General features: G+C 42.1%; 2 protein-coding genes across 2 annotated transcripts; one reads left to right on the plus strand and one right to left on the minus strand.

Annotated features, from left to right (window-relative positions):
* The first annotated feature begins 1,238 nt into the window (after positions 1–1,238).
* Positions 1,239–1,922, plus strand: LOC120930689 (olfactory receptor 998-like). The gene has a single exon (XM_040341864.1). It carries the CDS (start codon positions 1,239–1,241, stop codon positions 1,920–1,922), a length of 684 nt encoding a protein of 227 aa, XP_040197798.1.
* Positions 1,923–16,683: 14,761 nt separating this feature from the next.
* On the minus strand, positions 16,684–29,679 carry LOC120930690 (olfactory receptor 6B2-like). The gene is made up of 2 exons (XM_040341865.1): positions 29,450–29,679; positions 16,684–17,596 (listed from the first exon to the last, which is right to left on the minus strand). Exons 1-2 carry the CDS (start codon positions 29,677–29,679, stop codon positions 16,684–16,686), a joined length of 1,143 nt encoding a protein of 380 aa, XP_040197799.1.
* Positions 29,680–72,089: the final 42,410 nt, after the last annotated feature.

The raw sequence follows: 72,089 nt of genomic DNA on the forward strand, positions 1-72,089 counted from the left end.
TTGTAAACCGCATCACACACTTCTAGACGACAGAACTGCTTTTGATAAACAAAGTTTTAAATCTATGTACAGTATATATACATCATATTATTTTTTTTGCAGCAACTAATCTCATCTAAAGTCCCACTGTTTATCCTCTTCTTATATATACAGTGTATGTATATATATATATATATATATATATATCTCGTATATACTCGAGTATAAGCCGACCTGAATATAAGCCGAAACACCTAATTTTACCACAACAACTGGGAAAACATATTGACTCAAGTTTAAGCCTAGGGTGTCCATCTGCATGCCTCACTGTGCCTCACTTTGCCTCACTGTGTCCATGTGCATGCCTCACTGTGCCCATGCCTCACTGTGTCCATGCCTCACTGTGTCCATGCCTCACTGTGCCCTTGCCTCACTGTGCCCATGCCTCACTGTGCCTATGCCTCACTGTGCCCATGCCTCACTATGGCCATGCCTCACTGTGTCCATGACTAGACTGACGTTTAACATGGGAGTCTATGGAACGGGTGCCTGGGTTTGAAAATCTGTGCTCCCAGCCGTAGGTCCCCCAGACAACAAACTTTGCACACTTGTAGAGGAAGAGTGGGGCTACATGTGTGGCAAGTATGACCGGCCGGTACTGGGTCACCAAAATCCCTGGAGAAATGACCGTTTAACATGGGAGTCTATGGAAGGGGTGCCCGGGTTTGAAAAATCGGTGCTCCCCAGCCGTAGGTCCCCCAGACAACAAACTTTGCACACTTGTAGAGAGAGAGTGGGGCTATATATGTGCCAAGTACCGACGGCCGGTATCGTGTCCCCAAAGTTTGGGAGATCAGGCGCAAAAAGGTGACTCGAGTATAAGCCAAGGGGGACATTTTCAGCACAAAAAAAAAACTTGGCTTATACTTGAGTATATACGGTATACATATATATATATATATATATATATATATATATATATATATATGCAAGTTTATGTTTTTAATGTATTTTTTTCCATCAAAACAGGTAACAACCAAACATTTAAGGAATTCATTCTTTTGGGATTTGGATTCAGCAAAAAACTAAATATTCTAATTTTCTTCATCATGCTTGTCGTTTACCCTTTAACAATTTTATGGAACTTCCTAATTGTCATAGTAGTGTTCTCCAGCAAAAATCTACAATCTCCTATGTACTTTTTGCTTACCCAGCTGTCAAAGAATGATATATTACTGTCTTCAGTTATTGCCCCAAACATGCTAAACGTATTACTAAATGATGGTGGAAAAATTTCCTTCAATGGTTGCATCACCCAGTTTTATTTTTTTGGTTTCTCAGAAACGTATGAATGTTTTCTTCTTACATTGATGTGTTATGACAGATATTTGGCCATCTGTAAGCCATTGCATTATCCCGCCATAATGAATAACCAGGTTTGTCTGAAACTAGTTGCAATGTGCTGCATTATATGTCTGCCTGTGGTTTTAGTTGACACCATATCATTATCTCAGTTACAGTTCTGTCGATCAAATATTATTGACCATTTCTTCTGTGACCTGGGGCCTTTACTAGAAATTTCTTGCTCAGATACTTATATTGTTAAATTGGAGGTCCTTTTACTAAGTACACCAATCGTTATCATTCCATCTCTTATAATTATAATATCTTATGCTTACATTATTTCTGCCATCATGAAGATACAATCTAAGGATGGCAGGCAGAAGACCTTCTCCACATGCAGCTCCCACTTAAGTGTGGTAATTATATTTTATGGGACTCTATTTTCTATTTACATTATTCCAAGTATGGACAATTTTGCGAACATTAAAAAAACTCTTTCTTTGGCTTATACAGTAGTAACCCCTTTGTTGAACCCTATTATCTATGGTCTTAGAAGCCAAGAGATTAAGAAAGCTTTGAAAATGTTTTGTTTATCATAGACTACCATGGATTGAGCAGATGTTGGATCTTGTTACCCTTAGGCCCCGTACACACGAGGAGACATGTCCGATGAAAACGGTCCGCGGACCGTTTTCATCGGACATGTCTCCTGGGAGCTTTTGATCTGATGTGTGTACACACCATCAGACCAAAATCCCAGCGGACAGAGAACGCAGTGACGTAGAAGATACCGATGTTCTCAAACACGGAAGTGCAATGCTTTCACGCATGCGTCGAATCAATTTGACGCATGCGCGGGATTTCGGGACGCTGGTTACACGTCATAACCAGCAGACATGTCCGATTAGGTGTACTAACCATCGGACATGTCCGACAGACATGTTTCCAGCGGACAAGTTTCTTAGCTTGCTAAGAAACTTTTGTCCGCTGGAAACCTGTCCACTAGGCCGTACACATGGTCGGACATGTCCGCGGACCAGTTTCAGCGGACATTTTCGACTGTGTGTATGCGGCCTAAGGCACCCTATTGGTGTACAGTAAATCCTACTAAATTCACTGGGAGATCCTATAGCTACCTAAATAAAGAGATCTTCTGCCCCAGACTAGTAATGTTTTGTATTGACTGACACCCACAGTCCTGAAAACCTTTTTGCACCCCCAGTTCTGAATTGTTTACAGTTTAGATGTGCATCTTGTCTTGTAAAATGTGTTGTTACTCTTGTACATCTCACAATGGTTTCTTAACACTTAAGACCCGGACCATTATGCAGGTAAAGGACCCGGCCCCTTTTTCTGATTTGGCACTGTGTCGCTTTAACTGACAATTGCGCGGTCAGGCGACGTGGCTCCCAAACAAAATTGGCGTTCCTTTTTTCCCCACAAATATAGCTTTATTTTGGTGGTATTTGATCACCTCTGTGGTTTTTATTTGTTGCGCTATAAACAAAAATAGAGCAATCATTTTGAAAAAAAATCTATATTTTTAACTTTTTGCTATAATAAATATCCCCCCAAAAAATCTATATATATAAAAAATATATTCCTCAGTTTGGGCCGATACGTATTCTTCTACTTATTTTTGGTAAAAAAAAAAAAAAACGCAATAAGCGTTTATTGATTGGTTTGCGCAAAAGTTATAGCGTTTACAAAATAGGGGATAGTTTTATGGCATTTTTATTAATATTTTTTTTTTACTAGTAATGGCGGCGATCAGCGATTTTTTTCGTGACTGCAACATTATGGCGGACTCATCGGACACTTTTGGCACATTTTTGGGACCATTGTCATGTTCACAGCGAAAAGTGCTATACAAATGCACTGTTACTGTGAAAATGACAATGGCAGTGAAGGGGTTAACCACTAGGGGGGTGCTAAGGGGTTAAGTGTACCCTAAATGAGTGATTCTTACTGTAGGGGGGCATGGCTGGACGTGTGACATCACTGATCGTCATTCCCTATAACAGGGAACAGATGATCAGTGACAAGCCACAGAGAAGAACGGGGAAGGTGTGTTTACACTCACCTCTCCCCATTCTTCAGCGGGTCACCGGTGGCGATCGGGTCTGCGGGTCCCGCAGGCACGGTAACGGAGCTTCAAACCGGGTCAAGAGTGTGCCACTGGTGGCGTGCATGTGACCCACGGCTGGCCACTTAAAGGGCAATGTACCTGTACGTGCCTGTGCCCAGCTGTGCCATTCTGCCAACGTATATAGGCGTTAGGCGGTCCTTAAGTGGTTAAAATGTTTGTAAAATTAGAAGTTGTTTTTTATCACAATGCATTATATACATTAGGATAAAATACTTACCTGAACCCATCTTGATCCAGCGATGTTGCAGGAGAGTCTCAGCTTCCTGAGACTTTCCCTCATCATTGGCTTAGACAGCAGCATAGGACAATTGGCTCCCGCTTCTGTCAATCAGAGTCAGTAAACCAATGAGGAGATAGAGGAGGTGGGGCCAAACTGCGGGTCCATGTCTGAATGGACACACAGAGCAAAGATTCGATTTCCCCCAGAGCAATCTGCTTACTCTGGAGACACTCGGCAGGAGGGAGGAGACAGGGGCGCCAGTAAGGTACCAAAGAAGAGAAGGATCTGTGCTGTTCTGTGCCAAACCAACTGCACAGGGCAGGTAAGTATAACATGTTTGTTATTCTCAATTGAAAAAAAATAGATTTTAGTATTACTTTAACCTGCACATTGTTAAATAACCTCTTTTTTCCCAATAAATAATTTCAACAAGTAAATGTTTTGTTTACATGTTTGAAATAAAACTCAAAAGAAAATTTGAGCGAAACATTTTTCACAATTATCTTCAACCGTTTTATCTCCTATGATGCGTACACACGACTGTTTTTCTGTCATTGAAAAACATGTTTTTCTCCATGTGATTCCTCTCAAGCCTGCCTTGCCTACACACGATCGTGATAAAAAATGCTCTAGCAAAGCGCAGGTGACATAACAACGGCACTATAAAGGGGAAGTTCCATCTGTATGGTGACACCCTTTGGGCTGATTATGCAAATTTTCCTTCTCATAACTTGCTTCTGAGCATGCGCGTCGTTAAAGCCTACACACAACCATTTTTCACGACGAGAAAAACGACAACGTGAAAAACAATGAGAAAAAATAGAGCATGTTCTAAATTTTTTATGGCCATTTTTCACGTTGAGTAAAATTATCTGGAGCCCACACACGATCGTTTTTAATGACCAATTTAAAAAAAATTAATTGTTCACATCGTGAAAAATGGTCATGTGTACGTGGCATTACATCTTTGTATTCCTTATGGATCTAATGATTTTTTTTTAAGTGACACTAAAAAAGTTAAGTAACAAGATAACAAAAAAAATCAATAAAAAGTTGAAATATCAATGGTAAAAAAAGGAAGAAAAAAAACATTAGAAAAATAATTAACAAAAGGTGGGGGAAAAATTAATTAGATCTTGTTATCGAATAATTTATTTTACAAATCAGCTGCTTCCAAAATACACAGTAAGAACTAAAGGGACAGCTGAGATTCACAGGCAAAATTGACAATGGGGAAAGAAGTAAGGGCCAGATTCACAGCCAAATACGTTGCGCCGCGGCGGTGAAACGTATCTGATTTACAGCGTAAGTGCCTGATTCACAAAGCTCTTACCTGTAAACTTGCGGTGGTGTAACGTAAATACACTCGGCACAAGCCTGCCTAATTCAAATGGGGCGGGCACCATTTAAATTAGGTGCGTTCCCACGCCGAACGTACTGCGCATGCTCCGTCGGGATAATTACCCGACGTGCATTGCGCTAAATGACGTCGCAAGGACGTCATTGGTTTCAACGTTAACGTAAATGGCATCCAGCGCCATTGACGAACGACTTACGCAAACGACGTGAATTTTCAAATTTCGACTTAACATTGGTTAGTCCACCTAGAGGGCATCCCTAGTTTTACGCGGCGTATCTCGACGGAAACGACGTAAAGTTAGAGTGACGGATAAAGCGGACATTCGTGAATCGCCATAACTAGTCATTTGCATATTCTAAGCCGACCGCAATGGAATCGCCACCTAGCGGCCAGCCTAGAGTTGCATCCTAAGATCCGACGGTTTAAGTCAATTACACCTGTCGGATCTTAGGGCTATCTATGCGTAACTGATTCTATGAATCAGCCGCATAGAGATACGATAGGAGATACGCCGTCGTATCTCTACTGTGAATCTGGCCCTAAGTACTTTTGTAAGATTATGTCATTGGTACAAAGCTGATTAAAATCACTTTGACAAATTGGAAAAAAAATAAAACTTTAATTTCTAAATAAATTACATATTGCACAAATGCATACATGCAATATAGTATTTCTCGCTAATTAAGGTTCCAACTAATATACAGTGGAACCTCACATTGCGAGTAACACAGTTAATGAGCATTTTGCAATACAAGCAATTATTTAAAAAAATTAGGGCTGTTACTGATTAAAATTTTTGTGTTTGATTAATCAATTTGTTTTTTAATCGATTAATCGACTAATTAATTATGACGCACATAAAGATCCAACTACTTTTAGCTGATCTCCTTGCATTGCAACTCTGCATTAGTCAGTGGTAATGTGGTATACACTATATACAATCACCCGACACTAGTTAGTTTCCACAATCCATGACTTAACTTCACAGTTCACACAAATACGTTTTAAATTCAAACTGTAGCACTGACGTAAGTAATTTTTTCTCATTAAACTTTAAGAAAAATGTAGAAAGTTAGTTTAACTTTAATTATAAAACGTATCAAGTATATTGACTGTCAGTCACGTTATAGTAGGCAAGTAGGCATCACTTTAGCCAGTCACGCAGACATAATAAAAACAAAGTATCAAATAAAAAGAACTATGGTTCAAAATGATAAAAACAGCGCTGTGTAAAAAAGTGGTAAATAACCCCAAAAGAGAGGTTTCTATTGAAGATACAGGTGTGAAGTGCTGGGTGATCAAAAAAATAGGTGGAAGTGCACCCTAAACCCTATTTGAGATTCACCCGTATGATGTGAGAGTGCCCACTTCTGAAATATAGGCTTGAAGCAGCCTGTAAAGGGGACGTTTTAAACTCACAAGCACTCCTTCAAATGATCTTCAAATTTCTCTGTGACGGTCAAGTTTGGTGATGTTACATGTAAACAATAAGAACACTAGGATAGTGAAGTACTGCTAACATTAAACCATACACTCTTAAGGAAAAGTATTCCCCTATGTAAAATGCCCGTACAGGAAAATGAACAAGAATGAACAAAAAAGCAAGCCTGTGTTCTCTGCTGCTGTCTGCTGTAGTCTCCGTCCTATGGACACCAGGGGCCGCACGAGTGCTTCTGACGCTGGCAAACAGGGGGATGGTTTGTAGACTGCAGGGAGGCTTCCGTGTTGCGCTGTTGTAGCCACGCCCTGACGCGTTTCGTCACTTCCGACTTCAACAGAGGGCGTGGCTACACAGCGCTGTCACTATCCCTTTGTAACCCGTCGGAGACAGCTATTGGATGCGCATGATCCGCCCCCGGACACGATAGGTGCACGCCGGACCAAGAGGAGGGACAGGCATCAGCTATACCGATTAGGGAAAGAATAGGGGATTGTGGACTAGTAAACGGCTGCACTTTTAATCGAGAACTATGTCTCTCAAATCTACCCGCAGACTGGATGCATATAACAATTAAAATCACGGGGGAAATTATTTGTAAATAATTTCAGCAATCCAGCATTGGTTATAAAAACGTATGATTCAGAAACAAATAACAAAACTAGGAAGAGTCCGCTCAGCCAATCCAAGAAGGCCTGGGCGGGAGTTATGCAAATTAGCAAGTGGGACATGTAACAGATATCTGAAAGCCGTGCCTTCCACATCCAATCATCAAAGGATAGGAGAGGTTGTTTCCACAAACCAGGCTCAGCAACATGTATAGTAATGGTTCAGTCATCCCAGACAACGCACCAAAGATGTAGGGAAGTGCTATTGGTGTCTGTATTAATATTTGGGGGACTGAACAAAATAGATAAAAGATGGCACAAAAGCAGTAGCTGTGTGGCAAAGATAACAGCGTATGTAGTCTATTGTTGAAACAAAAAACATTTAGAGCCTACATATTAAAAGTGTCATCTGTGGAGTTTGTCAAATGTTTAAATCCTACTCCCCTTTAATAGGGTAATTGGATAATATGTAGCGCTACTACTGGTTATAACATATTGAGTTATGGTGATCACAGAAATATATGAGCTAAAGGGTATACCCATTAGATATTTCTCATTAAAGACACCAGTAGCACTAATGGGTAGGTGCAGCAGTAAATACATGCTGCAGCAAATAAATATAATATTATAAAAATAATACTATAAAAGATACCATATATAAAAAAATATATTTAAAAAAATTAAATTAAAATTGATATATATATATATGAAAAAAATGGTTAAATAAATGATAATATCGAACAAAAGGAGGACCAATTCACGTTGTGAAGGAAGAGGGGATTGGTAGCAGACAGACACATATATATGTATAGACATATATATATATATATATATATATATATATATATATATATATATATATATATATATATATATATATATATATATATAAATATATAAAACACAGTAAAATGTGCTAAAAATATATATAAAAATATATATAAAAATAGGTATAAAAATAGGCAGGTAAAAATCAGTAAAGCATCAGTAAAAAATCAATCAATCAGATGGGACCCATAAAAACTTCTAAAAAGAGGAGAAATAAAACACAGATATATCTGTGTATATATGTGCCCCCCTCAGGAAAGGGTAGAAGTAAGGATCATTGAGAGATGTATTGTTGTGGACTGCCTAATAGGTATTTTAAGAGTCACTGATAAAGCAGTTTATATCTAGTTCAACGTTGAGGCCTTTTGGCAATAAAGTATCAACGGCATAGATCCACTCAGTTTCACGTTTTGAGAGTTCTCTAACTATATTAGAACCTCTCCATGATGCTTTAATGTGGTCGACACCCCAAAATTTGAGACCAGCTGGGTGTGAAGCTGTTTAAAGTGAAGTGATACACTGTGGTCCTTATATCCCAACTTAATATTCGCCACGTGTTCAGCAATTCTGACCTTCAGAGCACGTTTAGTTCTTCCTATATATAATAACCTACATGGGCACTCCAACACGTAGACCACGTGAGTGGTATTACAAGTAATGAAGTCTTTTACAGTAAATACGGTTCCATTCGATGTAGAAGTGAAGGTTTCCACGGGGCCTCTAGATCTGTCGGCTTCTCTGCAGGGAAGACATTTTCTGCATGGAAAAAAGGAGTCCTTGTCCCAGAAGGAAGGTGGTTTCTTTGGGACATCCAGCACCTTTTTCACGATCTTATCACCAATGCTCACAGCCTTTCTATATATAAACCCAGGATTGGTCGGCAGGACTGTACTTAAAATTTTATCTAAAAACAGGATATGCCAATGAGTTTTAAAAATTCTCTCTACTTCCCTGTACTGGCTGTGGTATCCAGAAATAAAACTCCACTCTTGTGTGTTTTTGGTTCTTGGTGGCATGGACCTGGTTGTCAGAAGGCAGTTTGCTCTTGGTATCAGAGAGAGATCTTTAATAATTTTTTCCAGATGTGAATCCTTATATCCCTTTTCAACGAATTTATCTTTGAGAACAAGGGCCTGTGAAATTAAGTCAGTATCTTCAGTGCAATTGCGTTTGACCCTCATAAACTGGCCCTTAGGTATATTCCTAAGCCACATGGGATGGTGTCCACTGTGTGTTGGTAGATAACTGTTTGAATCAGTAGGTTTAAAATACACCTTAGTTCCTAATCTGTCACCATTCCTATAAATATTCAGGTCCAAAAAGTGAATGCTCTGCTGATTGTATTCACTCGTTAAAACTATATTCAGGGTATTGGTATTAAGATCATTTAAAAATGTCTCCAACGTTAAAAGCGGTCCCTCCCATATAAAAAACAAATCGTCAATATATCTCCAATAAAACAATAGCTCCTTGGGTCTCTGGTTAAAAATGGACTTATCTTCCCATTCTGCCATGAATAGATTGGCTATACTGGGGGCAAACTTAGCCCCCATGGCCACGCCGTTTTTCTGTGAATAAAAACACCCGTCATACCAGAAATAGTTATGGCTTAGGCAAAAGTCCAAACAGTTCCTTAGAAACATTTTAAGGTTATGAGTTATGTCTTCCCTTGCACACAGAGCCCAATTTAATGCTAAAAGTGCATCATCGTGCTGTATTACCGTGTATAACGAGGACACATCAGCTGTTACTAAAAAAATCTCATCCTTTCCTGAAAGGTTTATTTCCTCTAATTGGAGAAGTAGATCTTTAGTGTCTTTAAGGTAGGCCTTTGTGACAGTGACACTTTTTTGCAGGTAATGGTCCAGGAATTGACCAAGGCGTGAAGATATAGAGCCAATCCCATTTACTATGGGCCTTCCAGGAGGGTTTTCTATATCCTTATGTATCTTGGGTAACGTGTAAATAGTTGGTATCCTGCTGCTACTAGGTAATAGGTATTTTTTCTCCTTAATAGAGATGGCTTGCGAGCGATATCCTCCTTGTACCAAGATTTGCAAATTGCTTTCATATTGCAACGTTGGGTCACTTCTCAATTTTTTATAAGTTTCAGTGTCTGACAACATCCCCATCATCTGATTGTGGTAAAATTGTCACGCAGACATACCAGAGTGTTTACATTTTCTGGAAGCAGACATGATCGCATTTTATTGACAATATACCCTGAAGAACTGAACAGTCTTTCGCACGGAACAGATGTTGTCGATACACAAAGAATTGTCTGCACAAAACTGCTTAGGACAGGAAAACAATGGTTATTGTTGCCCCCTTCCCCTGATGGAGCCTGATGCATCCTCCTGCTCCACAGATGCAAAGGTACCTCGATGCAATGGGTGCAGTTTGCTCACATCCAGCAGGGTAAGTCTCACTGTCCAGGCTGTCCGGTGACGTCAAGAATTTTGATTGATCAAAAAAATGAAAGATTAATCAAGGAATTAATCTTTAATTTCCCCAGCCCTAAAAAAAATCCTGACTCGGTTTGTGAGTGTTGTCTCGCAAAACTATCAGGATTCAAGACTCTGCAGTGTGCAGTATAGCATTTGGCAAGAGGTGCAGGGGCACCGGAGCTGATCAGAGCCGTTGAGAAATACACGGAAATACTCCTGAGGCCGCGTACACGCGGACGGTCAATCCGATGAGAACGTTCCGAAGGACTGTTCTCATCGGTTAACCGATGAAGCTGACTGATGGTCTGATGTGCCTACACACCATAGGTTAAAAAAACGATCGTGTCAGAACGCGGTGACGTAAAACACAACGACGTGCTGAAAAAAATGAAGTTCAATGCTTCCAAGCATGCGTTGACTTGATTCTGAGCATGCGTGGATTTGTAACCGATGCTTTTGCATACTAACCATCGGTTTTGACCGATCGGTTAGGCGTCCATCGGTTCAATTTTAAAGCAAGTTCTAAATTTTTTGACCGAAGGATAACAGAGCGATGGGGCCCACACACGATCGGTTTGGACCGATGAAAAGGTCCTTCAGTCCGTTTTCATCAGTTTAGATGTGTACGTGGTCTGAGGGTTTCCGACCCCTTCCTAGGGTTTCCGAATGCAGCCGAACGGTCTCTGAGTATTTCGGAGTCTCTCCGACGCCCCCCCCCCACCTTTGCGAATGAACAGAGGCTCTATAAAGTTCTAACATCCAATAATGTGTAAGCAAATTGGCTTTTTTTAATCTTCCTTGCCTGAGATTGGGTATTCTTTGCATAGTGACATACTGTAAAGGGCGCTCTCCGTCGCCGCGCTGGAATGCATACGGCGACCGTGCGATGACGTCATTGCCCGGCGCCGCTTGCGTTCCAGCGTGGAAATGTGGCTCAAATCAGAGCTTATGCATGACACATGCCTCCTTTCTATAAACAGGACAGCGTGCATAGTACACGCTGTCCTATTATTGTCAGCCGTAGCCGGCCACGCTACAAACTAACAATACCATCAATCCCCAACCTGCATACCTTGCCTTCACTGCATCCATGCTGCCATTGCTGGGGACACCCTAAAAATATCTTCCTACAGGACACCCTACACTACGGAATCCCATTGCTGCTAAGATACTACAACGCTCATCCTCTATCCAAACGGATAAGTAGCATTTACTTCTATTGTACTGCTCTAGAATTACCTGCTTCATATATTGCTGCTATCAAGTACTATATTTAAATCTGGCTTACTGAATACTAACCTATTGCTTGGGAATACTTACTGTGTCTTCAATTGTTCGCTTTGTGAATATCTTAGCTGAGCTATGCTTGCCTCTCTTATGCAAATATTACTTGCTTACAGTATTCCTATTTTTCTAACGTGCTTGACATATGTTGTTGAATGAAATTGGGCTTAGGCCCTAAATTATTGAACATATTCGCTTTAACTTTTTGTATGCTAAGGGTAAAAGGTATTTTATATACCTGCTCCCTTAGTGGCCTAATGCATTTCTCTATGTAAGGTGATATGATGTAGAGAACCCCCAAACTCCTGTTCTCAGATTGGAGTGACGCCTGGGGGTCCCGTACTGATAATCACCTGCATATGGAAGTGCATGGAAATCTTCACGTACATTGTATTCTAGACATGTGCAATTCGTTTAGTTTCAAATTCGTTTTTTAACAAAAATTCGGAAATTCGTTAATTCCGGATTTTCGTATTAACAATTTTTTTTATTTCCGAATTTTCGGACTTCCGAAAATTCGAATTTCCGAATTTTCGGATTTCCGAAAATTTGAATTTCAGAATTTTCGTATTTCCGAATTTCGGAAATTCGGATTTTCAGAAATACGATTTTTTTTTGTTTTTTTAATTTTTTAATTTCCAAATTTTTTATTTCCGAATTTTCGTATTTTCGGAAATACAACATTTTTTCGTTTTTTTTTTATTTTCGAATTCGTAAATTTTTCAAATTTTAGAATTTTTCTAATTTTAGAATTTTTCTAATTTTAGAATTTTTCTAATTTTAGAATTTTCGAAATTTTCATTTATTTTTCGAAATTTAAAAAAGTTAAAAAATTCGAAAATTCGAAATTTCGAAAATTTAAAAATTCGAAAATTTAAAAAAATCAAAAATTCGAAAATTTAAAAAAATCGAAAATTATAAAAACCTGAAATTTTGAAATTCGGAATTTACAAAATTCGAAAATTAAAAAATTTGAAATTTCGAAATTGTAATCTAAAGTTCGAAAATCTTAAATTCGAAAATGGAAAATTTCCGAATTTTTTCCGTTTTATTCATTTTTTTTCTTTTTCGGAAATCTGAAAATTCGAAATTCCGAATTTCTGAATTTTCGAATTTCCTGAATTACCGAACATTTTTTCCCTGATTTTGCCTGCCCTCACTGTGCCCACTGCAGCCTGACCTCACTGTGACCATTGCAGCCTGACCTCACTGTGCCCACTGCAGCCTGACATTACCGTGCCCATTGCAGAATCCGATCTGTGTACGGTACCGTGTCTGTGACATAGACGGCTGCCGTGCAGTTTTAAAAATCGTGCTCCTCCTTCTGCTGTTCCATGATAGGCAGAACACCCAGTTTTCCAGAAAACACTGGGGCAGATTCACGTAGAGCCGCGTAAAATTGTGCGGGCGTAACGTATCTGATTTACATTACGCCTCCGCAACTTACACGGGCAAGTGCTGTATTCTCAAAGCACTTGCTCTGTAAGTTGCGGCGGCGTAGCGTAAATCAGCCAACGTAAGCCCGCCTAATTCAAATTTGGATCAGGGGGGGCGTGTTTTATGCAAAACCACTGTGACCCGATGTGATTGACGTTTTTTCGGAACGGCGCATGCGCCCTCTCCGTGGAATTTCCCAGTGTGCATTGCTCCAAAGTATGCTGCAAGGACGTCATTGGTTTTGACGTGAACGTAAAAAACGTCCAGCCCCATTCACGGACGACTTATGCAAAGAATGTAACTTTTTCAAATTTCGACGTGGGAACAACGTCCATACTTAACATTGGCTGCGCCTCATATAGCAGGGGCAACTTTACGCCGGGAAAAGCCTAACGTAAACATCGTAACTTTACTGCGTCGGCCGCGCGTACGTTTGGGAATTCGCGTATCTAGCTAATTTGCATACTCAACGCGGAATTCCACGGAAGCGCCACCTAGCGGTAAAAAAAAAATGCAGTTTAGATCCGATGGCGTAAGAGACTTACGCCTGTCGGATCTAATGGATTTCTATGCGTAACTGACTCTAAGAATCAGTCGCATAGATACGACGGGTCAGATTAAGGCCGGGTACACACGAGAGGATTTATCCGCGGAAACGGTCCGGGGGACCGTTTCCGCGGATAAATCCTCTGGCGGATTTTGATCTCATGGTTGTACTAACCATGAGATCAAAATCCCTGCGGAATTCCGTCCGCGGTGACGTGTTGCGCCGTCGCCGCGATGATGACGCGGCGACGCTGTCATATAAGGAATTCCAAGCATGCGTCGAATCATTACGACGCATGCGGGGGATGGATTCGGACGGATTGATCCGGTGAGTCTGTACAGACCAGCGGATCAATCCGTTGGACTGGATTCCAGCGGATCGATTTCTTAGCATGTCAAGAAATTTTGATCCGCTGGAAATCCATCCCCGGGGACAAAAATCCGCGGAAACAGATCCGCTGGATCGTACACACCATGGGATCTATCCGCTGGAGCCGGTCCGCGGATCAATTCCAGCGGATCGATCCTCTCGTGTGTACGGGGCCTAGGACTTATGACGGCGTACATGGCGCTGTGCCATCGTAAGTCCTTTGAGAATCTGGGCCATAGTGTTCAGTGTTCCGCCTATCAAGATCGCCCTCTCGTTCGTGATAGACGAGAGGGCGATTGTGATAGGCGGAACACTGAACACAGTGGCCCAGATTCTCAAAGACTTACGACGGCGTATCTCCAAGCTGTCGTAAGTCCGAATGAGCGCCGTTGTATGTATGCGCCTGATTCATAGAATCAGTTATGCATACATTCTGCCAAGATACGAGCGGCGTAAGTCTCCTACGCCGTAGTATGTTGGGAGCATATTTACGCTGGCCGCTAGGTGGCGCTTCCGTTGATTTCTGCGTCAAATATGCAAATGAGCTAGATACGTCGATTCACGAACGTACGTGCACCCGTCACATTTAGTTATGCCGTTTATGTAAGACATACGCCGGCGTAAAGATAAAGCAGGTCTCTAAGTGGTGCAGCCCATGCAAAGTATGGAAGTCAGAACAAGTGTATCTTTTTACGTTGTTTGTGTAAGTCGTACGCGAATAGGGCTGTGCGTAAGTTAAGTTCACGTCGTAGGCAGTGTTCGACGTATCTTAGGCATTCTATCCAACGCATGCGCACTGGGATATGTCCACGGACGGGGTATACGCCGTTCGTTCAAACCGTCATTTACGTGGGGTCATGCTTTATTTACATAAAACACACCCACCTCTTCACAATTTGAATTAGGCGCACTTACGCCGGCACATTTACGCTATGCCACCGTAACTTAGGACGCAAGTGCTTTGTGAATACAGCACTTGCCTCTCTAAGTTGCGGCGGCGTAGCGTAAATATGATACGCTACGCCCGCCCACACTTACGCTGCCCTACGCGAATCTAGGCCATTGTTTTCTGGGAAACCGGGTGTTCCGCCTATCACGGAACAGCAGAAAGAGGAACGCGATCTTTTAAAACTGCATGGCCGCCGTCAATGTCCCAGACAAGTACACAGATTGGATTCTGCAATGGACTCAGGTACTGACTCGAGTATAAGCCGAGGGGTCATTTTCAGCCCAAAAAAAGGGCTGAAACACTCGGCTTATACTGGAGTATATACAGTAAATGTAAATGGACGGGGCCCCCTATTAGGCTTGAGCCCAGTCAAGCCCAATGGAAAGTCCGGCCCAGGAGGAGGTGACAAGGGAGCTAGTGAGCAGGAGATCTTGGGTGGACCAAATAAGTGAACAAAAACAAATTAACCTCTTGACCACCGCCCCATGTCAAAAAGACGTCCTCTTTTTAAAGATAGATATCTCGGTAACGACAGCAGCTGCTGCCACAACCGAGATATCCATCTCTTCAGTGGGCGGTTCTGTACACGATAACGGCGGTCTCCACAGCAGATTCGCCGCGAGATCGCCGTTATCGGTGGCGGGAGAGGGCCCCCCCTCCCGACGCTCTCCCGTGCCCTCCGCCGCTTACCGGAGCCGTCGGTAGCGGCAGAGGCAATCGTGTCCGTTCGGCAGCTTACTGGGGTTGCGAGTGAGGGAAAAATGTCCTTCACCCGTCCCCATAGCTCTGCTGGGCGGAAGTGACGTCAAAACGAAACATTTTTTTTTTGTCATTTGAAAAAATTAGTTTCAATTTTTTTTCTTTTTTTTTTGCATTTAAGTCTAAATATAAGATCTGAGGTCTTTTTGACCCCAGATCTCATATTTAAGAGGACCTGTCATGCTTTTTTCTATTACAAGGGATGTTTACATTCCTTGTAATAGGAATAAAAGTGATACATTTTTTTTTATTTAAGTGTAAAAAATTATTAACTAAATAAAAATAAATAAAAATAAATAAATACATTTTTTTAAAGCGCCCCGTCCCGACGAGCTCACGCACAGAAGCGAACGCATACGCGAGTAGCGCCCGCATATGAAAACTGTGTTTAAACCACACAAGTGAGGTATCGCCGCGATCATTAGAGCGAGAGCAATAATTCTAGCCCTAGACCTCCTCTGTAACTCAAAAAATGCAACCTGTAGAATTTTTTAAATGTCGCCTATCGAGATTTTTAAGAGTAAAAGTTTGACGTCATGCCACGAGCGGGCGCAATTTTTAATCGTGACATGTTGGGTATCATTTTACTCGGAGTAACATTATCATTCACAATATATAAAAAAATTGGGCAAAATTTATTTTTGTCTTATTTTTTAATTCAAAAAAGTGATTTTTTTCCAAAAAAAGTGCGCTTGTAAGACCTCTGCACAAATACGGTGTGACAAAAAGTATTGCAATGACTGCCCTTTTATTCGCTAGGGTGTTAGAAAAAAAATATATAATGTTTGGGGGTTTTGAGTAATTTTCTAGCAAAAAAAAACTGTTTTAGTCTCGTAAACACCGAATCTGAAAAACAAGCCCGGTGGGAAAGAGGTTAAGGACATGCAGCAAACTAGCCATTTGTAATTATGAGAAAGTTATTCTACTGAGTCGTTTTATGTGTATATTTCTTCTTGTACATTATGTTATAATACGTCAAAGGCTTTCTTGAAGTCTTGGTTCCGCAAACTATATATGAATGGATTAAGCAGTGGAATAACTATAGTGTAAAGCAGGGATAATATCTTACTTGTAGCCAATAAGTCACCTTTAGTTGGAACCATATAAACAAAAAACAAAGTCCCAAAAAATATGCATACAACTGTCAAGTGAGAGCTACAGGTAGAGAAGGCTTTCTGTCGCCCCGTGTTAGACTGAATTTTTAGAATGGCGCTGATAATACAAAAATAAGAAATTGTGATCAGTATAAATGGGCAGATGATCACAATTATACAAATTAGGATAGTCTGACTTTGAAGCACTGAAATATCTGAACAAGAAATATCAAGAATCGGGGTAAAATCACAGAAGAAGTGGTCTACAATGTTCGAGCCACAGAATTCTAATTTAAAGGTTGTTGCTGCATTCATCCCCACCATGAGAAAACTCGAGATCCAAGCTGCGAGGACAGACACAAGGCAGAAGCTTTTATTAATGATGGAGTGATATCGCAGAGGGTTACATACAGCCACATACCGGTCATAAGACATTATTGTCAAAATGAGACACTCTGCAGACTCTGAGTTAGCAAACACATAAAACTGTGATATGCAGGCAACCAAGTTCATGGTGCCGCCTTCATTAAGTACAATGTAAAGAAGGTTAGGAACAATATCGCTACTCATAAGAATGTCCAGCAGGGACACTTGTGTAATGAAGAAATACATTGGTAAATGAAGATTTTTGCTTATGGAAACTAAAATAATAATAATACAATTACCACATATGGTAAAACAATAGAACACAAGCAAGAATGCAAAAAGTAGAATACTATAGCCATGGATATTTGGAAATCCAAGAAGGAAAACATAAGATATATTAGTCATATCTTGGAAAATCCTGAAATGCAACAATAGTACTTTTATTACACATAAATATAAATCTCAAAATTATATGGTGTGTCCCCATGTATTGCTATACAATAACTTACCTCGTGTTTACTTTTTACTTTTTGTTTTCTTTTTGTATGAATTTATTGACATATGTTGTCATTATAATGTATTGTTTGTATTGTTTAACCAGCATAACACTTACACACACAAAGTGGATCCTGAAGAAGCCCACATCAAGCGAAATGTGTCAATCCTATTACCTTTTGTTATCTTTAAATACCCTGTCAGATGTGTAACCAGTCTGGTAGTGTGTATTTTATGCTTTTAGACATGCCTGTTGATTTTAAAAATGTTTAAAGGGGTTGTAATAGTAAAAATGTTTTCCTAAATAGCTTCCTTTACCTTAGTGCAGTCCTCCTTCACTTACCTCATCCTTCTATTTTGCTTTTAAATGTCCTTATTTCTTCTGAGAAATCATGTTCTTCTGTCTGTAACTCCACACAGTAATGCAAGGCTTTCTCCCTGGTGTGGAGTGTCGTGCTCTCCCCCTCCCTTGGACTACAGGAGAGTCAGGACGCCCACTAACACACAGCTCCTTTCTCTATCTGCAACGTAGAGAGCATCCTGACTCTCCTGTAGTCCAAGGGAGGGGGAGAGCACGACACTCCACACCAGGGAGAAAGTCTTGCATTACTGCGTGGAGTTACAGACAGAAGAACAGGAAATGAGGATTTCTCAGAAGAAATAAGGACATTTAAAAGCAGAATGGAAGGATGAGGTAAGAGAAGGAGGTAAAGGAAGCTATTTAGGAACAACAATTGGACCTTTACAGCCCCTTTTAAATAAACATTGTGTATTTTATTATTCATTACCTTTGTTTTTCGATTGTTATATTTTTTATGCCACTTTAGAATCCCCTATTTCCATGTTTCCTCCCAATTGAGAGTTTTAGGGAGTCTATTCTTTTTACTAATTGTATTTTTGGGGATTGTGCTACCCTTTTTTTGTGTTCTGGGTTTTTCGGTACACAAGACCTCCCACCTACAATATTCCCATAAATCTCAATACATTTAAGAATTGTGCATGGTCAAAGAATGGACAATGGCACAAAAGAAAAAAAGTATGGTGGGCTGTGTTGTGAAATGTATGAATTAAAAACAAGTATCAAGGGTATGACAAGTAAAATTATCACTGAACAAATATATAGCTATCAACAATGGAAACATTGGGGGGGGGGGGGAATGAAAAAAAAATGCTCAAAATGCATGTGTTCAGCTTTCTGTTATGAAAATCAAAATATTCTTTATCTTACACATCTATCAACAAATATATTCACAGTATGAACAGTAATTAGTAGCTAGAACAATACAACTTACAATGCTTTATCAACAAGCCAACACAAAGGACACAATGGTTTGTTAAACAACCTCATGCTACAAAAAATAAAATAAGTACTAATATTGCAGCGGCTGCTTTTGTCATTGCTTATAAATTGTAAGCAACAGCTTTACTGAGGTTGTGTGGTCTGTTGGGAGTTTATCATCTGTTGCGTAAATTTTGCACATTTTTATTATTATCCTCTCTAAAGATCAAAATGTGATGGTAATGATCTAGGGAAAAAATAAATAAATTTTCTATTGAATATATATATATATATATATATATATATATATATATATATATATATATATATATATATATATATATATATATATATATATACACTGTATATATATATTTTTTTTATAATGTTTAAAAAAGTTTAATTGTGATGCAACAGAAATTGACCTTTTGTAGCTGTTATTTTTTTTTTGGGGGGGGGCAACATTAGGATTTATAATTTATTAGATATTATTATTTGTATTATTTCATATTATTATCATACTCATCCTCATTATTCTTTTGTGAAATTGTAGTGGAAATTTCATAAAAGTGTCATGAAAATAAAATGGGTAGTGATGGACGAACATCTGACGGGGCGGTTCGCAAACGCTAACTGCAAACTTTCTCAAATGTTCGCGAACCGCAAGTTTGCGGTGGGCCCCATTGACTTTAATGGCAGGCGAACATTAAAAACCTGCGGGTCATATTTGCAGCCACAAAATACTTACTAGCTGTGTACAAATAGTCCCACAACATGGACACTGACCTACTAGAAGTATTAAGCGAAAAAACGGATACAGAAGTAAGTGTCGGTCAGTACAGGCCTCAAAAATTAGCCCACAGGCGTTCACCTGACAGCAAACAAGTTTGTATTCTGTGACTTGTGGTACATTAGGCATTCACCGGATACAGAAGTAAGTGCCGCCTATTACAGGCCCCAAAAACTAGCCCACATGCGTTCACCTGACAGCAAACAACGTTGTATTCTGTGGCTGGAGGTACATTAGGCATTCACAGGATAAATAAGTGCAGGCCCCAAAAATTAGGCATTCAACGGACATAAAAGGCATTTTATGCTGCTGTATTTACCTAAGACAGGAACCATGAATTGTTATGGGTGGTGGTAGATATTTGTGGCCTGTCATGAGGAATTTGAATGAAACATGGTCTACTGGTCACATGTGTTGAATTCCTCCGAGATCCATGCCTCATTCATTTTTAGAAATGTGAGGTAGTCAACACTATCGCGAGCTAGGCGAGTGCGCTTATCAGTCACGACCCCCCCTGCTGCGCTGAACATCCTTTCGGACAGGACACTGGATGAGGGGCAAGCCAACAGTTCCATTGCAAATTGTGCAAGCTCTGGCCAGAGGTCAAGCCTGCCCACCCAGTAGTCCAGGGGTTCATCACTTCTCAGTGAGTCCACATCGGCCGTTAACCCGATGTAGTCGGACACCTGTTGGTCTAGGCGTTCCCTGATGCTGGATTCGGAGGACATCTGTCGATGGGTCGGCTGAAAGAATGATCTCATATCATTAGTGACCAAGACATCTTTAAACCGCCCTCTTCTTGTAGGCGCTGTCGGATTGGTACCTGCAACTGTTTCTCTGTGAGTGGAAATTCCTCTGCCAGCGCACGCAAAAGCAGAATTCATCATTTCTTGAAGCAAGGCCTGGAAGTGCTGAATTCTGATAGCCCTCTGTGATGGTGGTAACATTTCCGCCATTTTTTGATTGTACCGGGGGTCTAAGTGCCACCCAGTACTGGTCCTTGCCCTTTATGCTTTTTATACAGGGGTCCCTCTTAAAACACTGGAGAATTAAGGCCCCCACTTGCACAAAACTGGAAGTGCTGTACTGGCCTGGCTCCTGCTCATCATTCAGGATAATGTCGTCCTTGTTCTCCTCCCCCCATCCACGGACAACACCAAGGATCCCAGAAAGGTTTAAAGCATGCTCTTCTTGCTCCTCCTCATCTGCCCCGGCACTATCCTCCTCTGACTCCTCTTCAGACTCCCTTTGTTGACTTGTCTCAGGTGGAGTAGCCCCCCCTGGGAATGCACGCTCCAGAAAGAAGGTGTACGGTACGATGTCACTGATGGCATCCTGGCTGCGACTGACCAGTTTGGTGATCCCATCAAATGGCCACAGAAGTCTGCATGAGTCGCGCATTAACAGCCACTGGCGCAGGGAAAAAAACAAGCTCCCCAGAACCTGTCCTGCCGCAGAGTTCGTACAGGTAGTCGTTAACTGCACATTTCTGCTGGAGCAGCTTATCAAGCATATACAAGGTTGAGTTCCATTGCGTCAGGCAGTCACAAATAAGACATCTGACGGGCAGGTTGTGTCGCAGCTGAATGTCAGCAAGGCGAGCCATGGCCATGTTAGATCTTCTGAAATGGCCCGAGATTTTCCTGGCCTGCCGCAAGACGTCCTGGACCCCAGGGTATTTGGCAACGAATCGCTGCACAACCAAGTTCAGGACGTCTGCCATGCATGGCACGTGTGTAATTTAGCCTTGTTTCAGCGCGCTCAGCAGATTGGCACCGTTGTCGCACACCACTTTACCAACTGTAAAATTGAGAGGTGTTAGCCACTGATCTGCCTGTAAACGCAAAACTGAAAGGAATGCAGGACCAGTGTGGCTCTTGTCTTCCAGGCACAACAGACGCAACACAGCATGGCAACATCTCACCTGGCATTTCGAACAGGTTCTGGGGATGTTGGGTGGCACAGCACAAGAAACAGTAGTATTGGAAAAGGAGGAGTCAGCTGAGGAGGAGAGGGAGGATGGAGTAGGAGGATGAGGAGAAGAAGAGGCAGGCCTGCATGCAATCCGTGGTGGCAAAACCAAATCTACATGGGTGCCACGGGGTACATGATTATCGGCCATCAGAAGGTTCACCCAGTGGGCAGTAAAAGTTATATGCCTTCCCTGCCCGTGTTTGCTAGACCATGTGTCTGTGGTCAGATGTATCTTGGCACCAACACTGTGTGCCAGAGATACATTCACTTGCCGCTGAACATGGCCATATAGCTCTGGGATGCCCTTCTGTGAAAAAAAATTCCTTCCTGGGACCTTCCATTGTGGTGTTCCAATGGCCACAAATTTTCGAAAGGCATCAGAGTCCACCAGTTTATTTGGTAGTAGTTGGCGGGCTATCAGTTCCAACAAGCCAGCGGTCAACCGTTGGGGAAGAGGGTTATCCGGCGTCATAGTTTTTTTACAATCGAACATTTGGGCCACGGAAGCCTGCCTTTTTGCAGAAAAACATGAGGAAGGCATGATGGAAGGTGGAGTAGAGGACAATTGTGAACATAGAGGGGAAGGAGAAGGAAAAGAGGCTGAACGATGAGAGCCTGGAGTGTGGTTTTCTGGGTTCTGATGGCGTTGGTCCCACTGGGCTCGGTGATGGGAGGCCAGGTGCCTTCTTAAGGCAGTCATCCCTAGGTGAGTGTTGGGCTTACCGTGACTTATGCGTTGACTGCAAAGGCTGCAGACGGCAACACTATTGTCTGCAGCAGCAACAGCAACAGCCTCCTTGGGCTGATCTGAGTACTGTCGTCAGACTGCTGAGTGCCAGCTGTTGCTACCTCCTCTTCCTGGTCCAATGCCAAGAATGGCATCCGAAATGTCTTCTGATGGATCGGAAAATAATTCCTGTGACTCAAGCGGAGGGTATATGGTGGTGGTGGTGGTGTTGGTGGTGAGCCAGTCAACCAAGTCTGGTGTGTCCTTTGACGTAATTGAACGAACATTGTGCCACTTCCCACTTTGGCTCTGGTCTGGTGCTCCTGCCCTACCCCTACCACCCCTGCAGAAGGGCCTGCCTCTTCCTCTGCCTGTAATTTTTTAAATGACCCTGTGACAAAAGTCTCTAGAGAAGCACAGTATAAGTGCAAGAAGGTATATAACAAAATCTGTCGTTTTGGGGGGCCACTGGTTTATCGCACCAGTTATGAAACATTTTTTTCAGGAAATGTTGTTAATGTGTGTAGCAGAGGTAACGCAGCAAGAGAGGCAAAAATTCAACAGTAACCAAACACACCGCCAGTCACAATGCTGCACAATACAAATCCACTATAATATGTTTTCTATATTCAAAAGTATATTATAAGTGTATATTACACCTGTGTACTGCAGAGCAAGTAGTACACCTATACCAGTGCTTGAAAGGACTTTTGTGGACCTGTTAGGTAAAGATTTGTGTCACTATAGTCTGTCCCTGCTCGAAACAGCAACCTGTCCCTACACTGACAAAAACTATATGAATGTATTACACACCTATGTACTGCTGAACAAGTAGTACACCTTTACCAGTGTGTGAAGAAAATAGACTTTATTCTGTATTTTCTCATATGTTCTGTTTTTTTTAAGAACCCCTGGACCGATCTGGGTGAAATTTGAATATGTTGGTCCCCCAGATCGGGGGATATGTAATTGTAGGGATACCTTGTGTGGAAAGGGGTGTTCCAACTTTTGGGAAAATTGTGTGCTCTCTGCCTGGAGATAATTGGTTTATTCCTTAACTGATCTCAATATCTCCCAGGCAGAGAGAGGGCGGGTGTGGGGTACTCCTGTTTCAGCTTCACCGATGACTCTTGTGTCTAAAGTCATTCTATGTCCACTAGGGGCATAGGATGACTGAGAAATGATATCTTGGATTACAGGAGATGGGACAGTAATGATAATTCACAATGCATTCCAGGATATCTTGAAATATTACAGGTTGTTGATTCTAAACCCAACCGGTCAATAGAAAGAGTGATTCATTCAATGTGGGAACACAGACTGTTAAGGTGTTTAATGTCATCTGCTACTGCCATGTACTGTAAATGAACCTTAGTCTGGCTCTCAAGAACCTTTCATTGTGTGATGCTAATTGACACTGTATTGTTTGAATTTCTATTGATGATAAATGTGTATTGTATAACAAGTGAGAAGAGCTTATCTCGGTGTCACCTTGTCTGAGTAAATGATTAGTAATTAGCTCATGTAGATTACCTCGGAGACAGTGGGCCAGATCCACAACCAGCGGGTGCAACTTAAATGTTCCGATTTAAGTTACACCGCCGCAAAATTTCTACCTAAGTGCCCGATCCACAAAGCACTTACCTAGAAATTTGCAGCGGTGTAACTTAAATCTGTCCGGCGCAAGGCGTGCCCAATCTAATGGGGCGAGTCCCATTTAAATTAGGCGCGCTCCCCCGCCGGACGTACTGCGCATGCTCCCAACGCTATTTTCCCGACGTGCTTTGCGTTACGTTACGTTGCGCCGAGTTTTGTGAATAGCGACGGGTAAAAAAGAGATGCGGCGGGAAAAAATAATTAAAAAAAAATTTGACAGCGACGCGGGAAAGAAGGGTATACTTTTACATGGTGTACTAAGTTTACACTTTGTAAAAGCAGCCCTAATTTTGTGACGGCAAACTAACACTTACGGAGAAATAACGAAGGGAAAAAGCTTTGTGGATCTCCGTAAGTGCTAATTTGCATACCCGACGCTGGATTTCGACGAGAAATGCCCCCAGTGGCGGCCGCGGTACTGCATCCTAAGATCCGACAGTGTAAGTCCATTACACATGTCGGACCTTAGGGATATCTATGCGTAACTGATTCTATGAATCAGCCGCATAGATAGAAACAGGGATACGACGGCGTATCAGCAGATACGCCTGCGTAACCCTTTTGTGGATCTGGCCCAGTATGTCTGTCTCATAAAGGATGTGTATTGGAGGCTCGTTAGTACCCATTGTATGATGTTGTGGGTGGAGTGTGTTATTGTCCATTTGATTACTGCAAGTATTATTTTTGGTGTATATAAGAGCCTGCCTTCTCAATAAAGATGTTCTATGCCTGGTACACCCTTCATGAAGTCTTGGCTCATGTTTGGGGGGAATATTCTAACCATTGGGAAGAATCATCCTGGAAACTGCATTCATCTCCACTATCCCTCTACCTCCTATTGTAGCGATAATCACTTATGCTCAGCGATTGAGGGATGGAAAGAAAGCCGCAGTACCATAACCACTGCAGGTCTTAACACAGTGCTTGAAAGGACTTTTGTGGACCTGTTAGGTAACGATTTGTGTCACTATAGTCTGTCCCGGCTCGAAACAGCAAACTGTCCCTACACCGACAAAAAGTATATGAATGTATTACACACCTATGTACTGCAGAGCAAGTTGTACACCATTACCAGTGCTTGAAAGGACTTTTGTGGACATGTTAGGTATCGATTTGTGTCACTATAGTCTGTCCCTGCTCCAAACACCAACCTGTCTCTACACTGACGAAAAGTATATGAATGTATTACACACCTATGTACTGCAGAGCAAGCAGTACACCTATACCAGTGCTTTTTTGGACTTTTTAGATTGCTATTTGATTGAATACAGCCTGTCCCTGCTCCAAACACCAACCTCTCCCTACACTGACAAAAAGCAAAATGTAAGATGGCCGCCAGATCAGGTCTATTTATCAGATAGGGGGCATGTCCATGTGCTGAAATGTCTCAATTGGCTGTCCTGCACCACCTGATGGATGTGTCATAAGTCAAAGTTCTTCTCCATGTAAAATAGCGGCCAGCCACGAACATCGCCAGATGTCCGCCAGTTTGGCAGACCACGAACGAGCAAAGTTTGCCGCGAAACTACCGCCGGACAAACCGCCAGGCCATCTCTATTCTAGAATTGTTCTTTCGAATAGGAAGTGTAGCGAGTGATGTATCTTACTTAATATCTTAGCTTATCTCTTTTTTGTCTGAGTCACAATGCATTCCTGAATTGTTTTAGATTCAGTTAAGGAGGAGACTGAGTCAGGTCTCGTGACTGAGGGAGTGGACTGGGAGTAAGTACAGGACTTATTATAAATTAAGCAAGATACACCCTCTCAAAATGGCGTACAGGGGCAGAGGCTATAGCCGCATGTTGAAAATGAAACTAAAATACATTACGAATGACCGCAAAGTATTTACGAAAGTACGAATGTATTCGAAGCACAGTAGGAGGCTATAAAACAAAACTAAAATACAAGATTGCGAATGACCGCAATGTATTTACGAAAGTACAAATCCATTCGAAGCACGGTAGTAGACACGAATCAATGAAAACAAAACAATGTTACGAATCAACGGAAAAGGCAATCTCACAAAAGTAACAATTACTAAATTACGAGTAGTGTACCGAATAAGTGAAAATGATTATCTAACACAATTACGAATTTCGAATCAAAGAAAATAAATTAGCCAGAATTATGAATCATTCAGTATCAACGAAAATAAAACTGTTACGAAAATACGAATAGGTCCGAATATAAAACCTTGCGTCTTACGAAATTACGAATCTTTACGAATCTAGGGAAACAAAACGAAACAACATTTTTTGTTGTGCACATGTCTAGATATGAACACCTTAACTTAACCCCTTCCTAACATCCTGGGCAAACTATTACATAAAAACTCACTTAAAGCGGTTGTAAAGGGTTTTTTTTTTTTTTTTTTACATAATAAGCATCCTTTACCTGCAGTCATTCCTCTTTTTACTTCCTCATTGTTTGTTTTTGCTCAGAAGTTGCTCTATTTCTTCTCTGTTCTGTTCACTTCCTGCTTGTCTGATTTTACTGACCACCGTTATGGGAGGGTTTACTGCGGTGGTCAGTGACGTGCTCACCCCCTCCTGGGAACTACATCTGTGCAGCAGGAAGCTCTCTACATGTTAGAGACCTCAAGGAGGTGTGAATTACTGGGCGTGCCGCAATTCATACTGGGAAATGTAGTTCTTACATGAACGAGCGATGCAAACCAGGAAGTGAATGAGAGAACAGAAACTAGAACGCCGGAGGTGATATAGATGAAGGAATTTAATAGGTATTTACTCATTTTCTTTAACAGAATCATTACACTATTCTGTCTGTCTACCTTGCAGACATTAATTTTAGGCAAAAAAATGTTTTCCTTTACAACTCCTTTAAATAACAGACTTAATTACAACACAATGCAAATCATTAACATAAGGCAGCGTACACCCCAACAGTAGGCTACCTGCATGCCTGCATGCCTGGGGACGAATGATAGGAACACAAGCAGTGTACATTCTGTAAATGCATTCCTAGACACCTATGCTGTCTTTGAACCTTCAGTGCTACCCTGCCCTTTTCATGTCTTTGAATATCGCTTCCCTGTCCCTTTTCTGTCTCTGAACTTCTAGCCTTGCCCCATACTCTTCCTATCCCTGAACTTCTAGCGCTGCCCCATCCTCTTCCTGTCCCTTAACTTCTAGCGCTGCCCCATCCTCTTCCTGTCCCTGAACTTCTAGCGCTGCCCCATTCTCTTCCTGTCCCTGAACTTCTGGCCCTGCAATGGTTATCAGCTGCAGGTCTTCAGGCAGAATAGAAGCACAGGTGGTCCTACAGGGACACATCCCATCCTTCCTTCTCCTACATTGATAAAAGTTATTTAATTGATTACATTGCTTGTAACAGTATCTGTGAATGCAGTTGAGTCTGATCAGTCACAGTATTTTCTCCCCCATTCATAGATATGTTAAATGTTAATTAGTGAAAGTAGACATGTGCGGTTCCTTTTGTTCCGAATAAATATTCAGACAATGTATCCGAATACCAGAATTACAGTATAAATAAAGTTTGCCAAATGCTCTGAATAACAAAACACAATTTGCCTGAATTTCCCAAAAAATTTAATTGATATTCAAATCAAATTTTACATAGAAATCCAGTTGTATTCAAACTTTCTGAAATCAAAGACTGCATGTATTATTAAAGTACCATTTCAAAATAATGCTGTTTTCCAAAGGCGATTTAAAGAATTACTGTAATCATTTAATATAGATTTTTATTTTTTGTTTATTCACTTTGCCACATTCAAATCAAAAAGAAAAAAAAAATCTGATGTTTTAGATTCGTCCGATTTAACATTTTTTTATTAGAATCTATGTTTAGATGTTTAGAATCTAAAAAAATCAGTAAGTTAGAAGAAAAAAAAAAGACATACAACCAATTCCGAATACGAATTCAGAATACAAATTCTGAATACGAATCCATAATACAGATTGAACCAATCAACCAAATTAAACTAAACTAAATAACTAGATTAAGGTATTGAATCTAAACAAAATGAAACAAAACATTTTTTTTTGTCATGCACATGTCTAAAGCCTCGTACACACGATCAGTCTATCCGATGAGAACGGTCTGATGGACCGTTGTCATCGGTTAACCGGTGAAGCTGACTGATGGTCCGTCGTGCCTACACACCATCGGTTAAAAAAACAATCGTGTCAGAACGTGGTGACGTAAAACACAACGACGTGCTGAAAAAAACGAAGTTCAATGCTTCCAAGCATGCGTCGACTTGATTCTGAGCATGCATGGATTTCTAACCGATGGTTGTGCCTACTAACGATCATTTTTTTCCCATCGGTTAGGAATCCATAGGTTAAATTTAAAGCAAGTTGGCTTTTTTTTTTAACCGATGGTTAAATAACCTATGGAGCCCACACACGATCGGTTTTGACCGATGAAAACGGTCCATCAGACTGTTGTCCTCTAGTTAACCTATCGTGTGTACGAGGCCTACTGTAAGTGATATAACTTTTCTCAATAAAAGAAAATGAATAAATAAATAATCTCACATGTGTGACTCTATAGTCACATCCCGCTCAGACGGGATAAGGAGGAAATGCTCAGGTTATAAAATACACTGAGCATGTGCACTAGCTGCCAAAAGTGCCCAACTGCAGTGTGGACATGGACAGGAGGGGGAGATAGAGAACAGCAGAATCAACCAGGTTTCTAAAGAATGCAGAAAATGAATCTCATAGTGACTGAGTAAGTGTGCAGCATGTATTGATTGTTTTTAATAATGTGGGTTTAATAATACGTTTATGTGAAATTTTATTAAAAGCATAATTTTATTTTTTCAATAGCTTTTTTAAAGTCCTTGTTCCTATATGTGTATATAAGTGGATTAAGCAATGGAGTCATCACAGTGTAAAAGAGAGAGAGGACCTTGCTTAGAATATCTAGTTTTCCTTTTGTTGGAAACAAATACACAATGATTAATGATCCATAAAAAATGCACACTGTGGTCAGGTGAGAGCTGCAGGTCCTGAAGGCTTTCTGTCTTCCTGTTATTGATTTAATTTTTAGAATGGTTATAACAATATGGATATATGATATAACAATTATTACAAAAGGAGCTATGACACAGAAAAAAACTATTACAATGGCCTGAATTTGAATCCATGAAGTATCGGAGCAGGAAAGCTCAAGTATAGGTTGAAAGTCACAGAAGAAGTGATCAATGATGTTTGGTCCACAGTAGTCTTGACTACCCAAAGATATGGAATCAAGCAACATAATTTTGAATCCCAATAACCAAACTATGATCACAGATTTTATGCAGAAAGCTTGGTTTATTGTACAGCTGTAATGCAGAGGCTTACAGATGGCCAAATACCGGTCATAGGACATCAAGGTAAGTAAAAAACACTCTGAGACCTCAGCATTTGCAAAGAAGGAGAACTGGATGATACATTCAGCAAGAGACATGGTACATCCATCATGTAAGATGATATAAAGAAGATTGGGAAGAATATCTGTGGTCAGAATTATATCAAACAATGATAGTTGGGTGATGAAGAAGTACATGGGAGACTGAAGTGTTTTACTCAGATGAAATAAAACCATGATGAAAAGATTCCCGGAAAAAGTAGCACAGAATATGAAGAGCAGTGCAGCAAAAAATGGAATTTTGATTCCTTTAAGATTTGGAAAACCTGTTAGTATAAAATAGGTTATATTACTTTGATAGACCACCTAACAGGGGAATAGGAAATCACATAGTTAAAATTAAACCTATCCATCCATCATACAGGCATACCAGTCAATTGGTTTTAGTTTGTTGAAGTGCTAGACAGAACTAACAAAATGTTCCTTTCCATTTATCAAACCAAGATCCTATTTTGCCACCATCGTTTTATAGTAAGTTACTATGCAGTAGGAGTGAAGCCTCATACACACAATCCAACTGCCAACCAACTTTTCCGTTCATTTTGTTTGCGAAGGGCATTGGCCATGAACTTGTTGGGCATACACACAGCACAACTTTGTCAGCCGACTTTCACCAAACCACATGGTTTTTCAGCTCTTTACTGCCACCCTTTGGGCAACTTCTGCTATTGTTGTCTGATGTTTAGCAGTTCTGAGCATGCTTGTTTGGATACATCAGAATTTAGTTGGACCAACTTGTGTACACACGATTGGATAAACTGATGTAACAGACTTATGGCCTAACAATTGGTGAGCATGAAGAGCCAACTTTTGTTGTCGCTAATTCAGCCAATAATTGTCTGATGGAGCATACACACGGTTGGATTGGGCTAACCAACTCGTAAATCAGACAATTATGGCCATAAAGTTGGATCGTGGGTACGGGCCTTAAGAGTTAATAATAAAAATGGTATAATAGCTTTACTCTCCAGCGCAACGTTTCTCAACCAAAGTTCCATGGAACCCATGAGTTCTTCTAGAGTTTGTTAGGGAATATTCAAGCAATGAACAATTTCTTGCTCTCTGATATGCTTCCTTTGTCACCAATGATAACATAATGGGGACAATCTTTCTACTGACCACCAGTGTAGTAGAGTCCTTTACTGAACACTAATGTAAGGGGGAGACTTTTTCTCTTATGATAAATTTGAGGGAGCACTGCATTTTGTGAGGGAGCACTGCAATTTTTTTCTTGTCCGCATTTCTTTTATGGCCAACATTATTACATTATTATTCAAATATATTTTATTTTTTTGTCATTGCTATTATTATCAATAACAATTTTGTCAAATACAGCAGCACAAGGTGTCTTTATTCTTTTCTTTATTTCGTATATCAGCAGTTTACTGTTTATACTAAAGCCTCTTAAGCTGTCGATATACAGGTGGTCCCCTAGTTACAAACATCTGGCTTACAAACAACTCCTACTTACAAACGGAGGTAGACATCGGGAAGTGAGAGGAAATCTACCCCTAGGAAGGGAAATTCACTCCTGTAATGCCGCGTACACACGATCGGATTTTCGTCTGAAAAACCTTGGATGTTTTTTCCGACAGAATTCCGCTCAATCTTGGCTTGCATGCACACGGTCATTCTCTGAACTTTCGACCGTCAAGAACGTGGTGACATACAACACTACGGTGAGCCAAGAAAATGAAGTTCAATGCTTCTGAGCATGGGTTAAAATGGTTCCAAGCATGCGTCAGAATTTTGCACGTCGTAATTGCTACAGACGATCGGAAAAGTCAGATGGAGCCTACCCACAGACAGAATTTTTAGCCAAAAGCTCACATCGGTCTTTTCTTGTCAGAAATTCCGACCGTGTGTACGGGGCATAAGAGTTATTTGGGGGGGGGGGGGAATGCCTCCACTGATGCTTTATCACCAAGGCTTGTTTCCCAAAATTTTCTTTTTCTTTTTTTTTTTTTTCCACTTCAGACTTAACCATTTTCCGGAGGAAGGTAACGGGACTTTCCCAAAATTTTCTAAATCCAATTGTCATTGGGACAGAAAGTGAGGTAAAATCTTCTGAACAGGAGCACAGACAGAAAAACAAACATTACAAGGGTGTTACCCCTTCCCTATCCTATCCAACAAGCTTAAAAAGTTTTTTTTGTTGGCTGGAGCTACCCTTAAAAAATGTACCTAATCTTTTATCGGCTCATTTCCCACAGTTACAACATTTTGTACCACCTGCCCCACCCTATTAGATTGTAAGCTCTTCTGAGCAGGGCCCTCTTAATCCTCTTGTATTTTATTGTATTGTAACTGTATTGTCTCCCTTTTATATTGTAAAGTGCTGCGTAAACTGTTGGCTCTATATAAATCCTGTATAATAATAATAATTACAATAACCCGGGGACCGCCTGTAAAAGTTTCTTAAAAGGGGTTCCCTGACAAGTGGGCTATTGTAGTAATTTTTTTGTATATTTGGTACCAATATAGAGGCATTGTGACCACTCCTACTGCACTTTGGGAAATTTGGTTATGTTTATGCAAATTTTGTAAACTTTCAAAAAAATATTATTGAACCAGAAGAAGCTCCCTGAGACCTGATTAACCTGATGTTAAAAAGGGTTGTAAAAGCCTGCTCTAATATATCCACCATTTTTTTGATGGAGGGTAATTCCTCTGTTTGTTTGTTTTTTAGGTGTCTGAACCATAGAAGCTTTGAATCTGTATTAACCACTTCACTTTTACTTCCACTTTTACCTATTAAAACATGCTGCAAATACACCAAAAAAAATATTTAAGTTACATAGTTAGTCAGGTTGAAAAAAAGACACAAGTCCATCTAGTTCAACCATAAAAAATAAATAAAAATAAAATAAAAAATATTGTACAATCCCATATACCCAATTCTATACCCACAGTTGATCCAGAGGAAGGCAAAAAAAAAAAGTGCATGATTCAATTTGCTACAGCAGGGGAAAAAATTCCTTCCTGATCCCACAAGAGGTAATCGGATTTTCCCTGGATCAACTTCACCTACAAATCTTAGTACTCAGTTATATTATGTACATTTAGGAAAGAATCCAGGCCTTTCTTAAAGCAATCTACTGAGCTGGCCAGAACCACCTCTGGATGGAATCTATTCCACATTCTCACAACTCTTACTGTGAAGAAACCTTTCCGTATTTGGAGATGAAATCTCTTTTCCTCTAGACGCAAAGAGTGCCCCCTTGTCCTTTGTGTTGACCGTAAAGTGAATAACTCAACACCAAGTTCACTATATGGACCCATTATATATGTGAACATGTTGAGCACATCCCCCCTTATTCTCCTCTTCTCAAGAGTGAATAAATTCAGTTCTTCTAATCTTTCCTCACAGCTGAGCTCCTCCATGCCTCTTATCAGTTTGGTTGCACTTCTCTGCACTTTCTCCAGTTCCCCGATATCCTTTTTGAGAACTGGGGCCAAAAACTGTACTGATGTACCAGTAATATGATGTCCACCCTGCCTGTTTAATTTCTTATGGATTAAAAACAATTCATAACTCTCCTCTTTCCTTTCCCCACCCCTCATGTCCATAACCTGTCCTTGTACAGAGGCAAAGATACATTCTTACGCTTTTTTGCAAAATCAACACATATTTTTGCACTTTTAAGACAAGTATAACAAAAAGATTTCAATGGTACATTTAGAAAACCAAAGGGAAGAAAATAATAAAAGTTTATTGTTAAGGCTTATTGTTAACCAATTCAGGACCGGACCATTTGGGTGGTCAGAGACCAGGCCACTGTTTGCAATTCGGCACTGCGTCGCTTTAATTGACAATTGCGCGGTCGTGCGACGTGGCTCCCAAACAAAATTGACGTCCTTTTTTCCCCACAAATAGAGTTTTCTTTTGGTGGTACAGTATTTGATCGCTGCTGCGGTTTTTATTTTTTGCGCTATAAACAAAAATAGAGCGCCAATTTTGAAAATGTTTTATATTTTTACTTTTTGCTATAATAAAAATCCCCAACAAATATATAAAAAAAACATCTTTTCCTCAGTTTAGGCTGATACATATTCTTCTACATATTTTTGGTAAAAAAAAACACAATAAGCGTTTATTGCAAAAGTTATAGCGTTTACAAAATAGGGGATAATTTTATGGCATTTTTATTATTTTATTTTGTTTACTAGTAATGGCGGCGATCAGTGTTTTTTTTTGTGACTGCGACATTATGGTGGACACATTTTTGGGACCATTGTCATTTTCACAGCGATCAGTGCTATAAAAATGCAATGGTTACTGTGAAAATTGCACTGGCAGTGGAGGGGTTAACCACTAGGTGGCGCTGTAGGGGTTAAGTGTTCCCTGTGTTGTGTTTCTTACTGTAGGGGGGATGGGCTCTGTGTCACATGACAGTGATCGAGATCAGTGTCATTGTTACTAGTTAGAGCGGGGAGATGCTTGTTTACACAAGCATCTCCCCGCTGTATACCTATGTGAGACGATCACGGGGATCCCCGCGGCAATTGAGTCCATGGGACCCGCGGTCCGACTCACAGGGAAGGCGGAAGGGTCACGAGCGCGCCGCCGGCGACCCGCTCACGTCCACATGGCAGACATTTAAAGGGCCACGTACAGGTGATTATGCCCGTCCGTGCCATTCTGCCGACGTATATATGGCGTGGGCGGTCCATAAGAGGTTAAGGTTTACATACATGTTAATCTCTGTATATCTGTACTCAACGGTGTTGATACAAATGTAGTAATGTGGCCACAATCACCTTACACAAAAGGTGTTACTCTTTATATTTGTACAGTTCTTATTTAAATGGAAACAAAAAACAGCATCTTCTCTGCATCATGCCATGAGTTCTATGTGTTCACTCATTTCCAAGCAATTGTTACATACTTTACCTCAATCTCATATGTGTTGTTAGTGATGACGTCTGGATGTAATGATTTACTTTTAAAATCTCCGGCAAACATGGTCAGATCCACCGTAATATTTTTAATGAAAATAATACACCACTGCAAGTGTTAGGATCTGAAGTCCTTTTATACATTTGCTGCACTGCTGCTCTGTTTTCCCCATTGCTAATTAAGCCTTTAGAGAAATCGTTCAGGAATAATTTTTTTCACACTAGATTTCTCCTGACACACGCAATTTATTAAACTAAGATGTTACCACTTGAGGACGATGCTGGTAGGAGATGCTCCCTAAAAAGCTTTAAAAAAGTTTATAGAGCACATATAGGTAGATTCAGTAAGAGTTAGGCCGACTTATCAGTGGATAAGCTGGCCTAAATCAGAATCTACGCCGACGTATGTTTAAGCATATGCTCAAACAGAGATACGCTTAAACATATCTAAGATACGACGGCTTGCGCCGTCCTATCTTAGATTGCAATTCGGATGGCCGCTAGGTGGCGCTTCCATTACGGTCGGCGTAGATCATGTAAATGAGTTTTACGCCGATTCACGAACGTACGCCCGGCCGCCGCAGTCGATTTACGCCATTTCCGTAAGGCCTTAGGAGGCCTAAAGTTATTCCACCTATTAGGTGGAATAACAATGTTAAAGTATGGCCGCCGTTCCCGCCGCGAGATTCAAAATTTGAAAGTCATTTGCGTAAGTCGTCCACGAATCGGGATTTACGTCGTTTACGTCCACGTCAAAATTAATAGGCCCGTGCGGCGTACGTAACCGCAATGCACACTGGGAAATGTAGTCGCCCGGCGCATGCGCAGTGACAAAAAAAATTCAAAAACGTGAGGTCAAGCCTCATTGCCATTAAACACGCCCCCCCAACCCATTTGAATTAGGCGCCCTTACGCCCACCGCATTTACACTACGCCGCCCTAAGTAAGGAGGCAAGTACTTTGTGAATCATGTACTTGCCTCTCTTACTTAAGGCGGCGTAGTGTAAACACGCTAGGCTACGCCGCCGCAAATTAGCCCGCCCCTACCTGAATCTACCTAATAGTTTATAGAGACTGTTCCTCTCCCTCTAATGCTCCCCCTGCCACACATGCTGTCAAATACTGGCTGTCAAAATGACAGTTGGAGTTTGCTATGCATCACCTACATAACCCATAGATAGTCTGCAAGTAAATACAATGTAGCATCTGTGAGATGTGACCTTGATCTGAATGCATGTGACATCAGTTATTGATCCCTTACAAGATATATACTGAAATATACACATTATATATATACAGTGGGTACAGAAAGTATTCGGACCCCCTTAAATTTTTCACTCTTTGTTATATTGCAGCCATTTTCTAAAATCATTTAAAATGGAGGTTCACACAAAAAGTGAACCTCCGCTTTTTGGATTCCCCCCCCCCTCCGGTGTCACATTTGCCACCTCTCAAGGGGAGGGGGGTGCATATACTGTACCTGTCTGAGACAGGTATTTGCACCACTTCTGGGTTCTGACTCCCGCGGGAGTCCAGCCTAGTCACATCAACCCCGCTGTCTTATGGGAAACACTGTTCCCAGGAGAGAGCGGGGACCAGTGACGGCGTGACGCGATCCTCGCGCATGCGCAGTAGGGAATCGGGCAGTGGAGCCACATGGTTTCACTTCCTGATTCTCTCACCGAGGATGGCGGCAGAAGCAGCCGAGGACCGAGCGATTGCTCAGCCTCATCTGCTGACATTGCGGGCGTGTTGGACAGGTAAGTGTCCATTTTTTAAAAGTCAGTAGCTGCAGTATTTGTAGCTGCTTGCCTTTTTTAAAAAAATGGGTGGACCTCTGCATTAAGTAAATTTTTTTCCCTCATTAATGTACACAGAATTGTTGACATTTTTACAGATTTATTAACCACTTAACCCCCCAAAGACCAGAGCACTTTTTGCGATTCGGCACTGCGTCACTTTAACTGACAATTGCTCGGTCGTGCAACGTGGCTCCCAAACAAAATTGGTGTCCTTTTTTCCCTACAAATAGAGCTTTTTTTTGTGGTATTTGATCACCTCTGCGGTTTTTATTTTAAACAAAAATAGAGCGACAATATAAAAAAAATATATTTTTTACTTTTTGCTGTAATAAATATCCCCCAAAAATATATAAAAAAACGTTTTTTTCCCTCAGTTTAGGCCGATACGTATTCTTCTACATATTTTCCGTAAAAAAATTGCAATAAGCGTTTATTGATTGGTTTGCGCAAAAGTTATAGCGTTTACAAAATAGAGGGTATTTTTATGGCATTTCTATTAATATTTTTTTTTTTACTAGTAATGGCGGCAATCATCGATTTGTTTTTGGTACTGCGACATTATGGCAGACACTTCAGACATTTTTGGGACCATTGGCATTTTTCTAGCGATCAGTGCTATAAAAATGCATTGGATTACTATAAAAATGCCACTGGCAGTGAAGAAGTTAACACTAGGGGGCGGGGAAGGGGTTAAGTATGTTCCCTGGGTGTGTTCTAACTGTAGGGGGGGTGGGACTGACATGGGGAAATGACTGATCTTCTTTTCATACATTATATGAACAGAAGATCAGCATTTCTCTCCCACACAGCTCCCGGTCCTCGCTCTGTAACGAGCGATCGCGTGTGCCCGGCAGCGATTGTGCCCGCTGCGCACGGGAGTCAGGGGCGAGAGGGGGCACGTGCGCCCCTAGTGGCCTGCGCAAGAGCCGACGTATAGCTAGGGCTTTCGCGCAGGGGAGCCGACCTGCCACCGTATAACTGTGGCGGCTGGTCGGCAAGCAGTTAAAAAAGAAAAACTGAAATATCACATGGTCCTAAGTATTCAGACCCTTTGCTCAGTATTTAGTAGAAGCCCTTTTTGATATAATACAGCCATGAGTCTTTTTGGGAAAGATGCAACACGTTTTTCACACCTGGATTTGAGGATCCTCTGCCATTTCTCCTTGCAGATCATCTCCAGTTCTGTAAGGTTGGATAGTAAATGTTGGTGGATAGACATTTTTAGGTCTCTCCAGAGATTTTCAATTGGGTTTAAGTCAGGGCTCTGGCTGGGCCATTCAAGAACAGTCATGGAGTTGCTGTGAAGCCACTCCTTTGTTATTTTAGCTGTGTGCTTAGGGTCATTGTCTTGTTGGAGGGTAAATCTTAGGCCCAGTCTGAGGTCCTGAGCACTCTGTAGAAGGTTTTCATCCAGGATATCCCTGTACTTGGCTGCATTCATCTTTCCCTCGATTGCAACCAGTCGTCCTGTCCCTGCAGCTGAAAAACACCCCCACAGCATGATGCTGCCACCACCATGCTTCACTGTTGGGACAGAAGATGAGCAGTGCCTGTTTTTTTCCACACATACCGCTTAGAATTAAGGCCAAAAAGTTCTACCTTGGTCGATGAGACCAGAGAATCTTATTTCTTACCATTTTGGAGTCCTTCAGGAGTTTTTTTTAGTAAACTACATGCAGGCTTTCATGTGTCTTGAACTGAGGAGAGGCTTCCACCAGACCACTCTGCCATAAAGCCCCGACTGGTGAAGGGCTGCAGTGATGGTTGACTTTCTACAACTTTCTCCCATCTCCCGACTGCATCTCTGGAGCTCAGCCACAGTAATCTTTGGGTTCTTCTTTACCTCTCTCACCAAGGCTCTTCTCCCCCGTTAGCTCAGTTTGGCCGGACGGCCAGCTCTAGGAAGGGTTCTGGCTGTTCCAAACGTCTTCCATTTAAGGATTATGGAGGCCACTGTGCTCTTAGGAACCAAAAATGCAGCAGAATTTTTTTTGTAACCTTGGCCAGATCTGTGCCTTGCCACAATTCTGTCTCTGAGCTCTTCGGGCAGTTCCTTTGACCTCATGATTCTCATTTGCTCTGACATGCACTGTGAGCTGTAAGGTATAGACAGGTGTGTGGCTTTCCTAATTAAGTCCAATCAGTATTTTCAGACACAGCTGGACCCAAATGAAGGTGTAGAACCATCTCAAGGATAATCAGAAGAAATGGACAGCACCTGCGTTAAATATATGAGTGTCACAGCAAAGGGTCTGAATACTTAGGACCGTGTGATATTTCAGTTTTTCTTTTTTAACAACTTGAGCCCCGGGCCATAGTCAAATGACGGTGGAAAGGTGGCTCTATAAATCCCAGCCGCCGTCTTTTGACGTCTTCGCGTCCTCCGGCCACTGGGGGGCGCGCCGGCGTGTTCCCGAGATGCCGATGCGCGTGCCTGGCGGCCGCGATGTCCGCCAGGTACCCGCGATCGGCAATGACAGGGATGTGGAGTTCTGTGTGTAAACACAGAGCTCCACGTCCTGTCAGGGAGAGGAGACAGATGCTGTGTCCCTTGTACATAGGGACACAGCATCGGTCACCTCCCCCAGTCAGTCCCCCTCCACACACAGTTAGAACACACCCAGGATACACATTTAACCCCTTCCTCGCCCCCTAGTGTTAACCCCTTCCCTGCCAGTCACATTTATACAGTAATCAGTGCGTTTTTATAGCGAAGTTCGCTGTATTAATGTGAATGGTCCCAAAAATGTGTCAAAAGTGTCCAATGTGTCCGCCGCAATATCGCAGTCCTGACTAAATTCGCAGATCGGCGTATTACTAGTAAAAAATAAAATAATAAAAAAAATGTCAGAATTATTTTCCCTATTTTGTAGCCACTATAACTTTTGCGCAAACCAATCACTATACGCTTATTGCGATTTTTTTTTTTTACCAAAAATATGTCGAATACATATCGGCCTAAACTGAGAAAATAAATAGTTAAAAAAATATGGGATATTTATTATAGCAAAAAGTAAAAAACATTGTGTTTTTTTTCAAAATTGTCGCTCTTTTTTGTTTATAGCGCAACAGAGGTGATCAAATACCACCAAAAGAAAGCTCTATTTGTGGGAAAAAAGGACGCCAATTTTGGAGGCACGTCGCACGACCGCGCAATTTTAATTTAAAGTGACGCAGTGCTGAAAGCTGAAATCTCGCCTAGGTAGGAAGGGGGTATATGTGCCCAGTAAGCAAGTGGTTAATAAATCTGCAAAAATGTCAACAATCCTGTGTTTTTCTGTCAATATGGGGTGCTGTGTGTACATTAATAAAAAAAAAATGAACTTAAATGATTTTAGTAAATGGCTGCAATATAACAAAGAGTGAACATTTTAAGGGGGTCTGAATACTTTCCGTACCCACTTTATATATACAGTACAGACCAAAAGTTTGGACACACCTTCTCAATCAAAGAGTTTTCTTTATTTTCATGACTATGAAAATTGTAGATTCACACTGAAGGCATCAAAACTATGAAGTAACACATGTGGAATTATACATAACAAAAAAGTGTGAAACAACTGAAAATATATTTCATATTCTAGGTTCTTCAAAGTAGCCACCTTTTGCAGCAGACACATCTCTAGAACTGGTAAGAGGAGACTGTGTGAATCAGGCCTTCATGGTAGAATATCTGCTAGGAAACCACTGCTAAAGAAAGGCAACAAGCAGAAGAGACTTGTTTGGGCTAAAGAACACAATAAATGGACATTAGACCAGTGGAAATCTGTGCTTTGGTCTGATGAGTCCAAACTTGAGATCTTTGGTTCCAACCCCCGTGTCTTTGTGTGATGCAGAAAAGGTGAACGGATGGACTCTACATGCCTGGTTCCCACCGTGAAGCATGGCGGAGGAGGTATGATGGTGTGGGGGTGCTTTGCTGGTGACACTGTTGGGGATTTAATCAAAATTGAAGGCATACTGGGGGGCGCATGCGCGAGGCTCTCGATGGAGGACGTGTCCCGTTAGAGCTCCGCACCCTCCGCCACATTATCGGGACTTCATAAGCGTTCTGGACCGATCTGCAACCCCGTTTTTTTGAGCACCCCCCTCCGGAATAGACCCCGATCCATCCGGGATGGTTTTAACCGGTCACCGCGGCAAAATGAAGCCGAAACCCATCAAAGAAGCTCTGGCCCGCGCCTCCTCTAAAATGGCGGCGAAGGCCCTAGCCAGACAACAGGCCGCATCCCCGGACGAATCTGCTCAGGCTGATAGTGGGGATGAAGACTGCGCGGAATCCTACACCAGCGGTTCCCCTACCCACCCGGCGCCAGGTATGTCTCAATCGGACTTCCTTAAACACATGGAATCCATGTTACAAAAGGCCCTTAAAGCCACATCAGACCAAATTACTAACAGACTATCCCGTGAAATCAGAGAGCTAGGCCAGAGGACATCTGACCTGGAGACCAGGGTGGACGATTTGGAACTCACCTTACAAGAACAGGCCCAGGAGCAGGCAGCCTTGCGTGATGAAAACGCCACACTCCTCTCACGTCTAGAAGATGCGGAAAATCGCTCCCGCAGGTCGAATCTACGCATACGTGGTATCCCTGAGACCATTGACGACCTGCAATCTTTTTCTACGGCCTTATTCCAAGAACTGTCAGCATCCTCTATACCGATCGAACGGCTGGAGTTCGATCTAATCCACCGGGCTCTTACCCGACGCCAACAGGACGGTCCCCCCCGGGACATCATAGTTAAACTACATTTTTTCCGCACTAAAGAACAGCTGCTTGCTGCTGCCCGCAATAAAGACACCCTCCTATTTCAGGGCCATACTTACCAGCTGTTTTCTGATCTGGCTCCCCTTACCATCGCTAAACGACGTGCCATGAAACCACAACTACAAGTACTAATGCAAAATCACCTGAAATACACCTGGCGCTTTCCCTTTGCTTTGCAGTTCTCATACCTGGGTCAACAACACTCATGCACAACTCCGGAATCCCTTCAACGTCTCTTGGAATCACTTCACCTGGTTGCTCCTGCACAATCCTCAGAGACTAACTTACCCCGCACACCAGCTCGAGACGCCGCTCGTCAATATGGATCCACCCCACAAAGACCCTACCCGGGTCCATCCTCTGTGCGGAAAGGAACCCCGGCTCATACTCCAAAATCCGGTTTGCCTGGTCGACAACTACACTCACCTCGCTGAGTTTATTCAACTAACTTTTTCTTATTGCAGATTTCTACAAGGCCCTGTGATGTCTCAGATGGCCTTCTCGGCGGATGGGATTGAATCACATGGAACTTTTGCTCCATTTCGCTCTATCTATAGAAGATTCCCCTTCTGAGACGCCCGGGGCATGCTTGCTTTAGCTCCATTCCTCCACACTGAGGGGATTGTTACACTCTATCGTTACCCCCGGAGGTTGCTAAAGTCCAGTCCTACACTTTTCTAATATTTACTTTTCGTTTAAATTTTGTTATTTTTTTTGTTGGTTTCTTTTGTTTTTTATATTAAGTTGATTTCGCAGACAGTCTGAGATGACTTACTCCTCTCTGCTCTCCAACTCTACCAAAGCGCTTGACACTTGGGATATAGCTGGGTTGATATTATAGCTCCGCCCATACCACTTTTGGTGCGGGCTGACATTGACCCATGTCTGTCATAAGACATGGATAACCTCAAATGATATCTATAGCTTTGAGGGTGGGATACTGTTGTTTTGCTGCCGCTACATGCTTTTTTGCCCCCCTCTCCCCTCAGAAGCCCTCCTTCTCCCCCCTTTCTTCCCCCCCCTCCCTGACCCATTCCTCTTTACTCTCTCCCACTAAGCCTCATATCCCCCCACGCTCCTTCTCTTTCTCCCCCCTTTACCCAACCTTCCTTTCTATTCCCCCCCTCCTTTTAACCCTCCTTACCATTCCCTAACTTTCCTTTCTGTTCCTCCTTCCCCATCCCACCCAGTCATTTCACCTCACCTTCCCTTCCCTTCCCTTCCCTAGCACACTCCCCCCCCCCACCCCATGATTTTGGCTTCTCTTATTGTTTACTGCATTCAAAGAGATTCCCCCAACCTGGGCTTCCTGTTAAAATATTCCATACAAGCTGAACGGTTATACTCAGCCCTGTTAGTTTTGTTGTTGCTTACACTGAATTCCTAGTCCTACTTGCAGAAACGTGACGCTGCACATAGAGTTTTTATTGACTAGACTGTCTGTCATAACCTGATTTGTGTAATATACTATGCATCTCCCATTTGTGGCGGAGAGTCGTCACTGCTCCCCCCTTTTCACGGTTCACCCACCCACGGGCCAGCTGGCTTGCCCCTGTGTTGGTGTACTATTTAGTCGGGCAATAGTGCTATGCTCTCCCCCTTCCCTATGTCTACTTATTTGCCCTACATGATTACCTTTATTCTCTTCTCTCCCCTTTTTTCTTTCTCTTTCCCTCCGTTTCTTCTCTTTTCCTCAGGCCGGCTGGGTCGCGTGGCCCTGGAGACTTCATCAAGCTATCCTACAACTGCTCCCAAATGGCCCCCCTGAATGTGCTCTCATTAAATGTGAAAGGACTCAACTCGCCTAACAAGAGAGTCAAGGCCTTCCAGACTTTTGCTACTCTAAAAGCAGGTATAGTGGCTCTCCAAGAAACACATTTTTCAGCCCATAACACCCCCAAATTTTTTAGCTCGCGATATCCCCAGGTGTATACTGCCTCAGCCTCCACGAAACATCGTGGTGTCTTGATTGCATTACATCACACTCTCCCTTTTATTGTAAATACTGAAATCAAGGACCCAGAAGGGCGCTATATTATATTAGTGGGTCTTCTCCAGGATGTTGAAACCACCCTGGTTTCCTATTATGCCCCGAACACAAACTCAAACCCCTTCTTCTCTCATCTAATACAAGTAGTACGGACTCACTGTAGAGGGACACTGTTCCTATGTGGGGACTCTAACTCAGTTTTGCAACCACACCTAGACAAATCTCCCTATGCTCCTGATCAATACTCCCCCTCTCTACGCTTCCGGAAACTCCTGCAACAAGCCTCTTTACTTGACACTTGGCGTGAATGTAATCCTATCAAAAAAAATTATACCTTTTACTCTTATCCGCACAAGTCATTTTCTAGAATTGACCATATTTTTATCTCGGTTGCCTCCTCCCCCATATTGCTCCAATCTGTAATCCAACCTATCTCTTGGTCTGACCATTGTGCAGTCCTTACCACCGTATCCTCCCTAATTCCTTTGTCCAAAGACCGTACATGGTGTATCAATGAAGCCCACCTTACTAACCAATCCTATTGCTTTGATATCCAAATTGCCCTAGCTGATTATTTAAAACATAATGCCATCCCCGATATTTCCCCTGTCCTCCTCTGGGAAGCCCATAAACCAGTTATTAGGGGAAAATGCATCTCAGTTTCTACTCATTTGAACCGAGACAAAAAAATTAGATTAGCCGAGCTAGAGTCCGACTTCCACCACTGTTCCCTCCAATTCCAATCCTCTCCGACCGAAGCCCATAGAATCCAACTGGAAAAGGCCAGGACAGAACTTGATTTGGCTCTGGCTGAATCAGCTGACAAAGCTATTCGTAGATCTAATCACACCGCCTATACTAAGGCCAACAAGCCAGATTCCTTTCTGGCCCTTCGCCTTCGTCGTCCGGAACGGAACTATGTTCCGGTTAGACTACGAATAGATAAGCATACCTATACTAGTAACCCTGTAAAGGTTTTGGCTGAGTTCCGAAAACGTTTACAGGACCTTTATAATACCCAATCCGCTTTCTCTCCCTCTACTGCAGATGCCCTGTTTCAAAATCTTCCTTTACCCACCTTAACAGACTCAAATCGTGAGTGCCTAGAGAGTCCCATCACGGTTGATGAGGTACTAGCCGCTATCAAAACTCTCAAATCACATAAACGACCTGGCCCTGATGGGCTTTCGGGCACTTACTTTAAAAAATTTGCTGGTACTCTAGCTCCTCTTCTGGCTAACTCTTTCAACGCTTTACTCCGACAACACTCCTTCGGACGGGACACATTGACAGCCATCATAGCCATGATTCCTAAACCCAACACAGATAATTCCCTTTGGTCGAACTTTCGACCTATTTCACTCCTAAACCTTGATATTAAACTACTAGCAAAAATCATGGCCCTTCGTCTTAACCCCCTGATTGGAAAATTGATCCATAAAGACCAGGTCGGTTTCATCCCACGTAGACAGGCCAGTGATAACATCAGAAGAGTGGTCCTTCTACAACATCTTGCTAGAACGCGCAAAATCCCTATGCATCTGCTATCCCTTGACATCAGGAAGGCCTTTGACACGGTCTCCTGGCCCTACTTGAATTATATTTTAACCCGTTGGGGCTTCGGACCACATTTTTTACAGTGGGTAAACTCCCTTTATAATCACCCCCAGGCCTATATTAAATATTCCGGTTTTCGCTCAGAGACCTTCCCGATAAGCAGGGGTACTAGACAGGGATGCCCCCTATCCCCCTTAATATTCGCATTAGCTATCGAACCCTTGGCGGCCTTGATTAGGTCTAGCCCTGATGTCAGGGGATTAGAAGTGGCCTCTACCTCCCACAAAATTTGTCTGTTTGCAGATGATGCCCTTTTATTCATCACATCTCCCCGTATTTCTCTTCCAAATCTCATACGGATTCTCGAACTATTCGCTAATGTCTCCGGTCTAGAGGTGAATCAATCTAAATCAATGGCTCTCAATGTGTCTCTCCCCCCCTCTGAGGTTACACACCTACAAGAATACTTCCCTTTCGCTTGGTCTACCAAATCCCTTCCATATTTGGGCATAAAGTTGACTTCTGACCCATGTTCCCTCTACAGTTCCAACTACCTTCCTATGTTGTCGCATCTAACCTCACTACTAGACTCTTGGAAACCGCTCTGTGTTTCTTGGTTAGGTTGAGTGGCTGCTGTAAAGATGTCCCTGCTTCCAAAGCTACTTTATTTGTATAGAGTCCTCCCTATTCCGGTCCCCTCTTATTTCCACCGGGTCATTCAGTCTAGAGTCTTCAAATATATTTGGGGCCCTGTTAGGCCCCGAGTTTCTAGATCCATTCTCTTGCGAGATAAACTTAGCGGAGGCCTGGGTATCCCAAATTTTTCTCGCTATTATCAAGCGGCACAACTTGCCCAGATTACACTATACCACTCTACGTCTGAAACCCCTATTTGGGTGAGCTTAGAGGCAATAGACATCCACCCCCTTCTAATTTCCAATCTTCTATGGTTACCTCCGCTGGCCCGTAGTCCACTCCATAATCCGGTTACTCGCCACTCACTGAGACTCTGGGACAGCTTACGTAGTCGTTTTAGATTACTGTCCTCCCATGCTCCACTATTATCTTTCTTTGGTCATCCACATTTTTACCCTGCCTACGTAGAGCCTAACTCGTTTTATCTCTGGCTCCAGGCAGGACTACATAGGATAAGCGACCTTGTTACTGACACAGCTCTCAAATCCTTCTCAGACCTGCAGACTCAGGCCAAGCTCCCCCCTAGGGAATGTTTTCACTACCTACAAATAGCCCATTTCGCCCGCTCAATAATAGGTGACTGTTCCTCTCTAGGCAGTATGTCCTGTTATGAAAACATCTGTCACTCTGATCCTCATGCCCCTGGTATCATCTCCCGTCTATATGCCCATTTCACTACGGTTATCTCTGACCTCCCCCTGTACGCTGCACAATGGTCGAGAGACCTTCAGATATCACTGGACAAGGAGGACTGGATTGCCATATGGAATCGTACAAAAACCTCATCCCAAAATATCGTGGCCCTTGAAACCAATTATAAGGTTATGATGAGGTGGTACTTGGTCCCTGCTAGGATTTCCAAATTTTTGCCTTCCTACCCAGCTGTCTGTTTCCGTGGATGTGGAGGGAGGGGTACCCACGAGCACATCTGGTGGTCCTGTCCGATAGTACAGCGGTTCTGGGCCGTAATATTCCAGATGGCCTCAACACTATTGAATGATACAATATTGCCTAGCCCATCCCTAGCCCTTTTAAATCACATTCAACCGGATTACACTAAAGCCCAGGTAAAGCTTTTACTCCAACTGACTACGGCTGCTAAACAATCCATTGCAAGAGCCTGGAAGACTCCAACCATTCACATTGCAGAAGTTAAAAACAGGGTAACCCAGGCAATGATTCATAGTAAAATAGAAGCTATGATTCTTGACCGACTGGTCCAACATGATAAGACCTGGACTCCCTGGGCGGAACATTTTTTACCCCCGGAATTTGATATGTCCCTGCTGACATTCTAAAATTTGAAGCAGTTCTAACCATGTTATATTATGGTACTTTGGGGTTCATGTGACCCGGCCGACCCCTTCCCTACCCTACACCGACCTCCTTGGTTCCTTTCCTCCCTCTCGTCTATCATGCTCTCTCTTTCTTACTTTTCTTCTTTTCTTTTTCTCTGTATTTTCTCTTGAAATTTTATATATGTAGAACAATAGGCATGGCTACTAAACCTTGCCTAGTTATACACAACGTTTTATCCCTAGTCAATCTGCGGAGTACCTCCTTAAAGGATATATACCCGATGCTATAGGACCTTCCTCCATTCCCTTCCCCTTTTCCTTCTCCCTCCCTCCCCTTCTCCTGGTAGGGATCTACCTTTATACCCCCCCCTTTATAACCCTAAGGTCCTCCCCATATTTCTGCATTATACTTGTCAACCCATGTCCCCATATATGTAAAAATGTACGTTATGTCATAATTCTGCTCTGGGACACTAGTCTCCTCTTTTGAAGTATGCTATTATATACTATTTCATATGTTACGGTACGAAATTTGTTATTGTACTCTGTGCTTTGTTCTTCAATAAAAAATTTGAACAGAAAATTGAAGGCATACTGAACCAGCATGGCTACCACAGCATCCTGCAGCGGCATGCTATTCCATCCGGTTTGCGTTTAGTTGGTGATGGGGTGCTGCGCCAGGTGACTACCTCTTGAAGCTCATCAAGAGAATGCCAAGAGTGTGCCAAGCAGCAATCAAAGCAAAAGGTGGCTACTTTGAAGAACCTAGAATATGAAATATATTTTATTTAATTTTTATATTTAGTTTTGATGCCTTCAGTGTGAATCTACAATTTTCATAGTCATGAAAATAAAGAAAACTCTTTGAATGAGAAGGTGTGTCCAAACTTTTGGTCTGTACTGTATATATATATATATATATAATATACGTTTTAGAAAGACCATTTTGACACACATTATACAAAGCGAACCTCCCTTACAGTAGATGCCTCCAATGGCACCAACTGATTTTACTTATAAATATACAATATCTCACAAAAGTGAGTACACCCCTCACATTTTTGTAAACACTTTATTATATCATGTGACAACACTGAAGAAATGACACGTTGCTACAATGTAAAGTAGTGAGTGTACAGCTTGTATAACAGTGTAAAATTGCTGTCCCCTCAAAATAACTCAACACACAGCCATTAATGTCTAAACTGCTGGCAACAAAAGTGAGTACACCCCTAAGTGAAAATTTCCAAATTGAGCCCAAAGTGTCAATATTTTGTGTAGCCATCATTATTTTACAGCACTGCCTTAACCCTCTTGGGCATGGAGTTCACCAGAGCATCACAGGTTGCCACTGGAGTCCTCTTCCACTCCTCCATGATGACATCACAGAGCTGGTGGATGTTAGAGACCTTGCCCTCCTCCACCTTCCGTTTGAGGATGCCCCACAGATGCTCAATAGGGTTTAGGTCTGGAGACATGCTTGGCCAGTCCATCACCTTTACCCTCAGCTTCTTTAGCAAGGCAGTGGTCGTCTTGGAGGTGTATTTGGGGTCGTTACTATGAAAAATTATACTAAGTGAACATAGGGTGGTGGTTGCTAGTGTGACCAATCCCTGACATGGTCACTCAGAAAAGACTGGTTGATTGGACTTTCAAGGTATTGATAACAAAACGCGTAAATAATAAAAAATAATGTATTATACAACAATATCAAAAATATACAGACTAAAATAATTTTAGCCAAACCCCACAGTCAGAGCAATGATAGTAAATGACAGAGCCTCGTCACAGATCTGTTGTAGTGAAGGAAAGCCGAAAGCCTCAACCGATTTTGTGGGAAGACTGCTTCTTCAGGAGGAATATCTATACAGATGATACAATACAATGAACTAGCAAAAATATCGTTATTATGTTGGAATACTGCCCTGCGGCCCAGTCTCCGAAGGGAGGGGATCATGCTCTGCTTCAGTATGTCACAGTACATGTTGGCGTTCATGGTTCCCTCAATGAACTGTAGCTTCCCAGTGTCGGCAGCACTCATGCAGCCCCAGACCATGACACTCCCACCACCATGCTTGACTGTAGGCAAGACACACTTGTCTTTGTACTCCTCACCTGGTTGCTGCCACACACGCTTGACACCATCTAAACCAAATAAGTTTATCTTGGTCTCATAGGACCACAGGACATGGTTCCAGTAATCCATGTCTTTAGTCTGCTTGTCTTCAAACTGTTTGTGGGCTTTCTTTTGCATCATCTTTAGAAGAGGCTTCCTTCTGGGACAACAGCCATGCAGACCAATTTAATGCAGTGTGTGGTCTGAGCACCAACAGGCTGACCCCCCACCCCTTCAACCTCTGAAGCAATACTGGCAGCACTCAAATGTCTATTTCCGAAAGACAACCTCTTGATATGACGCTGAGCATGTGCACTCAATTTCTTTGGTCGACCATGGTGAGGACTTTTCTGAGTGGAACTTGTCCTGTGAAAACCAATGTAGGGTATAAGCCACTGTGCTGCAGCTCAGTTTCAGGGTCTTGGCAATCTTCTTATAGCCTAGGTCATGGGTCTCCAAACTGTGGACCGAGGGCCAGATGTGGCCCTTTGCTAGCCTTAATCCGGCCCTTGGGACACAATTCCTTCCACTGATATGAGGCACCATTTCTCCCACTGACACCAACAATGGGACACTATATCTTCCACGAATACCAATGATGGGATACTATTCCTCCTACTAATAGGGGGAATACTCCTCCTCCTATTGACCACCAACCCTAAGGTCACATTTATTCTCACTGATGCTGGGCCCATGACATTTTCTGCTCCTGCTGGCCACAATCCGGCCCTCCTAAAGTCTGAAGGACAATAAAGTGGCTCTTTGTTTGAAAAGTTTGAAGACCCCTGGCCTAGGTCATCTTTATGTAGAGCAACAATCCTTTTTTTCAGATCCTCAGAGAGTTCTTTGCCATGAGGTGCCATGTTGAACATCCAGTGACCAGTATGAGAGAGTGAGAGCAAAAACACCAAATTTAACACCACTGCTCCCCATTCACACCTGAGACCTTGTAACGCTAACTAGTCACACCAGGGAGGGAAACTGGCTCTTGGGGACAATGTTTTGTACAGTGCCTTTAGCTTCAGACACTATTTCTTGAATTTATAGTTAATTTTTAGGTAAGAGTGTTGGAAATTTTTGTCCCCTCTCTTCCTCCTTTCCCCTCCTGTACCAACCACTAGATTTTGCATTTATCCATTTCATTTTAAATACATGTATTTTGCTTCTACTCCTGATGAGTGGAAGTTATGCACAAGATGTGTAGAGCTCCTGTTTTATGCTACATTATTGCAATCATGTGTTTAGGATTCTTTTGAATTATGAACTGTTTTTATTACAGCTTTTGTTGATGAACCAGAGCAATGGGCTATATATTAATACTTTTTATTATTATTTATTGTGAATTATGTCATACGTGTACATACATGAATTACTAAGGCGTTACATATTGCTATTTTTAATGGTATATTATTGCCATGGCTCTTATGTATATGTAATATGACTTATTAGACATGTTTTTGCATACTCATTTTCCAATTGTGTGCATCATATAAAGTCCCAACCAAACCCCTTTCCTTTAACCCTCCTCTTATGTTAGCTTTGTGTTACTATCCATGATGTTAACGGGTCGGTTTTGACCTGTGTCTTAAATCAGCCATAAAATACCCTCTGAACAATTATTTATCATCCAATTTGTTTCTTACCTCTTGGTTACCTTGTTAGACTTCTTTATCCTTGAAAAGATTGTTTTTTAATATTTTTGGTGTGACCCCTTAGACCTTTCTTTTGATAGCATACCTCTCATTTTCAAATAAAAAAAATGGTAAAATAAACCTCAATGGAATATTATAATTGGTTCTATGTTTCTTTACTTTATTTAGAGAAGCAGACAAGCAGGCAAAGAGATAGGCCCCTCCCTAACTACAGATCACAGGGTTGAGAGGTGATTGGCTGTCAGTGTTACTAAGCAGAGAGAGTGTTTATGATTTCAGTTTTGGCACTTATTAGTGTCCTATAATCCTATATTATAACTGGGTCAGAATTGAACCTAACACCATAAACGTCTTAATTTTCACCACGGTATTTTATAATTTAGTGAAAAGGATTATTTTTCTATTACATTGTTTAAATAGAGGTTCCTGACAAAGTAAAAATGTTTTTGATGCAATAAACACATTTATGTGATACTTATAGACATTCAAAACCTGAAAACGGGTCGGTTCTGACCCTAACACAAGAGGAGGGTTAATATGTGTATTCGGCATATGAACCTACCCATTCATTGCCTCATATAAAGTCCTGATTTCTTCTCCCTTTTTGCTGTTTTATAAAACTGTTGACAGATATAGCCAAGGAACTTGGCTACTGTATTTGTTACTTCATAATTCATAATCATAATTTCATGAATTTTCTTAATAGCTTTTTATGGTCATCAAAAATATATAGTGAAGTCCCAGGCCTCCTTCCACTATCTCAGCGCTATGGAAATGAAATATTTCATAACACTAGACACCAGATAAAAATCAAAATGCTCCAATGATCACAATATTTCTATGATCAATAGCAGTATTAAAATTTTAAAAAGTCAGCAGCCGCTTAACCACTTAAGACCCGGACCATTATGCAGGTTTAAGGACCTTGCCCCTTTTTGCGATTCAGCACTGTGTCGCTTTAACTGACAATTGCACGGTCGTGCGACATGGCTCCCAAACAAAATTTCCGTAATTTTTTTTCCCCACAAATAGAGCTTTCTTTTGGTGGTATTTGATCACCTCTGTGGTTTTTATTTTTTGCGCTATAAAAAAAATAGAGCGACAATTTTGAAAAAAAATCAATATTTTTTACTTTTTGCTATAATAAATATCCTCAAAAAAATATATAAATTATGTATTTTTTTCCTCAGTTTAGGCCGATACGTATTCTTCTACATATTTTTGGTAAAAAAAAATCGCAATAAGCCTTTATCGATTGGTTTGCGCAAAATTTATAGCGTTTACAAAATAGGGGGTATTTTTATGGCATTTTTATTAATATTTTTTTTTTACTAGTAATGGCGGCGATCAGTGATTTTTTTCATGACTGCGACATTATGGCGGACACATCGGACACTTTTGACACATTTTTGGGACCATTGTCATTTTCACAGTGAAAAGTGCTATAAAAATGCACTGATTACTGTGAAAATGGCAATGGCAGTGAAGGGGTAAACCACTAGGGGGCGCTAAGGGGTTAAGTGTGCCCTAAGGGAGTGATTCTTACTGTAGATGGCGTGGCTGTAGGTGTGACATCACTGATCGTCGTTCCCTATATCAGGGAACAGACGATCAGTGACAAGCCACACAGAAGAACAGGAAAGGTGTGTTTACACACACCTCTCCCCATTCTTCAGCTCCTGTGACCGATTGCAGGACACCGGCGACCATCAGGTCCGCGGGTCCCACGGGTGCGGTCACAAAGGTTCGGACCGGGTCACGAGCGCCCTGCCGCTGGGCTCTTAAAGGCAACCTACAGGTACGTGCCTGTGCCCAGCCATGCCCTTCTGCCGACGTATATCGGTGTGAAGGAGTCCTTAAGTGGTTAAAGAGCAATAACATACCAAAAAACAAATAATACAGATTAGTAAATGTCCACAAGTACTCCAATAAGTACAATAATTACTAAAGCAGTGCTACCGTCACTCTTTATTGTGACTAGCTTTCCTATGATAAAACACACATAAGAGGAAATATAGGAATAGATGGTGGTCCTAGTTTATTATAGAAGATGTGCACCTCACACTAGACTCCTCAGGCCGTGCGCAACATACCCCTAAGGCCGCGTACACACGGTCGTTCCAAACCGATGAGAATGGACCGAAGTTCAATTTCATCGGTCCAAACCGACCGTGTGTATGGCCCATCGGTCTGTTGTCCTTCGGTCCAAAATTTTAAAACATGCTTTAAAATCGAACCGATGGGCCGCTGACCGATCAGTCCAAACTGATGGTTAGTACAGAAAAGAATTGGTTCAAAACCCGCGCATGCTCAGAATCAAGTCGACGCATGTTTGGAAGCATTGAACTTCATTTTTTTCAGCACGTCGTGTGTTTTACGTCACCGCGTTCTGACCCGATCGATTTTTGGAACGATGGTGTGTACACACATTAGACCATCAGGCCACTTCAGCGGTAAACCGATGGAAGCGGCCCGTCGGACCATTCTCATCGTTTGGATCGACCGTGTGTACGCGGCCTTAGGGGTTTTCACTCACCAGAGAGTAGAACACATCAAGCCTTGATATGTTTTTTCGATTACCATCCATGTCATGGAGTATGTCACAGTTGTCCTAGATGTCCCATAGGTACTCGGATAGAAGAAAACTCACAATAGCGTAATTCCATTTTCTCTTCCTTTATTCTTCACATGACAGGCTCCATTAAAAACTGACATTTAAGGTAATTCCTTATCATATCAGTGTTTAAAATTAGCACTATTCACTGCACAGGAGAGATGTTAGAATCTCGTGTACTGGGAAGACAGCGTCCACCGCAACTTCCGGTTAACACTTCCTGGCTGTGGAACACAAAAACGTCACTTTTAATTACCATTAGGTCAAGGTACTGATGCGTTTCATCATCACAACTTCCTCTGAGGGCCTCACATCTCTCCTGTGCAGTGAATAGCGCTAATTTTAACCACTTCAGCCCCGCACCATTTGGCTGGCCAAAGACCAGAGCACTTTTTGCGATTCGGCACTGCGTAACTGAGAATTGCGCGGTCGCGCAACGTGGCTCCCAAACAAAATTGAAGTCCTTTTTTTCCCCATAAACTGAGCTTTATTTTGGTGGTATTTGATCACCTCTGCAGTTTTTATTTTTTGTGCTATAAACACAAATAGCCTGCACATGTGAGCGCAACACGGACACAATATCCCCTCCATGCTCCCTACTGGTCCCGGCTGTATACCTGCTCCCTGCACATCAAGATAAATAGTGCATTAGCCACGGGATTACCTCCTATGCTTTGCTGGGGCTACCATTTTTTACCCTACCATCTCTCCCCCCCTTGATGTCCAACTTATCCAACACTTGGAGACACATCAGCTTTCGGGAAACTATTTAGGGACCCTGGCTGGTATAAACGCCTGTCTACCTTCTACTACCCTCCAATCAAACATGCTTCAGCCATTTTTTTTATCGCTATATACAACAGTGTTTTAAAGGACCTAACACATGCCCTCAAAGCTGTTTAGGCAACAACGCTGTATATACCATACTTTATCATTAACGGTCTGCTCCAAAAACCTGTGAGGAGACCTGTTTAACCTACCTCTATGCTCCTAATGAAGCTTCCTGTACGCGAAACATGTCGAGAGTAAAAGCAAGACTTACCATTCTGCATACCAAACTCAGTTTCAAGGATTAAAAGTTTACATATACCCTTCTGTGCTATATGATCTCATGCCATGTGTATATTTGCATAAGTATGAGCTTTTTTGTAATACTCTTTATAATATGTACTGAGTTAGTATGCCGATGTTGTACTGTTTTCACGAAAATGTGTATATTCTTTTCCATATACCTTTTTTTTTTATTAATAAATATTAATAGATTTTTGACATTTATCACTTGTACCGTCCAAAGTCCATTCTAATAGTTCAGACTAATCTCCATTTCCATAAACACAAATAGAGCGACAATTTTGAAAAAAGCTATATTTTTTACTTTTTGCTATAATAAAGATCCTCCAAAAATATATACATTTCCGTGAGACGATCGAGGGACTCCCGGCGGACAATGAGTCTGCGTGCCCACAACCCCTGTCCTTAAAGGCGACGTATATATACGTCGACCTAGCCAGCCGGGCCATGCTGCCGACATATATAATCTGCATCGGTCGGCAAGGGGTTAAACACAGATTTGATAAGGAATTACCCTAAATGTCAGTTTTTAATGGAGCCTGTCATGTGATGAATAAAGGAAGAGAAGATGGAATTACGCTATTATGATTTTTCTTTTATCCGAGTACCTATCTAGGACAACTGTGACATACTCCATGACATGGATGGTAATCGATAAAACATATCAAGGCTTGATGTATTCTACTCTCTGGTGAGTGAGAACCCCTAAGGGGTATGTTGCGCATGGCCTGAGGAGTCTGGTGAGAGGTGCACATCTTCAATAATAAACTAGGACCACCATCTAGACATTTACTAATCTGTATAAAAAGCTTTTTATGATTGTTCACATATTAAGTGAATATTTTGAAAATCAGTCATGGGTGTGTAGCACTACCCCCAGAGGAGCTGCTGGTTTGTTTTGGGTGACACATTTACCTTGTGGCTCTTCCAAATTCCTAGGGGTGAATGGTGCATATAGCAGAAGTAAAGGAATGTCCGCAACAAGTGTCTTTTGCTGTGCTCTTTATTACCCAGCCAGATAAGAACAAATAAACTTGTGGTGAGGATAGTAGAGTTGAAGAAAGACAGGAGAATAGCAAATTCAAGCGTAGCAATAGGGAAACAGTCCTGCTCCCAAGTGTAACACTTCTCTGCGCCACTCCTGCTTGAGTGGGAATAGCGTACCTGGACAGGCCTCTCTCACTGACCGGGCAGCCGGAGTATCGCTCGAACCTTTGAGAAAAAGTCTCTGCCACAGACCCTCCTTGAAATGAACGTCAGGGAGACACCTCTGCAACAGGCCCTCTCTGATTGCAGTTACAGAGGCAATCCTCCTTAGGTGAATTACGCCTGGATCTCCTTCTTAAGGTCGCCCAGGTACCGACTGACAGGTGATCAATCCTTCAGTGTCCGGCTACCCTGATCCCCGGTGATTTGTCAAAATCCTTTTGGACTGCCAGCCTCTCATCGGCACTCCTCAGATGGACTCCCCACTGAACAGCTATACCGCCTGGGATCCTCAGAGGTGGGAACCCAGTCGATCACTGAGTCCCTTTGCTGCTCCAGGAACACCACGTGGCACGCCCGCCCCGGCCAGGTAGGCCATAATGCCGGGGCGCCGTGATGTGGTCACCCTAAAGGTGGGTGCCACACTGGACAAAGAAGACCCAGAACCAATGGCGTCTGCCCCATAAATACCCTCCCCCAGCATGCACAGCGAGGCTCAACCCTCCTAATTGGCTGCTGGGGAAGGGCACCCAAACCTTGACTCCACTGCTGCCATCTACTGCACTGGGGTGGAAAGAACACCCCAGCACAACAGAATGAGCCCACAGCACAGGCAAGCTGAGACAGAGACCCAATTTAAACATTTTAACCAGATCAGAGTTTAACTACACTCTGATCCCCCTCTTAATTTAAATAGAACCGGTACTTTAAAATAACCAGGCGCTACAGGTGTATTTACATTGTATGCAAATGTACGTATGCATTTTTTCTAGGCTTTAAATTTGAAATTTTATTTGAAAAACACATATTTTTATTTTCTCAATAGCTTTCTTAAAGTCCTTGTTCCTATATGTGTATATAAGTGGATTAAGCAGTGGAGTCATCACAGTGTAAAAGAGAGAGAGGACCTTGCTTAGAATATTTAGTTTTCCTTTTGTTGGAAACAAATACACAATGATTAAAGATCCAAAAAAAATGCACACTGTGGTCAGGTGAGAGCTGCAGGTCCTGAAGGCTTTCTGTCTTCCTGTTATTGATTTAATTTTGAGAATGGTTAAAACAATATAGATATATGATATAACAATTATTACAAAAGGAATTATGACCCCGAAAAAAACGATTACACTCGCCTGAATTTGAATCCATGAAGTATCGGAACAGGAAAGCTCAAGTATAGGTTGAACGTCACAGAAGAAGTGATCAATGATGTTTGGTCCACAATAGTATAGACTAGCAAAAGATATGGACTCAAGCAACATAATATTGAATCCCAATAACCAAACTATGATCACAGATTTTATGCAAAAAGCTTGGTTTATTGTACAGCTGTAATGCAGGGGCTTGCAGATGGCCAAATACCGGTCATAGGACATCACAGTAAGTAAAAAACACTCTGAGGCCTCAGCATTTACAAAGAAGGAGAACTGGGTGATACATTCAGCAAAAGACATCGTACGTCCATCATGTAAGATGATATAAAGGAGGTTGGGAAGAATATCTGTGGTCAGAATGATATCAAGCAATGAGAGTTGGGTGATGAAGAAGTACATGGGAGACTGAAGTGTTTTACTCAGAAGAAATAAAACCACAATAAAAAGATTTCCAGAAAAAGTAGCACAGAATATGAAGAACAGTGCCGCAAAAAAATAAAATTTAATTTCTATAAGATTTGGAAAGCCTGTTAGTATAAAATAGGTTATATTACTTTGATAGACCACCTGATAAGGAATAGGGAGCTACATTGTTATTGAAATTGAAACCTATCCATCCATCACACATGCACAGCAGTCAGGTGGTTTTAGTCTGTTGAAAGGCTAGACATAACAAAAAAAAAAACACTTTCTATTTATCCAACCAAGATTACATTTCCCAGGATAATTTTGTAATAAGCTATAGAAGAATTCTAATGTTGGTTGACCAGTAATAATAATTTATAAATATAATTCTTACTAGTGTCATACAACATTAGAATTGTTTTATAGCTTGTAGGCGGAACATTCAACAGGAAATGTACGATTGCGACGTCGTAAAGTTTCGCTGCTTCGTCACATCCGACAGACACCATAAGCCTTCAATTGACAGATTTAACCTTAATTCGGATTATCCACAAAACAAGATACGTCGGAATGTGGGCTAGATCCGACTGACGTACGTGTTAGTACGCCGTCGGATCTAAGGTGCATATTTACGCTGGCCGCTAGGTAGCGCTTCCGTTGATTTCCGCGTAGAGTATGCAAATTAGCTAGATACCCTGATCTTCAAACGTACGTCCGCCCGGCGCATTTTTTACGTCATTTACGTAAGGCTTTTTTCGGCGTAACGTTACCCCTGGGTTTATAAGGCGTACACAATGTTAAGTATGGACATCGGGACAGCATCAAATTTTCCATCGTTTACGACGTTTGCGTAAAACGTTTGCGAATAGGGCTTTGCTTAAATTACGTTCACGTCGAAAGCATTGACTATTTGTGACGTGATTTCGAGCATGCGCACTGGGATACCCCCACGGACGGCGAATGCGCCGTTTAAAAAAAAATCATTTACGTGGGGTCAAGATGCATTAGCATAAAACACGCCCACATCTTAGTCATTTGAATTTTGTGCCCTTACGCCGACACATTTACACTACGCTGCCGTAACTTACCGCGCAAATTCTTTCAGGATATGGAAAATATGCTGTAAGTTACGGCGGCGTAGTGTGTCTGAGATACGCTACGCCTGTCTAAAGATAGGCAGATCTTTGTGGATCTGGCCCTATAACTTTTGTGCAAACCAATCAATATACGCTTATTGCAATTTTTGCTTTTTACCAAAAATATGTAGACAAATACATATTGGCCTAAACTGATGAGGATTTTTCATTTTATTTAGGATATTTATTATAGTAAGAAGTAAAGAATGTATATATTTTTTTTCCAAAATTGTCTTTTTTGTTTATAGATTAAAATAATGCAAAGGTGATCAAATACCACCAAAAGAAAGATCTATTTGTGGGGAAAAAAGGACGTAAATTTTGTTTGGATAAATTTACGCAGTACCGTATCGCAAACAATGGCCTGGTCATTAACTTCCCTGGCAGTATGATTATGTCTGGAATTTTGTACCAAAAGCGGTACAATTATTTTGCATGGAAATTTGGCGTTTTATACTGTAGGCCTGTAATTCTTAGAAAAAAACTCACTTAAAACTTTCCAAACAAGAGTCTAGTAGACATCCTGAGTATGATAAAGTTTGAAACACAAAATCATAAATTATAATATAATAAATAACTATAAATAATTATAACAAATAATAATGTAATTATAATAAAAATTATTCAATAATGTAATCAAATCAAAAACACTGAAATTTGCTCAGTTGCAAAATTGTCGCTGTCATTACTTTTATTTTTTTATGACGAATTTCTCCACAACTCACTATCGCTCAATTCTGCAAGTGATTCTAATTTATTATCTCTGTTTTCTAGCTGCTCTAAAATCACTTTTGACATAAAGGGACACTTTTTGGTTGCTATGAACAATCTACAGTTTGCAGGCAGAAAGAACAGTTTTTATTTTATAAAAGTACATGTAGGGCACTGGGCAGATCACTAGGGACAAAGGGGATGTGTATTTTTTACATACAGTATACGGTATGTAATGTGTTTATTTACTTTTTGAATTTGGCGCCGTTCTCTGCCCCTGTGCGTCGTAACATCGCAGGAAACGGAGATCGGCGGCGCACAGGCACTGTGTGAATTGAGCGAGGACGCTGCTCGCTCACACAGCGGGGATGCATCGCAGGATCCAGGAACAAGGTAAGTAACTTGTGCCTGTGGATGCTGCAAGGCGATCCCGAGTCTGGCTCGGGGATACCGCTTTTGGTATTAAGATCTTACCCCAAGTCAGACTCGGAAATACCGCCAAGGAGGTTAAGGGAGGAAATCTTCTGCTCTGTAAGTGGTTAACTTCTGTATATCAGTGCTCAACTGTGTTTTTAGAAATGTAGTAATGCGGCCGCAATCATCTTCCACAAAAGGTGTTACTCCTTATACTTGTACAGTTCTTATCTAAGTGAAAAAAACAAAACAGCAAATTCACTCTGCGTCATGTCATCAGTTCTACATTTTCACTCATCTCCAAGCATTTGTTAAATACTTACATACTGTACCTCAATTCCATGTGTGTTGTTAGTGATGATGTCTGAATGTAATAATTTACTTTTAAAATCCCCGGCAAACATGGTCAGATCCATCATAATACTTTTAATGTAAATACACCACTGAGATTGTTACATTGATCTGAAATCCTTTTATACATTTACTGCTCTGTTTTCCACATTGATCTTTGAGCCTAAGGCCGAGTACTCACGAGCAAACATGTCCGTTCGAAATGTCCGACGGGCTGTTTCCGGCGTACAAGGCTGTTTTTTCATTTGGCCCGCTGGCTTGTACACACCAGCGGACGATATTTCCCTGCGGACCTGAACGCGTGCACGTAATCCACGTTTGACGTCACTATAAAGGGAAAGGCCAAAGTCAATGGCGACGCCCTCTGTTCCGCTTTTGCTAGTTACGGCTTTGCTCGTGTTAGTGAAGGTTTGGTTAGAGCTGATTCGCGCTTCTCGGTCTCCAGGCTTTAGCAGGTAGTATTTTCTCGTTCAGTGCGTGTGCTTGTGGGTACGTAGTTGGCATTCGGGTACAGGCGTGCAGTTCGTTCTGCTTAGCAGATTCGTACTGTGCGTTCGTATCTGTGTGTCGTGCGTTCTTTGCAGGTACCACTGGATTTGATTGTGCTTTCTGTTGGAGTGTGTTCTTGACTGACCAGCCGGCCGGTTTGAAGCCATGATGGAGCAGCAGCGTCAATTTTCGCGAGTTGGTGCTGTTTATGGGATGGCTGCTGGATATGTTCATTATTCCAGTACTTTGGCCAGAAACAGGGGGCGGAGGCGTTTCTGGACCAAGAATTGGTTGCGCCAGCGTGACCAGTTCTCACATATGCCTCTGCTTAGGGAAATCCAGGAGAATAATCCTAATGACTATAGGAATTTTCTCCGCATGACGGACCCCGTATTCAACAGTCTGCTGGATCTTCTGTCCCCCTATATCACGAGGCAGGACACTGTGATGCGCCAAGCCATCACGGCCGAGCAGAGGCTTATTGCCACGTTGCGGTACCTGGCGACTGGGAGGAGCCTGCAGGACCTCAAGTTCTCAACAGGCATCTCTCCGCAGGCGCTTGGGGTCATCATACCGGACACGTGTGCTGCCATCATTAAAGTTATGCACGAGGAGTATATGAAGGTAAGTTTCCTCATTTTAACCTCACAATGTGTCTTTAATAATGTGGCAAACTAACTTTTTATTTTATTTCCCAGATATGCTGTGTGTTTAACTAACGTTCCCTTTTCTCACTATGCATGTTGATATCAGCTTTTACATGTTCTTTTTATTTTGGCCTACCTGCATATTTTGATCTTACCCAATATTAACCTGTCCAGCATGCTATCTTCGGGCCAACCCCCACCATGCCACTATTTTTTTATTTTTTTGGTTTTCTAAAAACAGTTTAAACACCCCCCACCCCCCCTTCAAAGTGTTTTTGTCCCCATCAGAGGGCTGTGGAGTCTCTTATTAATTAATTGGCCCTATATATTTGTGCCCCGAAATTCTCCCTTCATAATTTGCAAATGCTATTTAAAAAATGTAAAGTTGCACAAGGATGCTTGTATGATTATGTTTGCAATGTTTATGTGCCAAAGTACTAAATCTCTTTTTTTGTTTGTCCCCACAGCTACCCTCCACACCACAGGAATGGCAGTCTGTGGCTTCCCAATTTGCCGAGCGGTGGGATTTTCCTAACTGCGGTGGAGCAATAGATGGGAAACACGTCCGCATTGTGCCCCCACCCCACTCGGGGTCCTACTATTATAATTACAAGGGTTATCATAGTATCGTGTTGATGGCGGTGGTGTCGGCACAGTATGAGTTTCTATATGTGGACGTGGGGAAGAACGGCCGGATGTCAGATGGGGGAGTGTTCGCACGGACTGATTTCTATGATCGTCTCCAAACTGGTGGTCTGGCATTGCCACCAGATGAAGATAATGTGGAAGGACTTCCGTTTGTGTTCCTAGCGGACGAGGCTTTTGGCCTTGGACCTCACCTAATGCGGCCTTTTCCCCAGAGGACCCTCACCTCAGAGAGGAGTGTGTTCAATTTTCGGTTGTCCAGGGCTCGGAGGGTAGTCGAGAATGCCTTTGGGATCCTCAGCAACCGGTTCCGCCTGTTCCTGACATCGATACATTTGGCGGAATATAAATTGAACACCGTTATATTTGCCTGCTGCATTTTGCACAATTTTCTACGCAGGCACTCCCAGACGTACCTAGCCTCCATGGGCTCTGAGGCAGGACTACCCTCAGAGAACATTCCTGGCCTGGACACTGGTCGCGCTGGCTTGGCCCCCCAATCTGCTCGTGAGGTACGCGACAAATATGTTGAGTACTTCATGGGTCGGGGGGCCATTGCTATGCCAGATCATATTTCTTTCTAATTCGGCCCCCAAAGAAAGGAATATTCTCACAACTAATAAATAATTAGACCATTGGACTTTATACAGTTGTTTGTCATTACTGCTTTTTCTCTATTTTTCTGTCTTCCAGGTTATCTCCAAAAATAGTGCACTTCTAGTGCCAGATTTACTTACTCAGATGTATTAACTAACCACATTTGCACATTATTCACTCATCTACTAACTGGGTATTCAGTCTAGAAATAAGAAGCCACTCTTTTTTCTGCTTTTGATGTCTCATTTTTTTTTTTTATTTTAGTCATTTTTTAACAAGAAATGTGTATTTTTAGGCAGAAAACATTTCCTGCAAATTCTTGAGACAAAATATTGGCTTTTAATTATTTATTTTTTTGTCTTTATTGACAGTGATTATCAATAATAATGATCGAAACACAATGTAAGAATAATTTCACTGAAACTATACGCAAGAATTTTTGGGCTTGTCATTTGTTTGTGTCTAATTTTTTTAACAAGATTTTAACACAACACAAAACATTTTTTTTTTTTTACAAAAATTAGTTAACTTCTTTCTTTAGGTGAGATTTATTGTTCGTTTTGTGATCTGAAAATGGAAACATTTACAAACCAAAAAAGATCAACACCAAACAAAAATTTAAAAAATGAACAGCAGTCAGTCATATGGATGGTGTGCTTTCACACTGGAACACGCCAAAATTTCTAAATGCACACATTCAGTGAAAACTCGCCAAATGTCATTGGTTAAACAGACAAATGGCCACATGTGCTATCTGACATCATGGGTGATCAATGTCTGTGTTTTGTGGGAGCAAACCCTTCCTCTCAACTACTTGAGGATCGAGGAGGGGTTTGTACCCACAAAGCACAGACAATAGATAGTCTGTGATGGCAGCTAGCACATATTGGCACACTGTGTGTGCATTTAGAAATTTTGGCGTATTATAAAGTACAAAAATTAAAAAGGGTTTTGTGGGCGGGGGATGGGCGGGGGATGGGATTCTGTGGTTCAGTCTTTGACACGGCCCATCATGTCCATGATATTTTTGTAATTTTGGTTGATGACTAGCATCCTTTGTCGCATGTTCTCCATTTCCGTGCTACACTCTGAAATGACATTTCGCACATTCTGCTCCATGACTAGCATCCTTTCCTGCATAATGTCCATTTCCGTGCTGCACTCCATTAGTTGCTGTATAATGATAGAAGCACTTGCACGTGAAAAATGTGCTACTCCATCTTGATCCCCTAAAAAGAAACAAATTGGCATTCAAAATATGTAAATAATTTCCAGCCTATCTGCATATGTTTGGCCCTATTAATATAGGGGTGACACTGACCTGATGGCCTGATAATTTCCACATCCCCAATTTCTTCATCTTCTATCACTCCTCCTTCTTCCACCACCTCCCCATCATCTTCTATCACTCCTCCTTCTTCCACCACCTCCCCATCATCTTCGACTCCTCCTTCATCCATCAATCCACCTTCTTGCAATTTGCCAAATTGTTCTTCCGCCACTTGCCCTTCATCTGATATAAATTCTAAGTCCAAAATAACTTCTTCCTCCTCTCTTCCTTCCTCCTTTCTTCCTTCCTCTTCTCCTTCCACATCCTCTTCTCCTTCTACATCCTCTTCTCCTTCCACATCCTCTTCTCCTTCCACATCCTCTTCTCCTTCCACATCCTCTTCTCCTTCCACATCCTCTTCTCCTTCCACATCCTCTTCTCCTTCCACATCCTCTTCTCCTTCCACATCCTCCTCTCTTCCTTCCCCAGCCTCCTCCTGCTCAACATGTGGAGGTGTTTGATTTTCCGGGTGTCTGGCCCTCTCTGCCTCCTCCAATTGCTGGCGTCTTCTTTCCCCTATAAGAAATAATAAAAAACAAAAGGTATACTCATCAGCACACTGATATTGGATATCATAAATCGCACACATTGCATAGACGATACATTTATGATGATTTTTGGTTGTTTATTCTTTCAGCAATCCTCCATTTTTGGCGTAGTTCTAGGCCAAGCTCTGATCCTGCCCCTTTTTTGCAAAGAAGTGACACAAATGGATGTCCCCCCAAAACATTAATTCTCGTCGACCCTCCAAATAAATATACTTTGATTTTTGAGACACAGGTGCTTTGCATTTCAAGATGTTAAAACATCAGCTTTATTTGCATTTTGGAGAATGAATCTTGTTTGCCTGTCACATTCACTCAATTTAATTTCTGTGATTTTGCTATTCAACAATGTTGGAAAACCAAGTTTGGGGCCAGTCAGCCATGTCCAGGTGTGTTGTTCCTGGAGTAACGTCACATTTTTGCTAAACAATGTCATATTACGCGTGTTTACTATTTCACAAAATTTGTTTAAGGTTGTTATTTGACATAAACACAATACAGTATCTACACGTGTTCAAAAGTAAAAGCAGGCCAAGGAGGCAGATGTGAAAAAATACATGTCAACACATTATTGCAGACATTCCCCCCCCCCTTAAATAATATGGACTTACTTTTACGCAGAATTTTGAGGATCTTCTTCATGTGATGTGGCTCCCTCAATTTTAAATCGGACCAACGCTTCCGTAGTTGCTCCTTTGACCTGGTGACACCAAACATTCTCCTCATTCTCCTTGCCACCTTGTCCATTATGTGTGACTTCCTACGGTTCGGTGTTTTGTAGGGCCCACATTCACCATCATAATCCTTCCTCCTCATGATGTAAACCAACTCCACCATTTCTTCGAACGCCATATTAGTGGCTTTATATCTTTTAGGCCTGGATCGGGACGGTCCAGCCTCTGTCCCTTCACTTGCGCCATGAGAGCTCCGTGCCCGCTCGTGTGACATCGCCATCTTTCCTTCCCACAGAGATTAGGGGCGTGGAAACGAGGAAATGTCCCGTCAGGGGCGGAGATGAGGGCGGGGATTATTGCATATGCGGAGTGTCGCGAATGCCAACAACGTATTGACGTAGGTTACGCGGAGAATATTCGCGCGATTCCAGAACCTACACAGTTAACGCCATATTTACTTTTTCAATTGATTAGGGGCATGGCAAAGGTGACGAGGGCGGCGTTTCATACATACGCGGAGTGGATAAAAGGCGCTTGACGTGATTACGTAGGTTACGTGTTAATTCAGCGAGCGGAAGAAACGAGGATTGTGAGAGAGGCAGGTAAGAAATTTAAACATGGGATCAGCAGCGGGCTCTAAAATGTAGAGCAATGGGATGGGGGTTTGGTCTGTTGGTTGCACAGTTTTATTAAGCTATTATGTCTCTTGGATACCAGAATGTGATTTTCATACCCAAATGCTTTTGTAGACATCACAAAATAGAGAGATCAAAAATGCTGTGACTCATTAGTAATTATGTAGGGTGTATTCAGATCAGGCCAAGTATTGTTCTGTGTTGGTTGGACAGAGGTCATTAGGAAGTTTCTTTCATGTAATCAATGCTGAGGGGCAGGATATCTACACATGCAATAGTGCCTTGATGAATGCTGTCATTTGTAAGAATTGTGTATGGTTGTAGATTTATATTATTTCCTGCAATGTAACCAAAGGGGCGGCATGTTAAAAAAAAATGTTAGCTAAAACCAACCAATGGGGCAGAGCTGGCCAGCATTTTCAAAACAAGAGACACTGTGTTTGTATTTCTATATAGGTACTACTTTTTTAACAACATATTCTATCAATGTAAATGCTGAGGCTTTTTTTAATTGTGTTTTTGGTTTCTTTTCATTTTTTCTATCTAGAATAAAAAAAATAAAAAAATAAATTCACAATGGATCTCCTGCAGAGCCAAGACATTATCCAGCATTTGCTGGATAAATTTCGGGAAATGCCCATCCTGTGGGATTCAAAGCAGGACCATTACCACAATAAGGACGTACGAGCGGCAGCACTTGAACAGCTAGCAGCATACATGAGGACATGGGTGCCAGAATGCAGTGCCAACATGGTGAAGGATAAACTTGCCAACCTCAGGGGCACATATAGGAGAGCGTACAAAGCTCACCAAAAGCAGCTAAGATCTGGAGCAGCAGCAAGACCACCAAAGGAACCCAAGCTGTGGTATTACAACCAGATGTCATTTTTGCGGGATCAACTGGAAGGCAGGCCATCAATGTCGAGTCTGAATCCCAACCTTTCCTCCACGCTACCTCCCAGCGGGACTTCCCCAGATCACCACAGCCCTGCAGAGTCGGATGAAGAGGGCCTGGCTGACAGAGAGGCAGATCTGCGCCTCTACGATGATGAGGTATAGTAGTTTCATAACTATTTATGTAATAATATTAATTATTGTTTGATTCTTGACTTGATATTGGTTAATAAAATACAAGCTGGGAAGTAAAAATCTAAAATCGTGGGCAAACAAATAGGTGTCAGGGATGACAACTGCAGGGGTCAGAGGGTGAGTCTGTTTTCAAGTTTAAATTCAAGGCAAAAAATAAGATTCAAGCATGAAAATGTGAGTGAGTATATTCCTAAATATATTACAACATGTCCCTTTTTTTTACACAGGAAGAAGAGACCAGCCAGGAGGTGGCAGATCCTCTCCTCACTGACAGCCAGGCCGAAGGGGTCAGTGGCAGCCAGGAGGAGGCCGGGCCCAGTGGCGTTCAGCAGCTCCCCAGGACAACCACCACCAGCCAGGCTCCTCCACTTTATATTAGGCCACCAGGCCGTAAGAAGAAATTGGGGGCAGTGGAGGAAGCCAGCCTGAAAATGATTCAGGAGGCGAGTGCCATCATGAGGGCCCCCCTCAACCCCACTGAGGCCTACAGTGCCTCCGTGGCACATGACCTGAATCAAGGCACGGAGGAGCAGAGGCAACTGGCAAAGGGCGTGATCAACCAGGCCCTTTGGTGGATGCAGAGGGAGCTGCTGACCCCAGACACTGGGCTATGTGACCCGGCCCGGCTTGCTGAACACCATTCTCCTGCTGCCACATCATCCCCACCTGCAAGGGCCCAGGGAAGACCCGCTGGAAGGCAGCCTGGAAGGAAGGTTGCAAGGAAGAGGAGACGTTGATGCCCTGCCTTCCATTTGATCCCCCACAAATGGCATCTTGTTTGGACTACCACAGCTTGGGTTGCTTTGGTTATGTGCTGCTGCTTCAGATTTTATTTTGTGTGCTTCCTGAGGTTGGCTAGTTTATCCTTCACCATGTTTGAAATGCAAGTTTGCATGTATGTTGCTAGCTGTTCAAGTGCTGCCATTCTGTTTTTGATCCTTTTTATAATTTGCTCAAATAAAAGCCTTTTTGTTGATTTGAAAAACGTGCCTATTGTTTGTAATACTGTGGGTATTATTTTAGGCATCAAACATTACAAATAAATAAAATGATTAATCTAAAATATTCACTAACTCATGTGGGGGGGGGGGGGGGGGTCATTTGGTGTGCCAACATGGTAGACAATTTAAACAACCTTCAACAAAATCATGTTAAATATACAAACAAAAGCTAAATCAAAACTATTTCCTATTAAAATATTCTAAATGGTGACATAACTATAAACACCTAAAGAAAGTGGGAAAGATAACCATTAAACATTAAAAGCAAAAAAATTGAAATGTGGAGGACCACTAAAAATATGATACGTCGGGCCAATAAAAGTTTGCAAAAATCTTACTACATCACAGCTAACAAATGTCACTTTTGAGTATGGAACAACTCAGTTGAAATAACATGAGCTAAATAACTGATTAGTTATAGCAAGAGAAGAATGAAGAAAACGACGGCATCAAGCATTGGTTATTGTGTGTTTTGCTTCAGTGTTCTATTGCTAGAATTAATCTTTCTATTGACGAATGTGCCATATCCCAAAGAAACGTGAGTTTTACCTGAACGAGCGCTCCCGTGGCCTCATTTAGTCTGAGCATGCGCGGGGTTTTTGTACGTTGGTTTTGTGTACTCACCACCAAACATGTACGTTCGGACAGGATTTGAGCGGACGGTTTTAAAACAAGTTTGGAAATAAATGTCTGCTGAAAAACGGCCCGGCGGGCAAATGTACGGTGAAATTCTGTACGCTCGTAACTACACACGACCAAACATGTATGCTGAAACTGGTCCGCGGGCCAGTTTCAGCAAACATGTTTGGTCGTGAGTATGGGGCCTAAGAGAAATCTTTCAGGGATTCTTTTTTTAGCACAAAAATTCTCCTGACACCATGCAATTTATTAAACTAAGATGTTACCACTTGAGGACAATGCCCCGTAAGAAATATTCCCTAGGCCTGGTTCACATCTATGAATTTTCTTAGTGAATTTTCAGCTTTGCAGAAACACGCTACAGTCCATTTAACATGGTTTCCTATTGATGAAGTTTATTTTTTTTATTTTTTTTTACTTTAAAGATTTTATTGAGAAACCAAAGTTTTGCAGTACAGAATGATGACATATATCATAACAATGATATTACAGTTGTAGAAAGAAATGTTTGGACAGCCGCACTCTGGAAAAACCTTCTCGGTTGCCTTTTATTGATAAAAGTATTCAAACACCACACATCACAGCAAAGACAGGGGCATACAGCTGACGTTTTGCACTACAATCAGTGCTTACTCATAGCTATGAGTAAGCACTGATTGTAGTACGAAACGTCAGCTGTATGCCCATGTATCACGGGTGAACTTACCAAGGCCGAGATGCTGAGGGCGGCTCACCTTTGCGACCTAGCGCGATCCGCCCCCTGGGGTTGAAACAGGGGGAAAGAAGCGCTGGGAGGCACCGGTACTGGCAGTGAGGTGAAGGTTTGATGCGCCGGACAGGAACTGAGTAGGAAGCAGCCCGCTGGGAACAACTGAAGAGCAAACAAAGACAGTCCAGGTACTTTAAACAGGAAGCAGGGCTGAAGACAGGTCCGAGAGACAAGCCGTGGTCAGGGGTTGGAGAGAGCAGAAAGAGTGGGGTTCAGGCCAGAGGTCAAGGGGCAGGAGACAGCAGCAATCCGGGAAACGTCAGCCAAAGGTCAGGTAATCCAGGTAACAACAGGAACTTCAGCAGAAAGAATCTCAGACGCTGTGACAAACCAGCAACCTGACAGGAGGGAGAGACTGATTTAAATAGGCCGCTCATGCCTCTGATTGGCCGAGAGCGGAGCGTGCCCATGCGCGCCCGTGCGTGCGGCCATACCATGCATGCGCACGCGTGATACAGGCGAGCGCAATAGCGCTGATCTGCAGCGCATATGCAGGATTTTTTGCTGGGCAGGACTGGTGCCCTGACACCCTGTCTTTGCTGTGATGTGTGGTGTTTGAATACTTTTATCAATAAAAGGCAACCAAAAAGATTTTTCCAGAGTGCGGCTGTCCAAACATTTCTTTCTATAATTGCTTCGGGCATTGCCGGCACCTGGGTTTCTCTGAGAGGATACGGATTCATCCACATACCTAATTGGAGCGGTGACTATCTTCTCTCTAATGATATTACAGTATATGAATAAACAAAATCAGTGTGATATGTCTTATCACGGTTTACAAAGTCAAAATGTATAATAATAGTGTAGCACTACCCCCGGAGGAGCTGCTGGTTATATTTTGGGTGGCATGTTACCTCTATGTTCTCGCTGTCCAGGGTGAAAAGAGAGTTTTAAGAATTTCAATGTCCACACACAATGTACTTATTTTTCTTGTATTTATTTTGCAGAACTTTAGTAGAAAAGAAGGATGAGGGGTGGAAGGGTAGGTAGGTTAAGGTGCATAATCACAAATAAGGAAACACTCCTGTTTCCAGCAAACAGTTCTCGTCGCCACTCTAGCCAGAGTAGGTATTGCTCACCCGGATAGGTCCCTCTCACTGACCAAGCAGCCGGGATGGCGCACAAAGTAAAGCACAGTCTATGCCACAGACCCTCCTTTCTTGACGAGACACTTTGGTCTGGACTCCTCTGCCACAGGATTCAGCACCTGGATCTCTTTAGCTTTGTTTCTTTAGAACTTTTAGATCCAACAGGCGACACTGTCAAGCCTCTCGGTGTATGGTGCATTCTTCGATGAAGTTTTCAGGCCTTCTCCCAAGGTACCAGCCTCTTGCATGGCCCTCTCCAGGATAGGTCCTCCCCTGGCTTCCTTCATCGAGTGGCTTCCTCCTGCAGGACGGACAGCACAGGATCACCTTTGCAGTACAGGCCCCGGTCAGACAACTGGACCCACCAGACGAAGCAACAGCCCTGGGCCAACATGGTCCCGGAACAATGCTGCTTCCACCCCTTGCCTGGGGTGATAATGACACCCCCAGGTGAGCAATAGTGGATACTCTCAGCACAGCCATGGCTGGAAGAGAGGCTAAATTGCCCTAAATCACTCTGGTCTGAGGCAAATAACATCTCAGACCCCTACTAAATTTAAAGCAGCGCCTGTTCAACAGGAGCAGGGTGCTACAGTAGGAAGTAGAAGCATCCAATACACCGCTCCAGGCTATAGACTGCATATAAAGGTTAATTGACCAAAAACGTAACAGCAAAACGGGATAGAAGAGAACAGGTAAAACAAGAATAAAAGAGAGAAGAGAAAAAAAAACATAATAAGAAATAATAAAAAGTCTCAGGTCGTTCTTGAATATGCAAAAGCCACCAAGGATTCCATTTGGCATCATGGATGGGTATGGAATCGTGTAGTTTGTGAAATATTTGTTCAGAGAACATGATTTGATCAATCCTCGTAAGGACTTGAGCAAATGGGACTGTAGGTAATTTCCAATTCAGGGCAACTGCCCAGTGCAGAGCGATGCAAATGGTGTGCAACAATTGACGTAAAGGTTTAGGGGTATCAGGGATCTTTTCAAACAATAAACAGTGTTCGTGTGTCAGAGCCAAGCGCCTCCCCACTAGTTTATCCATACTCTCCAAGTGGGCAAAATCTTCTGACATTTCCAGAATATGTGGAGAAAGGCTCCTGGGCTAGCACAACCCCGAAAACAGAGTGGGGAGGACTGTGGGAATATCTGATTCAGGTGCTGGGGGGTGTAGTACCAGCATGTGAACAGTTTAACTGCAGTTTCCCGTATTGTGAGAGATTTGGTGTATTTTCATAGGTTCTGACAATTTCTCTCCCAATCTGTCTGATCATAGTCTAGGTCTAATTCAGACTCCCATTGTATCATATGTTTAAGTTTGGGACAGTTACTTTTGACTTATATCGATTTATACAGGGCTGAAATTAAGCCCTGTTGTCTAGGGGAAGTCCTACAGAGTGATTCAAATAGGGTATTTGCATCTGAGGACAGCTGTACATAATGCGTTTGGAAAAAGTGACGGATTTGCAAGAATCTATAGAATTCTCTATCAGGGACATCTTTTAGGGTTTGCAATTGTGAGAAAGAAAAAAAACGTTCTACTTGTTGAAAGTCTTCTAAAGCTGTCAAGCCCTGGTTCTGCCACCACCTGAATGAGTCAGGATTTGTGAAGGCAGATGGGAGTCTAGGATCACCCAGGAAGGAAACCTCTGGGGGAATCTCAGAGACCATAGCCAGATAAGAATTATGATGGTTCCACAGTTTTAGACCCTGAGACACCAACAAGTTCATATTGCTCTGGAGTCTGTGATCTAGAAGACCACAACAGTCCTCATAGATAAAAGGGAATGATAGAATCCTGCTTAAATCTAGCCTAGGGGACTTTAGGGTTCTTAATGTTCAATTGGGCTTGTTGGGAGAGTCTACTTGCTACATAATAAAGTCAAATTTGGGGAACTCCTAAACCTCCTACTCTATAAGGACAATATAGTATCTCACTAGAGAACCTAGAGGGCCTGTCCCGCCATATAAATCTATTAAGATGAGATTGAAACTTCAGGAGATAGGCTTTAGGGATCAGGAGGGGCAGAGCACGAAACAAGTATAATGCTGCATACACACAACCGTTTTAAATTCCATAGAAAAACAATGTTTTTCTCGATGTCAAGCCTGCCTTGCATACACACGATCGTGAAAAAAAAATGCTCGAGCAAAGCGTGGTGACGTACAACGCGCACGACGGCACTATAAATGGGAAGTTCCATTCGCGCTTTTCAGTCTTCGTGCTTTTCAGTCTGTGACAGTGTAAAGAATGTGCTCCATTACAAACGCTAGTTTTACCAGAAAGAGTGCTCCCGTCTCATAACTTGCTTCTGAGCATGCACGTTTTTTCTCGTTGTTAGAACCTATACACGACCACTTTGATGCATTATGCTAAGTCGCAGTGCCGCCAGCATGACCTCCATCTCTGAGGAATTAAAATTATTATTCCTTTTTTTTACCCTCTGAGGAGGTGCCATAGCAAATTTGGGGCAAAATTACCTTGCTCAGGGGGGGTGAAAAAAGCAGGATGTAATTTTGCACAGGACGTGCGCATGTCTGCCCCTATTTATTTGCTTTGCGTAAGCAGGTGGGCCGGCGTAGCCCAGGAAG

Source organism: Rana temporaria, chromosome 3 (assembly GCF_905171775.1).
Source record: "Rana temporaria chromosome 3, aRanTem1.1, whole genome shotgun sequence".
Taxonomy (NCBI): domain Eukaryota; kingdom Metazoa; phylum Chordata; class Amphibia; order Anura; family Ranidae; genus Rana; species Rana temporaria.

What these genes read in the sequence shown, in the direction of transcription:
- LOC120930689 (XM_040341864.1), top strand. Translation starts at nt 1,239, where the DNA reads ATGCTAAACGTATTACTAAATGATGGTGGAAAAATTTCCTTCAATGGT.
- LOC120930690 (XM_040341865.1), bottom strand. Translation starts at nt 29,679, where the DNA reads ATGGTTTTATTTCATCTGAGTAAAACACTTCAGTCTCCCATGTACTTC. An exon ending in ACCTTGATGTCCTATGACCG is followed by an intron (nt 17,597 to 29,449) that starts GTATTTGGCCAT and finishes GTTGCATTTCAG; the next exon opens with GATTTTCCAAGATATGACTA.